The following is a 65,853-nucleotide window of genomic DNA, read 5'->3' as shown; positions in this document are numbered from 1 at the left end:
TCTTATAGCTAAACATAGATATGTCACCTACAATGATGAAAATTATAACGTCACTATATACCTCCTGGTTAACATGATCCAATATTCATGTGCATATTCCAGCTTCCAAGCTGTTTCATCAGAGCTCAAATTATCTCTTGAATCAGCCCCTCTCAACGGCAGTTGCAACAATCATATCAGTTTGTAGTGCTCATAACAGTCTACCGTCCAACAATCATCACAATCTAGTATCGGTTTGTTAGTTTTCAATCTGATAATGAAACAGGCAAATCAACAAAATTATTGGGAACCTCAGAAAAAAATGAAATTCAAGAGGGATGCTCAGTGCACAGAGAAAGCAAGAGTGAAATTTACAAGAGAAGATTAGAGAGTATACCAGCACTTTCTTTGCACCGTCTGGGACTTTGAATGCTTGAGGCATCCTTCACTCATTGTTTCAGTTCACTCATTATTGTTCCCTTAGAAACAAAGTATGATGCTCTAGCATATCCCACACATTTCAAAGTCCCAGATGATATTAACAAGTTTAACACCAAGATATAGGGCCTGTTTGGCACAGCTCCAGCTCCAGCTCCACCCCTCCTGGAGCTGGAGCTCAGCCAAACAGTTTCAGCTCCACCAGAACTAGGAGTGGAGTTAGGTGGAGCTCTCTCACAAAATGTACTAGAGTTGTGGAGCTAGGTTTAGGCAGCTCCACAACTCCACTCCAGACTCAGCTCCTGGAGTTATATTTAGGAGTTTGAGCTGTACCAAACAGGCCCATAGTTACAGTTTTTCAGATTTGTGCAATGTCTCAAAAAAGGAATGAGATAATGTCCTACAATTACTAACAGTTAAGTGCATTTGCACCCATCAACCTGTGCTTAGATGGAGTGTTTCACTTTAGTCTTTTCATTAATCAATGGAATTGAATTGCATAATTAAGAATCACTGATCTCCAATTTCTTCTCCTGGATGTACTCCTTAACAACTCCAGAAACTCTCAATTGATTTAGGCATCAGTAATTTCTCTATTTAGTTAAAGCGAGTGACTGTATAGAGTTTCAAAACCAAACCCAACATAGCCTGTCAGAGAACTGAAAAAATGAAACAAAATGCAGGACAATACCTTACATCAAAAACTTGCCAAAGGAGATTACATTGGACAAAGAAAGTGGCAAGGGTAAGCATTGCTGATTCTAGGTACAATAAAGACTATATGATACAGGAATATTGATGGAATGCAAAACTGATCAAAGAAAGTACCAAGGGTAAGCATTGCTGTTTTACCTCGTGGGCAGGGTTGGCTGTGGCGAGGCCCGCGGGTTGGACGGGGAGGAATGAGCGCGACGGCGACGGCGGTGGTGCCCATCTGTCCGAGGACGAGCGTATGCGGTGAGGGCGAGTGCCGATCTGGGCGATGTGCAGATGAAGGCGTGCGACGGCGACATTGATCCGAGTGATGCGGCGTGCGACGATGAACTGGCGGCGGGATGGGCTCGAGCGGAGAGGGGTGACGCGGAGAGCGGGAGAGGGCCGCGCGGAGGGGAGGAATCACAGAGGGGCGGCGCGGGAGCGATGCGACGACGACGAAGGTGCGGTGCGTGAGGGAGGCGATGACGGCGGAGGGCGGCGCGGCAACGATCTGCGCAGGGTGGGGCCACTGGGGCATCGCCGGCGTCTGCGTGAGTGTGCGTGGGGCGATCGGAGCCGTTGGATTCGATAAATACAGAGCGTTGGATTTGATGAATGGGTAATGTAGGTGTAACAGTGAGTTGGTGAATTATAGAGTAGAAAAGGTGGCTCAAACTGCAATTCACTCTGCTAAATATTAACCGGTATTTACAATTCACTCAAAATTCACTTTCAAATCTACCATAAACTAACCAACTTAGATCGGAAGTTCTAAGAGCATCGGAATGTCCGATTTTTCAAAAATATTTAGCTCTCTGTTAGATTTAAAAAACTCACTCAAAAGTTCTTGCAGTTTGAAGTTGTAATTTGAGGTTCTGATGTTCGGAAGTTCTAGTTTTCCAGAGTTTGGAGTTCTCTGTCTGCAAAATATCTCTTAAAATGGATGTCACGATTTATACATATTATTAGGAATGGATTCTAATCCCTCTCGATCTACACTTTGAGAAGAAAAAAAATCAGATACAAATAGTAATGCAATATCTATTTATACATTGACTTTGAAAAAAATAGACGTGAATATTAGGGAATAATCTAATACCAAATAATTAGAAATGGTGAGGCTTCGAATCTAAGTCGTCTAGTCCATCAACTTTGGAGCTAGCCAGAAGATCCTTGGGTGTTTCTCGTACATTGGGTTTGTCTTTTTTATTTCTTGATGTGTGAGTTAAGTTTAGAGTAGTTTGAAGTAAGAATGTTGTCAAAATTATTGATATAACTATTTAGATGGTATTTGAGCGAACAAGAGGATATCTCATTTAAGAGTTTAAAAATGTTTCCCCCTATCATATTAAATCCTTAGTTTTTTTGACCCCACTACCAGCAGTGATTCGATGAACCACAGTCTAGGAAAATGTGCTACAGTACTACAGTCCCTTGCCATGCATGCACCGTCCGATGTCCGCGCGTTGGTTTGATCCAACCATCCACACCTCGCACGCGCATCGCTCCGTCCCACATGGCTTCCCCGATCCCCTCCATCCTCGCTTCCCTAGGGTAGTGTTTGGTTGCTGGGATGGGATGGGATGGGATGGGATGAACCCATTTTTAGGGGTGTTTGGTTCAGGGGTGAGTGGGATGGGTTGGTCCCTACAGAGGAATATTCCTCTCAGATCCGGGACCAATCGGTCCGGCCAAAACTGGCGGACGAACTCGTCCCACCTGGGACGAGCGACGGCGTGAAACCGCCGCTTTGCTCGCGCGCTCTTCCTCGGGAGACGGCGGCGGGCTCGGCGACGGCGGCGGTGGGCTCGGCAACGGCGGCGGTGGGGGGCTCGGCGACGGCGGCGGTAGATGGCTCGGGCGACGGTGGCGGCGGTGGGCTCGACGACGGCGGCGGCGGCGGCCTCGACGACAGCGGCGGCGGGGGACTCGGTGGTGGCGGATCCATTGGTGGGGAGGGCGGCGGCGGCGGATCCGGTGGTGTGGAGGGCGGCGGCGGCGGATCCGGCGATGGGGAAGGTTGTGGCGACGGATCCGGAGGCGGGGAACTCGGCGGCGGGCCGACCGTGTGTGGTCGAGCTTCTCCGCCCGCCCGACCACGATGGTGGCCGTGCTCGCCCTCCTCTCCACCGGCCTCTCCCTCTCCCTCTCCCGCGCGGACCTCGCCGCCGTCATCGTCGCTGAGCCGCGGCTGCTCTACGCGAAGGCCGACCGTGCGTCGTCGCGCTTCTCCGCCCGCCCGACCGCGATGGTGGTCGTGCTCGCCCTCCTCTCCACCGGCCTCTCCCTCTCCCTCTCCCGCGCGGACCTCGCCGCCGTCGTCATCGCCGAGCCGCGGCTGCTCTGCGCGAAGGCCGACACCATCGCCGCCAGTGCTCGGTTGGGTCATCCCGTCCGTCGTCGTCGCCGAGCCCACCGCCGCCGACGTCGCCCGAGCCCGCCGCCGCCGCTGTCGCCCGAGCCGTCTACCGCCGCCGTCGCCGAGCCCCCCGCAGCCGCTCATCGACGCCATCAAGGAGGCCGGTGGCGACCACGTCCGGAGGTGCGGGCAGAGGCGGCGTCGGCCATGGTTGTTGCAAACGGCGTTGTTGGTGGTTGCAAATGGCGCTCATCCCATCCCTCCCTCGTTCCTTGAACCAAACAAAAAACTGGGATCGTCCTATTCTACAAACCAAACATCCGAATGGAATCATCCCAATCCTCAAATCGGGGATGGTTTCATCCCATCCCACCTAGTCCCAGAACCAAACACACGCTAGGCGAACCAATTGACGTGGCTGGCACCATCTCGACATCCACGGCTCCTCCCTTCCTAAAATCCCCAAATCTTGCGGAGTGAGGCCCGGCCGTCGCCGCCGCTGCCGCCTTCTTGCGGAGTGATTCCTTCGTCCCGTACACGGGCACGCGCATCTGTCGTCGTCGCCGCCTCCGCCGTCATTGTGGTCTTCCTTTCTTTCTTCCCGCTCCTCTTTTTCGAGCCGACGGCGAGTGGCCTCCCCGTCGATGGGTTGCTTCCCGGCGGTACCCTCTCTCGCCCTCTCGCGAACCCTTCCATCTTCAGCGCCAGCGGTGACCTCGCCTCCTATCGGCTCAGTGGATCCCCAATCGTTGCCTCCTCTTCCGCAGGTACGACGACGTCTGCACCTCTTATTTTCCCTCTTTCCTCTTCTGTGCCTTTTGTGCTTAGCTTTTGGTTCGATTCCCTGTTCCTTGCATTGCTCTAAGGACCTAAGCTTTTATGTATTTCAGGGATGTTAAATTTAAGTATAATTTTGTTATGCTTGACGAAATGGCAGGATGAGATGTGTGTGTTGACAGAAAACACGAGGCCTGGGAGATTTGCTTAACTCCAGTGCAGGTTCAAAACTCGCCTTCGGGTGTATGAGCGTGCCAATTGATTTGATCCTGCAATCAACAAGAAATAGAACAAAGAAACCGCAATTAATCCTATAAATGATAGCCGATCGGCTAGGTGCCGATGACATATCATTTATTTCAAGCCGATGTCATGCGTACATCGATCAGCAAATATCAATAAGCAAATCAGAACTAAATCTACTCGATCGGCTGTAGATATTAATGATATATAATCCTTATATCGATATATACTTAAATCAAGTGATTGGGATAGATCGGTCGCCTTGCCGAGACAGTATAAATCACTTAGATCGAAATATATATTAATAGTGGGATTATATACATTTATAGCATAGCCGATCAAATGGATCTAGCATGTATCGGCTAATACTCCGATACCACTCTATATTAAGATGTTAAAGCAAGTAGAATATACCAAACAGAAGCCTAATATACCTAGATGCGACAAGATCCTAACATAAAGGGCAGATTTAACATATAGATTAAGCATATGGAATAAAAGTAGTTAAATCAGATAAGATCGGCTGAAACTCCGATACTACCCTAATCGGCAACCAGAAAGCAGGCTAGAGATTGCAAATCTAAGCACGACTTAATAGATCAAACTCAACTGATGCAACATTAAGTATGAAAAGAAGAACAATGTCTAGACAATCAAGCCGCTGGAAGTTTCATAGAGTGGTAGATATATCACATAATCTAAGTTAACATCATTGTCTAACCTAATCGGTTGCCTTCCATTAACAGATGTTAGCCGGTTATAGGTTAGATAGAGATATTATCGAAGATTATGTGAGATATATGATAACTCGACGAATTATATAGACAAGATTAGAGTATCATAAAGATGGAAGCACTAATCCTGAGAATATAAATCGTCATGACAAGTTTTACCTCTTGTTGAAGATCGAAACCGATGCAGCTCAACCCGAGAGCACGAACTCGTCGAAAAGTAAAGCAAAAAGGGTGGCGATGCGCCGAGATTGTATTGGATGTGTGTCCTTTTTTTTTACATAGGGCTCGGGTCTACTTATACCCGAGAATTACAAGATACGTCCATAACGGACACGACTATTATCTCTAACAAACTCTAAGATACCATAAGTCTTTACGGCAGACTTTTGCCCAAACATATCTCTAAGGAAATTATACAGAATATCCTAATTAATAGATACGATTGCCTTCCCAAGACTCTATCCATGCGTGGCAATCATCTTTGAAGCACATCAACTTGAACCCGACGACATACGCCGAGTCATATTATCGGAATCGGCTGTATCGGCTAGCCCCGTCCGACTCGAACTCTGCCGACCTGACCTTAGCCGATTTGGACTGCAGCCGATTCTTACTCTGTTTCCGCAACGATCTTCATTTTGGATTCCACTTCGATCTGATCTTCACCTTCGATGCCCATAGTGATAGAATTTACCAAATTTGGTTGTTAACAGTGTGACATTTCTCAAACCGCTGCCACACTATGGTCTGGCTAGCCGCTTTGATTTCCTTCTCCACCAGGCTAGGTATGCTTTTACTTTTCCTTCAGTAAAGTAATTATTCGTTCATTGTGTTGTTATACAACATTTGTTTCCACCGCATTCCCTGTGTCCTACCATGGTTGGGAGATTATGTTCTCTAATTTTGTTCAATGCTAACCATGACCAGCTGATCTTGATGTGCCCACGTTGTCTCCCTGGCCATGGCCCACTGTCTCATGCTTTCATGCATTACTGGTGGTGGTGGTTCTGTTTTGTTGGTGAGAGTACGTAAGATGGAGCCACTCAATGATGTTGGGAACGATAGGAAGCCCTCAATAGGCCAATACCACACAATTTTATGATCTACAAATTTGTTTTTTCACTGAAGCTCAGAGGGAGCAAAAGTGGTGCTCTGTTCGACGGTGGGTAGCTGTTGAGGTGCATTGCCAGGAGCAGGTTGATTCTTTGTAGTTATTGCAAATCAGCAAATTCACAGCTTATACTATTAAAATGATGTTCTGCATGTACTTCTTTTGCTGCAGTTCTCTCTGTCTATTTGTTTGCTGCTGAGAAGGGATTTGCAATGGTAGCTTGGTTAAACAATGTGGTACTGTAATCTGGCAGGATCTCAGCTTGGCGTGTTTCCTATATGTTCATCCATTGTTCTTGCAGTTAGACGAGCGGATTTCCATGCCAATTTGTATTAAAGATGCCATCTTGGTATGCTAATTTGAATGCCGAACTCCTACTCCTTACTTATTGGAGGTCTTTGGAGGTAATTCAGTTGCTGTGATGAGCTTCTTTCAGTTACAATTTGTTGTCTGCTCCTCTTTCTCTTTCATATCCTTTTTTAAAATGGGGATCTCTTCCCTGCTATGGGCTTCATCTGCATTAAAAGTAGAAACTTTGAGCGCAGGTGTTCTGACCAATTTCAAGTTAAACGGTGAAGCTTTTGGGAGCACTTTTTTTAGGGAAACCTTTTGGAAGCATGTCCTAATTAGAATCTTGGATAGCAAAACTGTAGCCTTTATATCTTAACAGTTTCTATAGCCTCATTCTGCTGCTCTTGCTTTTTGTATACTCACTCAAGATGGTTTGTTTCCTTTCCTATTTCCACTTTTGGCAGGTTGGTTTATAATCCATCAATAATCATTACCAAAGACAAGCATAGAATAATTGAGTAATTCGTAAATAGAGGACAGGTAAAACTAAATGTTCTTCTCATTGCTTTCTTATCAGATTGATAATTAGTATATGTTCTTAAACAAGGGATATGTTCTAATATCTTTTTCAGGCTAAACGTTATTATCTTCATATCCTGGTATTGCACTTGCCAAATATAGTTGGTGGAAACCCCAGCTTTTTGTGGCTTTGTGCACCCTGATCAGAGCATTAATAGAGAGTAATGCATGGTATGCCATTTTTTATTTCTTTAATTATACCTGCTCATAAAAACAATTGTAAAATACCTGTTTAAGCAGCATTTCAGTTCCAAATTAAGTGCATGATTTTAGAGGTCTTCAGCATCAGTAAATGTTTTGATTTTATCTTAGTGCTGATGATGGATGATAGTGTTCTTGTGCTAGGCTTTTAGTGTTTATGTTAAATCAAATGATGTCAAACTTATTGAACAAATTATTTCCCAATGTACCACGGAAATTAAATGGCACCAGCAGGTAACTATAGAGTTTGTGTTTTTTCTTAGTGCTGGTCACATGGACAGATAGCATTTGTTTCCATTGATTCATGGGGAATCAAAGTATTAAATTGGTGGTTATCAGTTTATTTTTATGATGCATTAGTGCATATAGCACCCATGTAGCAAAGCGATCAACATATATTCAGGTTGAAACTCTTCGAAGAAAGGCAACCGCAATGACTTCTACAATTTCAATTAATAGACGTTCAGCTTTGCGACAGGATGAAAGCAGTTCGCTCTAGATAGGGATAAAGCTTGGAAAAATTTATGCCTTCCATTTGTCCTGAAAGAAGAAAGCTCTTCAAGCAGGTAGTTGTTTACATCATGTAACTTGGGGAAGGAAATGCTACACAACCATCCAAACAATAACCATTGTTTTATCCATATCTACCTCATGTAGTATGTTTATTGCAGTGCTGCCAATATAAGCAATAGTGCTATGTGATGTCCAACCGACACACTAGCTCATTTATCCGTGTAAATATTAACCGTTCACTATATATTTTTATCATTCTTTAATACATGCCATTCAACAAGACCTGATTATATCAAGATTTTAATTATAGTCTTATTACTGGAACATGAGCAATCTTCCTAGCTCACCGCAGCGAAGCGCGGGGGTACCGGCTAGTTATTCTGATATTTTCAGGCTAAACTCGTGATGGTGTGATTTTGGCGTAAACCGGTACCAACAACTAGCAATTTAATGCATGATTGTCTCCCGGTAACTGTTGTCGAGAGGGAAATAAAATGACTTGCAAGAACAAGTCACATGGAAACAACAAACTGACACGCCCCATTGGTTTTGTCAGGTCGCCTTGTAGCTGGAGTCAAAGTCAAGTTGATCATAAGCAAATGCAATTATGCTAGTAGTAAAGTTTCTAACCACCTGCGATGACCTGCAATGAAGTGATTCAGAAGTCAAAAGCCAAAAACCAGAATGAGAGACCTGGACTCAGGACTCAAAACACATGGTCATTTGGTCAAGCTACAGCTAAAAACTACGCCATCACCTCTGTATCAGATTCTTCAGAAACTTCAGGATTGAAAAGCAGTAGGAATTCCCGAATCATTCGTGTTCACTGTTTTTTGTATAATAAGGATTCCATTCCTATTCAGATTAAAAAGAAAAAAAATGCCATTTGGACAGTCCTACGCGTTATAGCACTAGTGTACTTTTGACTTGCGTTTGAACCCGGTAGACTATGGTTCTTCGTTGAATGGATCAGCAACCGCAATTGCAGAACTGGAAATTTGCTTTCGCTTTCACGGCTCAGCTAACTTGGAAACTATCCAACCCACTACCAAGAAATCTTCAAAGCACTTGCTTGACAAATATCTTTTTCATCTACCATTTCTTCGCAGATATCTTTTTCATCTCTACAAATAAATGCAGTTTGGAAGAGAGGACAGCACCCATGTTGACCGGTGAAGTCACAGCTCACAAGTGTTGGTTGAACCGATCCAAGATTGTGGCTGCCCTCTTATCCTCAAAATTTCATGCAAAATTTCAGCAAGACTATATGACTCATGTTTTGCCGCTGATGAGTGATGACGGTGTTGCATGCATGCACAGTGGACTTCGTTGAGCTTCTCGATCTGAATTTTGTGAATTGTGAGACCCAATGTCTGCTTTGGTTGGCTTGGCTGCATTCAAGAACACTAACAGAACAGATGGAGTAACAAATTTGGATGCCTCTCTCCAATGGAGAAGCTTGAGCAACTTGTTATGTTTAGAATTTACAAGACACGACACTACTACAGTACTACTACTGTCTACTCTTCACAACTAAATTACACGTAGTTCTCTCCGATGAAGTGGTTGCAGCATTATTTCTAGAAAACCAACCAAAACAAATTGAATTTTGAAGCTTTGAACCAGAAAACGATTTGAGGGTGATGAACACCAGACCTGCGTGGCAACTGGCAACTTAAAAAACCAAACCTTTCTGGCTGAAACGGCCAATTTCGCGCCAAATGCAAACCTCGATTTGGGGAGCAAATTAAAGAACCAAGAACAGTCGTATGTACGTACACACACCACCGGCGGCGGCTGGAATTGAAGCTCCGGCCGCCGTCGATCAACGGAGCACTGGCCTGGTCGGGTCCTCCCGGTCGTCGGGGCTGAGGGAGAAGACGTCGACGGGGCCGTCGGTGCCGTCGATCTCGTCGCCGCGGCCGGCCTTGCCGCGGCACTTGTCGAGGAAGAGCACGACGACGGTGATGTCGTCGTGGAAGTGCCTCCTCTGCCCCTTCTCGATCGTCCTGATCCTCTCGTACTTCACGTCCTTCTTCCTCGCCGCCTCCAGCTGCGCCGCCCTGACCAGCCTCATCGCCACGCCCCGTCTCGGGCTCCCGGCCACGATCGCCACCGCCGCCTCGTCGGTGAGCTGCTCCCACAGCCCGTCCGACGCGAAGATCACGAACTGGTCCCCTGGCCTCAGCTTCCTCGTCTTGATCGTCGGCACCGCGCTCATCACCGGTCGCCGCAGCGGGAACGGGCAGATCGTCTGCTGCAGCATCGGGTTGCTCTTGCATATCTCCGGCTTCTTCAGGTACACGTCGCCGATCGACCTCGACACCTGCATATGCATCGATCAGCAGCTTGATCTTGCGAGAAAGAAAGAAAGAATCGATGATTCGATGTTTGGTTGATTAGTGGTTATGATCTTTCTAGGTTATAATCTCGTAATTTTTCTTCTGCTATATCAATAGAATTTCGCACCGGAATCGTTAAAAAAAAAAGATGTTTGGTTGATTATATTACCTGGATGATTCCTTTGATGCGCCAGACGCCATGGGTGTTGAGGACGATGTGGGAGTCGTCGGGGTGTAGCTCTTTGAGCTCGCGGCGGACGTCCTCGTCGGCGACGTTGTGGTCCCTGGAGAGGCGCTCGGGAACCACCCTGTTCTTGCCCTTGCGGCCGTGGGCGGCGCCGGCGGCAGAGCGGCGGCCGAGCACGGCGCGGGAGTCGCCGAGGTTGGCGACGTAGAGCGTGCCGTCCTCGATGGCGCCGACGAGGCAGCACGAGCCGACGGACAGGATCCTCGGCTGCGACGGCCACGACCTCTGCACCGACGCCACGAACTCCTCCTCCGTCTCGCCGAACGCCTTCTCGAGCACCTCCGCCGAGATGCCGCCGCTCTGCGCCGCGAACTCTGCACGACGAAATCGATCGATACATCTCTCTTTATTGCTAATTTACTCGTACTGCGCGTTTGATCAGGATGGATGAGGAAGTGAATCAGTGATCGAGACCTTGGATGAGGGAGAAGAGGCGCTTGTTGACGAACCGCGCCGCCTCGGGGCCGCCGTGGCCGTCGTACACGCCGACGAGCGTCGCCGCCGGGGAGACGAACACCTGCGCCTGGTCCTCCAGCGCCTCGTTCGCCTGCGCCACGGCCACGGAGTAGTCCCCCGACGCGTGCGCCTTCAGGGCCACGTCCCACACCAGCCCATCCCCCACGCTCCCACCACCACCACCTCCTCCGCCGCCGCGACAGCAGCAGCAGCAGCACGGCAGCCACCGCCGCAGCGCCCCCATGGCGTGCGTGGGTGCGTGCGTACGCTCGGCTCAGTCGTGGGTCGTCGTGGCAGGGTTTTTCTGCCCGTTTGTTCGTCGCGCGAACCGTGAAGTGTGTGTGTGGAGTGAAAGTGAGGGGGAGCGTGTCCGTCGCGCGTGGTGGTGGTGGCGTGTGTATAGGCGGGGAGAGGGGCGATGTGGTGGGGCGCGTGTTTACCGGTCGGTCGGGCTAGGCTAAAGCCTAAAGGTTAGCCGCGGGAGCACGGCACGACGCGGGGGCGCGGGGGAGGAGACGCGGGACTAACGGTAGGGGAGACGCGTTTGTTAGCTACCCAAAGCTAGGAGCGCCGTATAGGTGGAAATGGAATATAGGTTGAAATCATTTTTCTGCCGTTTATATAATTCTGGACCTGCATAAATTGAAGTCCTTTCAACATTACTACTCCCTCCGTTTTAAAATATTGCACACCGTTAATTTTTTAATACGTGTTTGACCATTCATCTTATTTAAAAAATTTAAGCAATTATTTATTCTTTTCATATCATTTAATTCATTGTTAAATATACTTTCATGTACACATATAGTTTTACATATTTCATAATTTTTTTTAATATAAGACGAACAGTCAAACATATATTAAAAAGTCAACAGTGTCAAATATTTTGAAACAGAGGGAGTATATTGCTAATTTTTTATTGAGAAATACAATACAAACACAGACTCACCCATATAAACACATACACATATCCTACCTGGGACCCCTATAAGCACCTTCGAAAAACTGAGCCGCCAGTATATCTTGGTTCCACCACGAGGAAACTAACCAGTTGAGTTACGTTCACTTCGCAACTATATTGCTATTGATATTGAAAAAAATACATTATTTCATTTGTTTACATTATAAATCGTTTTGAATTTTTTAGAGTTAAACTTCAAAAAGTTTAACCAAATTTATAGAAAAATATAGTAATATTTATAACACTAAATTGATTCCATTAAATCTAACATATTGAATATATGTTGATAGTTTCTTTGTTTTGTATTAAAAATATTGCTATATATTTCTGTAAACTTATTACAACCTTAAAAATAATTTTACGATCCTTAAGGAGCTACACGAGGTACCACTTTTTCTTTTATACTATGAGGTACCAAATTTTATACTAAATATTTATATCTTATGGTATCTCCTCAACCGTAGAATTGCTCTAAAAAATTAAAATGACTTATAATATGTACTATCTCCGTTTCAGCTTATAAGACTTTCTATCATTGTCCACATTCATATGAATGTTAACGAACCTAGGCACACATATATATCTAGATTCATTAATATATATATGAATATGTACAATACTAAAAAGTCTTATAATATGAAACGGAGGAAGTAACTATGATCTGTTTATGACCGATCCATTTTCGAAAAGATGATACCGCCGTTTTCTTCCGCGGGAGCGCGAAGGGGAGAGGGCGAACTCTGAACCGGCGGAAGCAGATCCGAGTGAACGTGCGACTTGTACGGGATCAGCTGGGGTTGATATCGGGAAGGGCATATCTGGACCTGGTTGACCAACGTATCTAGACTAGACTCTAGTACGAGTAGCACGGAACGGGAGAACGATTTGCTTACGATCACGCGTTTTCCTTTGCTTTCGCAGTTTGCAGTGTGCGCATGTTGTGAAAACGAGCAAAAAGAGGGATGCCGCGGTATGAACGATTTTTGGAAACAAACCTTTATTACAGCAATTATAATAGTGAGCTATAAGATTACTATAAACTTATGTGGAGGAGAGATGTAACAAAAAAAAAGTCAAAGGTATTGACTCTCATGCAAAAGCTAGCTTAACACAAGCTCCAAAACAAAAATAATAAATGTATAAGTGAGAGATAGAGATAGGAGAAGAAAATTGTAGCCAACTTTATAACTAATTTATTATATGTGTTGGCTATAAAATAAGCTAATAGTAGATAGTGAGCTCTACTATTATCCTTGCTCTTACGCGATTATATATATGCTATAATTGCTGTTTCTTTGAGAGGGAGAGGACAGTTGCTGGATCGGTTTTGACCATTAGAGAGTTTTGACCAGTGTTGGAATTAGACTATTAGTGTACGGCCATTTCTGGTAGGCCCTCTAGAGTCTGGTCCAATCCTCAGGCCCAAGAGAATTTGGCCCAGCCGAGAAAGGAAATCCAAACTCACGTAAGGTGTTTTTCGACGGGAAAAAGTATACTTCGACTCTCCCAACTATCGCCCAAGTATGATTCATATCCTCCAACCATAAAACCGAGTATATCGACTCCTCCAACTATTAAAACCATGCAAACAATATTTCTCGGTGGTTTTGGCTGACGTGGCGTCTACGTGGCGGTCTTAACCAAGTCTTTGTCCTACGTGACGCTCACGTGGCATTAGAATAAAAATAAAAAAAATATGTGGGACCCATATGTCATTCGAAAAAAAAATTGTGGGACCCACATGTCATCATCCCTCCTCCTCTCTCTCCCTCCGGCCTCTCTCTTCTCGGGACGACGGCGGTGGGGAGAGGCAGCGGCAGCGGTGGGGAGCGGCGGCGGCGGCTGTGGCGGTGGGGGAAGAGGCAGTGGGGAGCGGCGACGGCGGCGGTGCGGAGTGGCAGCGGTGGTGGCGGCGGGGAGCGGCGGCTGCGGCGATGTGGAGGAGAGGAGGAGGAGGAGGACGGCGTGCTTCATGCTTCGGGGAGGAGCTGGTCTGCTGGTGCTTCGGCCGCTCCCGACCGCCGCCGCCGCTCCCGACTGCCTCGTCCCCACCACCATCGCTGCTACTCCCGACCGCCCCGCGGCCGCTCCCCACTGCCACCGTTGCCGCTCCCCACCGCCGCCGCCGCCACCGTCCCCACTGACACCACCACCGCCGCTGCTCCCTACCGTCGTCGTCCCGAGAAGAGAGAGGCCGGAGGGAGAGAGAGAGGGGGAGGAAGAAGAGAAGGAGAGGGAGGATGACATGTGGGTCCCACAATGCCTTTTTTTCCTTGCGAATGACATATGGGTCCCATATATTTGTTTTATTTTTATTTTTATTTTATTCTAATGCCACGTAAGCGTCACGTACGACAAAGACTTGGTCAAGACTACCACGTAGGCGCCACGTCAGCCAAAACAATCTCCAAAATCATTGAGAGATATTGTTTGTACCGGTTTTAATAGTTGAAGGAGTCGATATAGCTGGTTTTATAGTTAGTGGATATGAATCGTACTCGGGTGATAGTCGAGGGAATCGAAGTATACTTTTTCCTTTTCGGCGCTGGCACTGTACTGGGCCTCCAGCTAGGTTGCGTCGAGTGGTCCAGGTGTTAAGGCCTTAAGCCCAAAAACTGATGGAGGCCCACAATTAACAAAGTGATGACGTGACGGTACACAGACTCATTATCTTTCCATTTTGTTGGCAAAATGAAAATGCGTTACATTGTTCAGTAGCAGTACATTGAGGATTCAATGATGAAGATTTTTCCGTTCAAAAAAAATGATGAAGATTTTGGTAACGGCAAATTCAAAGATGTTTTTGTTTTATAAAGAGTATATAAAAGAGTTGCAGCCAATTACCATAAACAACTTTTGAATACTACCTCCGGTCTAAAGTATAAGGCAGTGTTTGGCTAATGGGATAATAAAGTAATTTCCTACCCACAAAAATACATCTTTAAATCCTAACCATTCATTCTCCTTCTTCTATTTAATCAAAACCCTTCATCAATTTCTCAATCCCAATCCCACCATTCATTTCCCATTATCCAAACATACCTAAAGGATTTTGCCAATAGGTTGAGATCAAGTATATGTATACAACCAAACATGAGAAATATAAAACATTGCCCAAGAATACATCGGATGAATGGAGGATCTACAATATACATCTCCAATGAGTTTTGGAATCCAGTTCGACCTCCGGAGACAGCATTGACTTCAAATGGACCTAGTGTCTTCATGCCAACTCCGATTCGGGTGATGTTAGACTTGATGGAAAGCTTATCTCGTCACCTTTCAAACGCATCCGGTTTCATATACAAATTCATTCCGAGTAAACGGAAATTGTCAAAACAAGACAATGTTGTTGCTGAAACCGAACTTGGTACTTGGACCTTGTAATACACTAGGCCCACCTCCACGAATTAGCACTAAACCTTTGATCTATTTTCTTCTATAAATGTCTATGTACACCCTCTAGAACAATTGAGTTTTGTTTAATTGAATTTTGCCAAGTGTCATTCACTTGTCTCTTGTCCTCGCTTGATTAGTCGGCGACTATAAATTTAGAGCCCCTAATAATTGGTGTGTTGATTTGCCGGGTCGATTAGATCTACCACTTCAATCGTAACTATTCCTTTGTGTTTAATCCCCTATTCGCAATATTTAGATTGCATCTTATTTTGTTCTTGCAGTGTTTTCTCGTTTGCATTGTAGGGATCATCAACCGCATGTTACGGTTGTTACGACATCATTTATGGTGTAGCGATTTCACAGCGTTCTGGACTTGTTCTGGTTGGTAGCCACGTCGCAAACGTTGCACTCGATTAAAGCGAGAGTTATCCCCTATTCGCAATATTTAGATTGCATTTTATTTTGTTCTTGCAGTGTTCTCTCGTTTGCATTGTAGGGATCATCAACCGCACGTTACGGTTGGTACGACATCATTTGTGGTCTAGCGATTGCACGGCGTTCTGGACTTGTTCTGGTTGGTAGCCACGTCGCAAACGTTGCACTTGATCAAAGCGAGAGTTATCCCATTTCTAGAATATCGGGCCACGAGAGAGAAGCATCATAAGTGCTGGATTCCGATCTTAGCTATACGACATCTTTCGTTAAAATTTAAATTTAAATTCTTCAACACCATTCAAAGTCTACCCGGAATCTACTTTCATCCAATCTCGAAACCTTGAAGTTTCGTAGTTTTCAACCGGTTAGCTAAAACCTGGTTCCAATTACTGCAATCAGAAATAACCTACAATCCTACAATCCTTTTACGTGTTCGGGAAAAAAAAACAGACAACTCGTTGCTGCAGGAGCTGTGCACGCATCTCTTGTTCAGAAACCGGCGTGCTGCGCGATGGCGCACACCCCCTTTTTCAGCGGGAAACCGCCAAAACAACCCGCTCCCCTCGCCGTGACCTGATATGATATAGCGACCCCGTCGCGTTCCGACCCGACCAGAGCACCCGACCCCACCCAGAAGAAGGAAAAAAAAAATCCGATCGGGCCTCGCCGCGCGCGCCGGCCACCGCCACCGCCACCGCTACCACGAGCGCCATACTCCCCTCCCTCCTCGCCACCGTCGGCTCCCTCGCCACAGGCGCCGTCGCGGCGCTCGCGGCGGCGGGGGCGCACGCGGGGTCCCTCCCCCGCGCCCGCTCGGTGGCGTCGGTAGCGGCGGCGGCGGCCATGTCGACGGCCCGCGTCTACGCCGACGTGAACGTGCACCGCCCCAGGGAGTACTGGGACTACGAGGCCCTCGCCGTCGAATGGGGGTAAGAACTGATTCCTTCCCACCTACGCCTCGCCGTGCTACCGTGTGATTGTCCCCCCCCCCCCCCCCCCCACTCGTGTCGTCGTCGCCTAGAATAACGTAGCGATGCGAGATGATTGCATCTGTGACTGTGTGTGTGTTGCTGGAGGGTTGGGGATAGATCGTACGATTGAACTGCGGAGATTGTGCGAGCTGCGAACTAGCTGTTGTCGATCGGTGTGTTGTTCGGCAGTGGTATCGCTCGATGTGGCTATTGGGTCTGGTCATCATCGTGTTGCCAATTTAGAGTTGGACCTTCTGTTTTTGATACTGTATATTTCGAAACCTTTGTTACCAAGCTATGATCATACAATTCCTTTCATCTCGGTGATAGTTTGAAGTTTGACAGGAAGGATTAGTTGCTAAAGTTTTCCTAATTGTAGTTGGGGAGGTATATATATATTAGTTGAACAAATGGGCACTGTTCTTCAATACTATTGATGGCCTTTTTTTTTGGTGGGTCATCTGACTAGATTTATCATGTGAGCTGTGTGTGCATTGAGGGAACTACATTCTACACTACTAAAATCACTCACAAATATATTCATTGAGGGAAACCATTTTATCTCAATGTATGGCCAGAGGAGGTTTTGGTGAAATAAACTAGATTTGCACCAACCAATATGCCTAACTGGATAATAGACAGCATTTACATGACCATATATTGTTATCATGATTAAAAAATGTTCTTCTACCTTGCTAATATCTATTTGACTGTTTTAATTGACAACTTGGGGGAATGTGAAGTAAAAAAAAATCAAACTATTTATTTTCTTTTAGTTATGCTCTGTTACCAATGGATTGTTCTTCTCCATTCAGTGAGCAGGATGATTACGAGGTTGTGCGAAAGGTAGGCAGAGGGAAATACAGTGAAGTCTTCGAAGGAATTAATGTGACAAATGATGAGCGCTGCATCATTAAAATTCTCAAGCCTGTTAAGAAAAAGAAGGTATCCTTGTTTTCTTTGAAAATTAACATATATGGATGTTCTGCTTAAATTATTCCTCGCGACACACTCAATACTTGGAACAGTTTGATGGATCAAACCTGCATTGCCTACTTCTCTAAACGCTGACTTGTTCCTTGGTTAAATCAGCTAAATTTTAACATCCTAATTCTGTTCAAGTCCATTTGTGCCATTTTCAGATTTTATGGCTGTTGGTACTTTTGAATTCAGTTACTTCATTGAATCCAGTTACTAGATTGTATGGATGGTGGTACTTAAGAAGTTAGATTATTATTAACTACAGTTTTTATTATTTAGTTTTTGTGCTCCTTTCCACTACAATGAGCGATCTCACTTTTGCTCATTTGTTGGATATTTAACCTCATATCTTTTCTTCCGAACTGTTCTCTGTTTGCTCATGTGCTTATTAGAATTCTCTGTGCTATTATATATGAGCAGTTTAATTCTTTTGCAGATAAAGAGGGAAATAAAAATTCTTCAGAACCTCTGTGGTGGTCCAAATATTGTCAAACTTCACAATATTGTCAGAGATCAACAATCAAAAACTCCAAGTTTGATATTTGAATATGTAAACAGCACAGATTTCAAAGTTCTGTATCCAACATTGACAGACTATGATATTCGATTCTACATTTATGAACTTCTTAAGGTAGCGCTTCTGTTTTAATTTAGTCATTAGTAGAAGTGTTGAAAATTTCAGCTCTTGTGATGAATATAGTTGTCAATACTTGGGTCTGATTGTTCCTATCACACCATATTAAGCTAAACTTTGCCCAAATCCATTGTGCTACAATAAGTTCACGCTTACAAATCAGTTTTTGTGCTTTAGTCTAACAATGATAGTTTGAAATATCTGTATGTACATACCCCTTCAGATGGTGACCATTGGCTATGTATGGACTTAATAACAAGCTCTTGAATTGTGCTTGTGGAGTTGTGGGTTGTGGTTGTTCCAAGTGGCATTAGCTTAACATATTTCACGATGGCATTATGGAAAGGCTATGCCTGGTAGATAGTGACTATGATGCAATTGTTGTTTATTGCAATGTTGAATGTCTTATAGAACTGTATGCATTAATCTATAAATTGATTAACTTGACTCTCTAGCATACTTAGTATTAATGCTATGGCCTACAGTAGTTTGAATTAGAGGCTGAAACAAATGTTGCAACTTTATGTTCTGCTTGATTAGTCTTGCATATATGGTCCACTTATAAAGTTTGTTTCTTTCATGTCAGACGGTAACATAGAAAGTCTACCTAATTGTTTATGTGAATGTACTGATAACAAAAAGGATATGTGGTAATTACAGAACATTCTATTATATTCTTATTTAGTTACTAGTTTCAATAATCTCCCTTCTATGGCTTCCGTTATTCAGTTGGGCTTGTTCGGTGTTCGTCGATTTAGTAGCCAGGACTTATTTCTAATCTCCTGTTATCTTTTTTCTAAATTCCGTCCTGCTTACCTTCCAGGCATTGGATTACTGTCATTCTCAAGGAATTATGCACCGCGATGTCAAGCCTCACAATGTTATGATTGACCATGAACTCCGCAAGCTTCGCTTAATTGATTGGGGACTTGCTGAGTTTTATTTTCCAGAGAAAGAGTACAATGTTCGGGTTGCCTCAAGGCAAGTTCATAAAATATGCCTTCATGATTCTGTAGCTCCGTCAATTGATGGTGTCCTGTTTATTTAAATGTTTACCCCATCCTATTAACCCCAAGAAGATATCTAAATTTCCATTATAGAACATTATTTATAGAGTGCTTGGGACTAGTTTAGCTTCCTATTAGTTTCATATTCATATTTATGGATTATCGTTTGTTATTTCAATAAAAAATATCTGAAGTGACATAGCCTTATGCCATCGCTTGTTACCTTTATTCTGCATAATATTTGTTAGCAAAATAATTATTTTGAATTTGCTAATTTTATGGATAAGCAGAATCCATCCTCTGTTACCAGTGTTATAGCAAATTTATTGGTTTTAGAAGACTATATAAGTTTTCTTATATTTGAAAATGTGGATAGTTTTATCTGCAAACTTATTTTCTTTATCCAGATACTTCAAAGGGCCTGAATTGCTGGTTGACTTCCAAAGTTATGACTACTCTTTAGACATGTGGAGCCTTGGCTGTATGTTTGCTGGAATGGTGTGTTTGCCCTCCTATGATTATAAAATAACCTATCAAAATTGCCATGGCCTTACTTCTGTAAATTACTTGCGTATAGAAAGATAGCAACTGTTATGCTTTATTTACTGTTTTTGATGCAGATATTTCGCAAGGAACCATTCTTCTATGGCCACGATAACCATGACCAGCTTGTCAAAATAGCCAAGGTTTGCTACAGTTCACATAGACGCATGCGCATGTGTTTATGCTGAGCATTTGCACTTGTATCTGTATATGTCTGCTCTGCTTTCTGCCTGAAAATATTGCAGGCATTAGCATATTGATGAACTATACCTGAGCAGGTTCTAGGTACAGACCAGCTTAATGCTTACCTGAATAAATACAGGATTGCACTTGATCCCCAGCTTGAGGCTCTGATTGGGAGGTATTACCTCGTAGAATATTTGTTCTGATGCTTTCACTTCATATCACATTTTGGATTAGTAAAAAAAAAATTACTTGATACATTTGTTGTTGCTCTACACACAGGCATACCAGGAAACCTTGGTCTAAGTTTATAAATCCAGAAAATAGGCATCTTGTCTCTCCAGAGGTTATATGCATTTCCTTCTCGTCCTATGATTTTTCTTTTCCATATCCCATTTCCCTCTATCAGGAGTACAGGACTAAACGTCGCACCAATCTTTGTGCAGGCTATTGATTTTCTTGATAAACTTATTCGCTTCGACCACCATGACAGGCTGACCGCTCGTGAAGCTATGGTTGGTTCCTGTCAAGCTATTCATTCACAGGCTTAACTTGCTGTTGGTCGAGCATATGTATTGCAAACAGTTTGTTGGCCTGGACCCTGGATCGCAAGTCTGTAACATATGCTGCTTTTTGTCTCCCCTGCAGGCGCATCCCTACTTTGAACAAGTGAGGGCAGCAGAAGACTGCAGAATGAGAACGTAACATGAACGGAACGCCATCTGCTGCTGTTGGATTGCACTGGAAATCTGTTGCAGATTTGCTCCTTTGTTTTATTCTATTCTACTGAGGCAACGCAAAAGTTGTAGCATGTTGCGCCTTAGGTCCGCTTGCTGCTGAGCGGTGCCTAACATCCTTAAATTTTGAAACACATCATAAAGTGCCGAGTCTATAAATCAGATTATCAGAGATAATCTCTTTTCAAAAAAGATTCAGAGATAATGTTTATTTGCATCATTCCATGCGCTCATGACTGGTATGCACAGTACCAGCCAGTTCATTTCGGGAAAACTTCAAGCGACAGCACGGAATCGTCCACTTAAAAACAGAGAAAATCCAAGAAATACTATTGATAATAAACACCAAAATCTAAGAAATTTCATTGACAAATGCAAGTTTCATAATATGCCATCGTATAAGCAATTTTGTCTTAGAAATGATATCACCGTTAGGGTTCTTACCATCCCGCATCGTTAAATACACTATTTATTCTATAATCTATAGCACCTAAGGGAGAACTACTAACGGAACCCTATTGATGATGATATTTTTTTTTGGACAAAGTCACTTCTAAAATGATGCTACTACTATTTCATAGAACTCGTACTCGTTGGTAACAATTCCTTGGAACAAGTGCTTGTCAATGATTTTTTTGGATTTTCTCTAAATAATTGTACAGAATCGTTAGGATACATTATATCTGTACAGCCCATGGCCCAAAGCCCAAAGCCCTAGGCTAGTGGATAAAATGGGCCTGGTCTTAGCCCGGCCTACCGAGGCCCAGCTCCACTCTTTGCATCTCCCGCTGGGCTAAACCCTAGCAACGAAGCGTATCCCCTCCTACCGTCGTCTCCTCCTCCGTTCGCCGTCTCCTCCCCCAACTCGCGCGCCGGCGGCGAGCAAGGTAAGGACTGATCGATTGGCTTCGTCCGCTTGCATCCTCGTCTTCCTCATCCGGGGTCTCCGAATTTCCGCGTGCAGCGAAGCGGAGTCCCCGTGTAGCTCCCGGTTTGGATCGACCCCGGCGGCGGCGGCAGGGATGGCGCTGAGGGGCGTTTGGCAGCTGCAGAAGCTCGTGGTGAACTACTGCGATTGGGGAGGGAGCAGCAGGGGGATCAGGTATAGCTCTCATCCGTGATGATACTACGGGCCTCCTAGATGATCTGGTCCGGATTTCCTTTGTTGCCGGGAATTGATTTAGATCCGGGAACTGTTCTTTTTGTCTTCGATTACCCCGAGTAGTCTTTGCTGTGCGTCGGAGATAGGTTTGCACTTTCGTTCAATTCTTTGTGGATAAAGCATAACGAAGGGCTATACATACATATTGCCCTGGTGGGAAAATGTTCAATTGTTGCAAGTTAAATTGATGTGCATTTATCATACCGAGACATGAGAGAAATCAGAGCTAGACATTAGGCAGTTTGGTCACAATTAGAGCCAATTATAAGCTGCTCGTTGCCACGTTAGGATCATGGCCGACATTCGAGAACTTGTTTTTTTCTGGACAGTAATTTTCACATTATATCCTCTCTTTGTGTATATCAATATGCTATAATTCAAGTATTACTTGTATGATTTCCCAGCTTACACATTTGGAAGTTGTCATTTTGCCAATACTTGTGTTGTTGGAAGTTGATGTCTGAACAATTAGATATTTTAATTTGGTTGCTCCTTCATGAAAATGATTTTTGGAATTGCAGGGCTTTTATGGAGGCGCATCTTCCAGCTTTTAAGGAAAAGAACCCCCACTTAGAGGTGGTGACAGAGTTAGTCCGTGGACAGCATCCTAACCTGAAGGGCATTTACAGTAAGATCTTCTCCCTTGTTTTCCAACCATTGTAAAATTACCAGGAACTCTATAGGAGCCTTATTGCTGTTACTGATAAGGATATCACTTTCTGGTACTGAATTACATCTTTGAGTCCATTCTGAGTAAAATGCCATACTATAGGAGTAGTTGTCTACCCAAAGTCTCGCCTGTTTGACAAGATGCAAAACATCAGTAGGCCGCTGTCTTATCTGTGAATTGATGACCGGACATTGGGTCATTGGTTTAAACACATCATTATGGTTGTACTATGTGATTTTTCTCCGAAGGAACCTTGTTAAGAGGCCTGTAATTTGAGGAATGCATTTTGACCACAATTAGTACACCCATCTTGGATGAATGGGTGCCCTTGTGGATAACTGCATTCCATGAGTTTTCATAATCTCATCCACCTTTGGATTGTTTCAATCCAAAGAATGAGGTTAATCCCATTGCAATAACCAAACAAATTTTTATTGGTCACATGTTCCCGTTCTAATAACCAAACAGGATCATGTAGGATCTGATAAGACTCTAGGAATGAGGGTATTCTTTGAACCAAACAGCCATACTGTTTTTCTTGTTCCATTATTAATGTTTCTTCATGGTTGTGTTTACATGGCTACAACAAATTCGTTTTTGAGAAAAACGAAGCTTATGACATTCAGTTTTCTAATCAACATTCTTCTTGTGCAGAAAATCATAATGAGCGAGTTGTTTGTGTCCGAAATTTAGCGCCCGAGGACATACTATTGCAAGCTACCAGGCTAAGGAATTCTCTGGGCAGGAAAGTGGTGAAGCTGAGAACCAGACACGTAACAAAGCGCCCCAGTGTTCAGGGAACATGGACGACAGAACTGAAGATGTGATCATGTGAGTTGACCAGTTGGGTTCTCAGACAAGCTGCTGATGTTCTTTGATGTCGTGATTGCAGAACTGTTTTCATATGCGTGTCAAGAATTAGTCAGTGCAGCTATTCGACTCACCTTTTTTTAGTGATTACAGTTCAACTTTGTCTTTTTGTTTCGTCCGGTATCTGATAATAACATGCAAACTTGGGTGTTCCTTGTTGTCGTCCGCCTGTCAAATCCTAGTCAGGGAATCTGTCTTCCATCTAATGCCTTCACTCATCCGAACCAGCAATTCGTTTGATATAGAAGGCACTGCATTGTAACAATCAAATTATCTTCAATCTGTTGGTTTACCAGGGAAAACCATAGATAGCCCTAAGCTGTCATCAGCTACAAATCTACACAATACAGAGACAGCATATGCTCATCGTGATGCAAATGTCGAACTTGGAAGATATCCATGGATCAGCAATTGCTGACCTGCTGTATGACAAGCTAAGCAAAAAAAAAACACAGCCCTTGCTTAATAAATAACGGATAAATGCTACAGCACGAGATAAAACGACACGGCGAGCACTAAGCAATAAGCCAACAAGGCAACAGCAGTCTCCAACCACGCACCTTTGCCTAAATGTTGCCAATAAAATTCAACGAAACGAGGAGCTTTCCCGTGTAGTAACGCGCAGATCAATTCCTGGTGGGATTTGCTGCTTCGCCGTTTTTCAGAGGAAAAAGCGTAAGCGTTTTGCCGTTTTCAGAGAAACCGGCAGTGAAATCCCCTCTTCTTTGCCAGTTCGCCAGTTAATAATAGGCAGCGTCCCGCGCCCTGGCCACCACGAGAAAAAACGCGAGGGAGTCTCGTCTCGTCTCGTCTCGGCCATTTCCGACTTTCCGTTGCCCTCGTCTCCCCCTTCTCGCTCGCAATGGCGACGTCGTTCGACCGCTGGGAGAAGGACCCCTTCTTCCCCGCCGCCGAGGAGGTGCAGGGATCCGCCGACCGGTGCGTTGCCGTCTCCTCCCCCGTTTTGTTTTTTTTTTCGGTTGGGGGTTCGTCGCGTTCGTATGGATCTGATGGTGATTCTCGGTGTGTCTCTGTAGCATGGAGTCGGTGTACAGGATATGGGTGCAGGACAGGAGTGGGGGCGATTCGGAGGCGGCGGCGGCGGCGGCTGCTGCTGCCGTGGGTGGAGGAGGGCTCCCTGCCGGCGAGCTCCGCCGCGAGCTGCACACTGCGCTCGGCACCGCCAAGTGGCAGGTGAATTGGTTGCTCTCTCGACATCCATTTCTCTGCTGTATACTAGCGTCTAGCCATGGCACGATCGGCGGTAATTGCTCTTCTGTGTCGTGGTGATCTGTGGTTGACGAATGCCTTTTGCCCCTAATTTTCTAAATTATTAGGATACCTAGAAACATAGTTCATTGCTTAGAGCAGGAAGACACGTAACGTGGTATGATTTGTTTGTTGTTATGAGCCACTGATGTTTGCTTCTTGAAAATCATGGTTTTTACCAATTACGAATTGTGGTAAATGAGAACTTTTTTTTTTATTATACAAAACCTGCATTTATGTAGATCATGTCATTTAAGGTGCTTTGAGCCCTAAGTGGAATGTAGTTCCCCTCCTATCTGATCTATGTGAATATGAGAAGCCAATTTGTCCCATATGTGTTAATTTCAATTTCAGGGATTTTATATTGAAAATTGATGGCAAAAGAGTCTAATAGTTGTGTTTTGTTTCTAGCTAGATGAATTGGAGCGGGCAATTAGATCAAACGACAAGGTTTTCTCAGCTGGAAAGGACACAAAAGCACGGCATGATGACTTTGTTGCGGCAATCGGTTGTCGCATACTTGAGGTTGAGAACAATTTGAAAGAATCCAATGTTGCAGAGGGAAGGGGTGCCCTAAGCTGGATTGATTTGGATGAGGATGAACGGAATGATCTTGCTACCTTCCTATCTGCAAGCTCTTTTCAACAGCGAGACAAAGTAGTTACAATTCCATCTGTTGGTGATATTGATGTGGGCAACAATGCAGCAATGGTTAAAAAGGATATGTATGCTGACAGCTCCAAGGATTCTGGCTCCGCTGAGTTGAGTTCAGCAAGAGTAAAGGAAGAAACGCATCGTGGGCACAGAAGGGCTGCTAGTGCCCATGCTGATATCGGGTCATGGACTATGTTATGTCCAAATGAGAGCGAGAGTTCTGCTGACCTACCATATGATGACAAGCACCAAGAACCTTTGCTGAAGATAGTGAAAACATGTGCACTGACGAGTGCCTTGCAATCTAAGCCTAGAACGAAGAAAAAAGGTGGATCTGTGAAATGGGCCGCTGTTGATCAACAAGATGTGGAAGAGACAATCCCTCTCAGTTCTCAGATGGGTCAGGTACAGATGGCATCCTTGAGGAGTGCAAATATTCATTGTCCAACAATGCTTTCATTTGAATACATTCTAGTTCTCTAATGCTGTAGGGCCTTTCCTTCTGTAGGGATCGGATAGATGCTTTGAAAGAAGCAAGAGTTGTGTAAGTACTTGTGATGAGAGTACATACAATAAGAAACTTTATGGTTGTCTTGGAGCCCTGCATAGACGACTGCAGAGGTCGCGATATCGAATTCGGTATGGGCGTCCTGTTCAATTAATTGTGTTAGCAGTTGCTGCCCTCTTAATATGTAAGTTTGTTAATTGTTACATGTTTGTTATTTCATTTTCATTGGACGAGCAAACAGAAAACAAAGCCTAGTATTGTCAGTTGTGGTCTTTGAATGACCAGTTAGCCTGTCAATTGACATCTTGTTCTAGTTACTGAACCACTGAGGTACTATGGATTGGTTTATTATTCAATATTTAAAGCATGGTTTACTAAATATATTTAATGTTGTGATAGTCTTATTGCACTCATCCAAAATGTTGCCTGAATAAATTATGATACAATGCTGCCATATTGTTTTCTTTTTATATTTTTCTGTTGCTCATGCATTCGCCGGTTGGTGCAACTGTCCTATACTGGCATGTTAGGTCTAACATTTTGTTTTTTTAGTGTACACACCGTTGTAACTTTTTATTGGCACTAACAATCCTGGAGTCTCTCGACTAGCCGATTTTCTCAGTTTTCTGTTACAGCCTTCTACAGTTTTTCATTTGCTATTATACCTTACGGTTTACTCTACCTTGCAGTCATGTGTGTATTCAAGAAAATTTGGTGACCTTTTGATGGGCTCATGATTTCCATAGAAGCCTCACCACAGCAGCTTGCGAGGTTCTACCATTTTTGCCTGCATAGCTCATATAACTGGTGTTGAACAGGCATCTGAGGCATGAAGAATGATCAGACTGGAGCAGCTTATCGCATTGACTGTACAGAAGTGTGCTGCATCAGGATGTCATCGGAAATGCAGTGTGCTGCCTGCATGATGCACCTCAAGATCTTGATCCTCACCATGGCCTGTTGACATATGCAACACCGTGTAGGGCCCGCTTTGGAAAGTTGGAAGAGTGGTGGAATTTCCTTTGTGAAATATATCTTCTGAACCCCTCATTCATAGCTGGTTCCATGAGAATAGGTTCTGAAGTGAAATGTGTAAGATGCTAGAACAATTGCCACACAATCAGAAGCTAGCCCGGGCTATCCGGCTCTAGAATTAGAATTTTGATGCCTCTGGCATTACGTTTGTTAGGCTATTAATTAAAGGAGCTATAAGGGGTAGCTAAATGTATTGCGATGTTTGAAACTTCTGCACTGTTCGCGTGTTATATGAAAGACTAATCTTCTTGAGTGAATCTTTCTTTCTTAAGCTTTAAGATGCTAGGAACAATGTTCAGATTCACAGCTTGGCTAACATAATCTCAAATCTCCTTCAACTTTTTTTGCAGCTCAACAGGTAGCTCTCCGAGGCTGTCGCAGCCGGCGATCTCCAGGGTCTCCAACCAAGGGAAGCTCAACGCTGCACCACCACCAATGCTGCCCATCGACGGAAGCTCCACCAGCAGCAGCCTCCTGAGGCAGCGGAACGTGCGCGTCTCCGGGTGCTCTCGTCGCTGCTCCTCGTCGTCGCCGTCAATGTCTACGACGTGAACCATCTCCGAGCAATGGCGAAGCTCCAGCTGCTCCAGGCATGGCAGCTGCACCGCCCAGCTCACGTTCCTTAGCCTGTTGCAGTGTGAGATCTTCACCCACCGGAGCGCCGGCAAGAACGCCCCGACGTCCGTCCGCGTCCACCGCACGGCCGCCAGCTCGTGCAGCTCATCGATCTCGAGCTTCCTGAGCTCCGGAAGGCGCCACCATGCGTTGTCCTCCTCGCCGGCGACAACCTCCAGCTCCTGCAGGCCGGAGCACTTGGCGACGGTGAGCTCGTGCAGGGCCTCGAGCAGGCCCAGCATGGAGGGGCGCAGCGCGACAGACGGCGCGGTCGCCGCCACCCGCGTCACGGTCAGCCGCCGTGTGCGCACGTTGTCGAGGCCGCGCAGCGCGCGTAGGCCGGCGAGCGTCGCGACGGAGATCCCGAGGGACCGGACGAACGCCGAGCTCGACCTCAGCTCGTCCAGGCTCGCTCCTCCTCCTCCTCCTCCCGCGCCGCACCACTCGGTGTACCTGCTCGGGCACACGTCGAGGACGTCCAGGCTCGGCAGCCCACGCAGCACGCCGGCGGGGAACGCCGAGAGGCGCGCCGTGTGCCGCAGCAGCAGGTGCCTGAGCTGCCGCAGCCTCCCCAGCTCCGGCGGCACGGACTCCAGCGGCGTCGACGACAGGTTCAGGTAACGCAGCGACGCGAGCGTGCCGATCTCCGGGGCGACCTCGCGGACGCCGGTGAAGGAGGCGTCCAGGTACGCGAGCGCCGGCACGCCGAGCAGGAAGCCGCCGGGGATGTCACGCAGCGCCGCGTTGTGCTGCAGCATGAGGACGGAGAGGCTCCGGCACGGGGACGACGGCGGCGGCATTGCCCGCAGCCGCTCGACCGAGCTGCGCATGGCGGACACCCGCTCCGCGTCGCGCGCGCGCTCGAAGAACTCCACTAGCTTCTGCCTCGACCGGAGGGAGACGCCGCCGGTGCACACCACCCACCTGTTCGGCGCCTTGCCGAGGTCACGGGCGATCCACAGCGCCGCGCCCCTCACGACGCCGTGCAGCTTCACCTCGCCCGTGGCGTCGCCGGGCAGCAGCAGGTTGGCCTCCTCGAGCTCGTTGAGGACGGCGAGCCCCGTGCGCACGGCCTCGTCCATCGGCAGCGACTCGCCCACCAGCCCGAGGCCGATCCAGCACTCGACGAGCTCGCCCTTGTCAATGGCGTGGCCCTCGGGCCACAGGGACGTGGCGAGGAAGCACTTCTGGAGCACGGGATGGCGCAGGTCGCCGTAGCTCTCTTGCAGCGATCGCAGCATGGCGCCTGGCTTCTCGCCGGCGTCCATCCCGGGGATCTTGGCGAGCTCCAAGTTCCTGAGCGCGGTCACCGTGCTCACCCACTCCTCTGGCTGCCTCCTGCACCTCATGGCGCCGCCGATGGCGGTGAGCACAAGCGGCAAGCCGCCGCACCTCCCGGCGACCTCCTTCGCCAAGTCCGGTATCCTCGGGTCAGCGTTGATCGTCTCGTCGCGGGCGATCTCTCTGAACAGACGCCATGAATGGTCACTGTCCAAGCATTGCATGTCAATCCTTCGCGACGAGCTCATCCTGCCGCAGACTCCCCTTGTTCGGGTGGTCATGGCGACCTTCTGCCTCCGGCGATCGTCGTGCACGAGGTGCGGGACGCCGATGTCCACCAAGTCGACAGGCTTGGTTACGCCGTCGAGCAGCAGCAAGAAGCTCGAGTCCCTGAGGACTTCAAAGATCGGACGCGCACGGTGGTCCGGCGCGCCGCCGTCCGGGAGCGCGCACAGGCCGAGCCGGTGAGCCATGGCGTCCTGCATCTTGCCCACGGCGGCGCAGTCGCCCGGCGCGTCGAGCCATATGACGTAGTCGAACTCGTGCCTCCTGTCGGGGTCCTGGACGAACACGTTGTTGATGCGTCGCAGCAGCGTGCTCTTGCCGACGCCGGCCATGCCGCAGATGGCCACGACACCGGCGTCGCGGTCGTCGAGGCACGCCAGGGCCTCCTCGAGGTAGCCCTCCATGCCGACCACCGTGGACGGCACGACCATGGCGCCGGACGACGGCCGGGGCGCCCCGGCGGCGAGGCTCCTCACCCTGTCGCACTCCCCGAGCAGCGCGGCGAGACGGTGGCGCTCGTGGCACGCGCGCCGGCTAATGGCGTAGCTCGCGAACAGGTTGAGCGAGAAGGCGCCGCCGCCGCCGCAGGAGCAACACCGGCGCTGGTACTCTCGCCGGAGCTTGGCCACCCGCTTCTCGGCGCCGTCCACCCGCGACAGCCAGTCCGTGACCTCCTCCGGCCGCCGCCGCTGCGGCAGCCTCCCCATGGAGGCCTCGAGGTCGGCCCGTATCGACGTCAGCCGTGTGAGCGCGTCGGTGACGTCCTCGACGTTCGTGCCGACGCTGCTGGCGAGGTCGATGTCGGCGAGCAGGCGGCCGGCGATGCTGCGGCTCACGGCGCCGACGACCTGCGGCACCAGCTCCGCCATGGCTTAGCTTATTTTGGTCTAGTTGCTCCAGTCCAGCGACCAACTACTGACCATGCAAGCTAAACTTTCAGCAAGTTTAAACACTTCGGTAACGGAATTCAACTGAAATTGATTGCTCTTTTTCCAGCTTGTCACTTGCCAGGCTAACTTCTCTGCTTTTTTTCCTTTTTTTTCTTTTTTTGGGTGAAATTTAGATGCCAATGCTTGCAGCTTGCATGAAGCCCGCCGAGGTGGACTTGAGGACAACGGAGACTTTGGATATAGCAGATTAGCAGATAGTATAATAGAGATGAGTGTTATAGAATGACAATCACTAACTTAAAAGAAACAAATTAGCAGGTAAACGAGCATCACCATCAGTGGGTCAACATCATATTATAGTGCATGCGGTGGTTGGTTTTGGTTTTCCTTCTCTTAGTAGCTACTATCTGGGTGGAAAACTATAGTTTACAGTTTACTGTTTACTAGCGTGGAAAACTGAGTACTCAAGTCAGGCCTGTTCTTACCTTGGAATTTCCTTCTTTTTTTAAAAAAAAGTTCCTATCTGTACTGTATTGGAGGATTTTATTACTCATGTGAAATTCCAACATTTTTCTAATGAACCAAAAGAAGAACCGGGGAATTGCAGAGGAACTGGACTGTTGGATTCACCTTACCCATTCCTTTGAAAAATTGCTATGAATTTATATATTTTTGTAGGAAATTTCGTTCCAAAGATCCAGGATTCAGGGTAATGTCAATCTTTCTGTGTCATACAAATATAACATTTAAAACATTTCTGGGTTTTCATCCAATCCAAGGCCAAATTCTTGTGTTGCTCATGCATTTCGCAATCCTAAGCTTAGCATATGCATTACATGCATTACTGTGTTTTTTCTACCATGGGCCCGAACAGGCAATTCCATGTAAATAGTTACGTAAGAATGTAAGCAAAAACTGTAAATCACCTATGCATGCACACAGGGAAACATGAGTTATGCACCTAAAATTCCATCGACAATAATATACTTCACAAAAAAAATGGAACTACAAAAGATAAATGGTTTGCTTTGTAATATAATGATATGTGGAGATGCACTTGATAGTGCAGTGGCAAATGGTGTATGGTTTCAAAGTGCACTTGATGGTCCAATATTCAATCCCTAACACTCACAATTTTTTCTTAACAAATGTTTGGGCCCCGGACCCAAATCTTTTTAACTTTACATGTCCATCTAACTTTATGTCAGAGGAGATTCTTCCGTATATTTTATGTTGGAATTAATAGATGGGCTAAGGCCCATTCGAAGATTAATTCTTTGGAAAATCACAAAAGCCCACCTCATGAGATGGCATGCATATGGAGTTTAGTAGCACCTTGCTTATTCTAGGAGAGGGGACCTCCTTAAAAGGAAGGATGCCCTCCTAGCCACTTGAAGCATGTGTGGTGGAGAGAAGAGGGGGACCACACGCGCGCGCTCACTGGCCTGGTCTGGCAGGGCAGGCGGCGCGCGTGCACGACGTACGCGTTGAATGGTCCGCCCGCAAAATTGGCTCCTCACCCTTGCGCATATGCAGTCTCCTTTTGCAGTTTTGTTTTGCTGCAGGAAAATTCGGATTTGTTTTGTTGTTGGAAACATTTCGAAAAATCCGGTGCGTGAAAACGGCGTGGAGTCCGGATAAGTTACGCGCGACTTATCTGGCTCGGTTACGCAGAGTGGAGATCGTGCGGGCGCCCGTGGAGTCCGGATAAGTTACGCGCGACTTATCCGGCTCGGTTACGCAGAGTGGAGATCGTGCGGGCGCCCGTGGAGTCCGGATAAGTTACGCGCGACTTATCCGGCTCGGTTACGCAGAGTGGAGATCATGCGGGCGCCCTGATCAAGCGACCTATCTCTATTTAAACCGTGCCGCCGCCTTCACGCAACACACGCGAAATCAATCTAGGGTTTGCCTCCTCCTCTGTGTTGCGCCGTCGCTCGTAGACTACTCCATCCCGCTCGCCAGCGTGCACCAGCGATCGGGAGAGCAGGTCTCCGGAACCTCTGCCTTCGACATCCTGCACCGAGAGAAGGCGGCAATAAGGTTTTTGGGAAGCGCTTCGCGCGACTGCTCCCTGTTCGTCCGCGACGGCTCGCCTTCCTCTCCGCTCGCATGCTGCGCGCATTCGTCGACGCTCGCAACCGCGAGTAGTTCCTGCCGAGCAACCGGTCTTTCCGCCACCTCGGTACGTGTTCGACATGTTGCGCATATTTGATATGTTCATGTTTTACTGCTTAGTTTACATGTGTAGATATAATGATGCGTTAATGCTAGTATACATCTGTAATGTCATGATTTATTTATGGAATATATTAAATCATTATATGCCTATATTCTCAACATTTTATACCTTTAACAAGAAACTGATACTTTATTTCAATGCATATTATTCGAACTGCATATTATCTGAACTACAGCTTGGTGAACTGTTCGTTTAATTACCTGGGTACTTGCAAACTTTGTAGATTAGGTTCTCATAATTTCAGCTTAATTTACAATCCAAATTGTAGCAAAACAACAACTTGAGAAGGAAAACGAAGCCATGTACAATACTTAATTTATTAGGCAAATTAAGGTATGGGTTAACAGTTAGAGTAACCCGAAATGTAAAAAATTGATCATAAGGAGAGTAAAGGCTATCAAATTAAAAAAAAATCAAGCATTTATTGGCAATCATGGTAATGAATTGTAGCATTTCAGTCACCTGTTGGCTCACAAAATGTAGAGCCTGATAGATCATTCACATTGAAAATGTTTTAGCTATTCATATTTTGTGCAATTCAACAAGTATGGAGACAGGCAAATTATTTTGTACCCAATCATAATACAGAAGTTGATAAAGAGAAGCTCATATAGTGTGAGCTGATGCAGTTTCATGACAAAAGTATCCACATATACAGCACCAAGGGAGCAAGTAAGAGCATGTACAATATAAGCCAGCTATAAACATATTTTAAAGAGATAAATAGAGAGAGAAGCAGCGGGCTATAAATCTGTAGCCAGTTGCAGTACGGACTCCAAAACGTAATGTGTGTATGACAGATGGGATCAGGTATTAATAGTATAGTAAGCAACTATTGTATAATTACATTGGCTATAGATGATTTGGAGCTAGTAGTTGGCTATACTATTAAACTTCCTCTAATGCTACAAGTAATAAAATCATGAGAAACTTCACTTTGGACCGTCTGTATTTATCAAAGTTTCATATTAAACTAGAGCTAGACTCATCTTTTCACTTAATGCCATATATAATTATCGTCATTTTTATTTTGAACCGAATTTTATAAATTGCACAAAGAATATTACGATGATTATTCTAGTTTATAGATCCAATCCCATTTCGTCTTCTGTCAGAAACTCAAAATTCAACAGTTTTTACTAACCCTAATCCCTAAAGTTTTTTTGGAAAAAAATAGTTCTTAAAACGTCGATCTGAAAAGCAACGACCGTTATTACCATTGGTAGCGGTCCTGATCGACGATCAGGGGTCTTATTGCAAAAATCTCAAGCTCCCTCAACATCAGCCGCGCATTTCGTCGAACACCGTGGCTGCCGCCGTCATCTCCGGCGCCGGCGAGCTCGGATCCTTCCTCCAATGGCTCCAGACGAACTTCTCCTTCAACTCAAATCCCCTCCGAACCCTAACCCCCCGTCTCCTGCACTCCATGGGCGAAGGCACCGACCTCCGCTGCCGTACGATCCGCGTCTGCAGCCGCTAGGGCTTCGGCATCTTATCTACCTCCCGGGGCGCAGGCGTCACCGACGGTAAATCCTCCCTCTTCCCCTTCTTAGATGGCTGCATTTCGTTGCAGGGGTAGTCATGGTGATGCCGCTCGTCATCTACAGTATTTTTTAGGTATCACGTTCTATGTTTTCTGTACCTTTAAAACGGATTTTAGCTGTTCCGGTGGAGATGAGGACGGAAAAAAAACTAGTCACATTATTCACATAGAGTTATTATAGTTGGAGGTGGTCAATTCAAAGTTGCACCCAAAATGGGCTCTTTGACCTCAGTAATTTGCAAGTACTTTCCATTCTACTATAGTGCCAGAACATGAGCTTGGATTTGAACATGTTGCTTTGTTGCTTGGAGATATCTGTGCTTCTCAGTTCACACACTGTATCTTAAGAATTCCATGTTTAGAGAGTTCATACTGCAGTAATTATAGATGAGACATTTTCTTTTGGTTTTTGTTGGTGCTTAGCTGATTAACTTGGTGACAAGAGATTATCAGCAAGAGCTAGTGCCTATGCTGGTATCTTTCCTTAGATTTTCTCAATTATCTAGTGCCAAATCGTACTTAACATGCCATGGACATGGAGTACTGCTTGCCTTGCATAATTAACCAGCTTCTTTGTGCGAGTACTGGCAACAACATGTCTCAAAATCAAAATCAGCAGTGAGCACCGGTGCTTTTTAACTAATAATGCTATAATACAATGTTTGCGAGTCCAAAATGTAGTTTCATGTAGTACATATTTTTGCTTCATCATCCATGATAATTGCTTAACGCTATGAAGATCACATGTATGAACAAAGGTAGCTTTATCATTATGCAAGGATTCAAAAAGTTGTTCATAAAGCAGTAGGGCTCTCTAGTTTCACAACAGTTAGGATCATTTTCTGATCTAACCTTAACGTTCGCATAATGATTTCTTCAATGGTCCTTGGGAGTTATCAAGAGGTAGAGATTCACCCTAGAGTTAATTTTTTATACCTCATGATTAACACTAAAATACACATTACCTTTGAATGCCTCCTAACTCCTAAGGATAGTAAAGAAACTCCAAGGATCCGTTTCTCGCACTTTGAGAAGTTCTAATTCATGTATTCTTATGTTAAATTGATTCTAGGACCTATTTTATTTATTCTTGATAGATTAAATCTAGTAAAAGATGGAGAAGCTTCACTTGAAAAGTCCAGGTTAAGTCAGCAGTCATAATGGGAACCCAGTTTGCTCATATATCTTCTTTAGAGTCAAGTAATAGATAGATCCCATGTTCACACCCATATGTAATATAGCACACTTTGAATAATTCATTGATCAATCCTTTTATTTTTTTTCCAGAATGACTGGACTTGAAGAGTGAACAGAAGCATCCGGCAGCCAAGTTCAAGAGAAGTTCGATTTCAGTGTTTCAGAAGATTCCTTGAGGTAGGGGCTTAGGACTTTTTTGTTCAGTACCATATGCTCAACATATTGATCTTCATGCCCTATTTTTTGCCGGGCCGACCAAGATAGGCCAACTAAATTTACTTAAGATTGAAGAATATGTACAAATATACAAAGTTTTAACTTCAACAAGAAGTTGTCGAAGTAATGGAAGTTGTCACAGGAGCAACCTCCCAAAAGAAAAGATTACACTGAGAGACTACTCTCCTATATTTCTGAAAACCCCGGCTTCCTTCCAAATCGCCACTTCCTCTTTGATTGAACCAAACAGGAAACCGGCTGAGCGCCGCTGGTTCTGAAACACAAGCACATTTCTTTCCTTCCAAACCATCCAACAAACAAGCAGCACAGGGCCATTTTCTTCATGTCTTATTTTTATCTCTCCCTACTGTTTTTTTTGTCCTTTTCCATAGCAGAAGCGATGTAATCAACAAGAACAAGTCTAAGACTCAGTGTTAGGTTGTGCTTTGTGTACCGAAGTGGGCAAAAGCAGTTGACAAGGTTGTTGTTCCTTAGGGATCCGGAATATGTTCTGGTGCTGTCTTCAGAAAAATGTGTTCTGGCACTGTCTTTAGAAGAAACTGGCCGGTATGTATTTCCCTTCTGTTCTCAGTACACAGCCGTATCTACTTCATTTTACTTTCTGTAGTTCTAGTGCTGTAGTGCACTACCACCCTTAGTATTGACTGCTGATTTTACTGAGTAAAAAATGTGGACTACTGAAGCTAACTCAATCGCAAAAAGAATAGAAAATGGCCTGAAAATGTTTCATGTCTTCTGATGAATTAGTTTAGAATTCATAGCCAGACCATTAACATACAATGGAGAACAGTAAACAGTTCAGCCAACTGTCCAGGGTAGAGCCAACAGCCAAGCTTTGTCCCATCTTTTGATTGTTTAGACGGTAAGTTTGTCATTTTGACATCATACAACCCTCTTCTAAAGTTCTGATCACTGTTGAACACATCCTCTGATTTGTGTCAGTTCGGCACTTAGGCCCTTGCTCAGTTGGACATCTCCACTTTTTTTTTTTTGCCGTCATCAAGGTAAAGGAGAAGTTACATGTTTCACGACATTATACTATGGACATCTCCACTTATCAAACAGTATGTCAGCAATGTTGTCCAACATTTGACAACATTGATACAGTATGCATAAAGTATCGGATAAAATTTGAAGTCCAAACTTTATATATAAATCCAGAAAAAAAATTGTGAATAAGCATACGACTTAAGGCTATGAAAATGACTTTGACTAACCAATCAAATCCCCAACACCCCATCTTCCTTGCTAAAAGAAGCTGGAAGCTACATAGCATATTTTAGTGAAGATATGGTATTCATCTTTTTCCTACTATATATAACATATGGTCAGCTTTCATAATGCACCTATAAATCGGCGCGTCACACAGTGAATATGGTTGACTTTGTTTATTCAGGTCGTACCTGATTAGTCAAAGGCACATTACCATTAAGCTGTTCCTGTCAGTCACTGTCACAACTCACACGCCATGCTTAGTTGCATACACTGTTCTGTAGGTGAGTTCGTCTTTGCCCTTTTTCTTTGGATTTGCTATAAATACTACTACCTCCGTTTTTTAATAGATGGCGCCGTTGACTTTTTCTCACATGTTTGACCATTCGTCTTATTCAAAAATTTTATGCAAATGTATAAGATATAAATCACACTTAAAGTACTATTAGTGATAAAACAACTCATAACAAAATAAATATAATTACGTAAATTTTTTGAATAAGACGAATGGTCAAACATGTGAGAAAAAGTCAACGGCGTCATCTATTAAAAAACGGAGGGAGTAGCTGGGTGACTGGGTCAATCCAACTGCTAGCACGTGTTCAATATCCTCTCAAATTCACAAAGTTTATCTTTATACGAAATTTATCATCAAGGCGGCATAATTCATATATCCATTATATATGTCTAGCACAAATTTGATCTAGTCCGTCCACGGAAGCATTCGACACTGCCATCGCCGCTCACCTGACTACTCGGCCACGATCAGACGCCATTGCCGGCGGCGACGGCGACATGGACGCTCCGGCCGACCAACAAGTCGCCGACAGCACGTCCACCTGCTGCGCGATCCACCTGTGGAGCGAACTCGACGACATGCTCGACGTGGCGAGGAACGTCCGCCGCCTGGAGGAGACCGTCGGCCAGCTCGCCGCGCAGCGTAGCAGCTTGCACGGCGCTATCGTGGACGCCCGCGTCGTGGGCGTCGACGACGGCGAAGACGGTGGCGCCGCCGACCGGCTGCGCCGCCTGGGGTGCACCGAGGAGGCGGCGAACTGGCTGGGGCGCGCCCGCGTCGCCGAGAAGCAAGGGAACGCCGTCGCGGCGGACTACGCCGCGCTGTCCATGCCACGCCTCCGCCTCGTCGCGCGCTACCGCATCGGCAAGCGCGCGTCGCGCGCGCTCCGGCAGGCGCAGCAGCTCGTGCAGGAGCGTGGCGCGATCTGCGCCGCGCGGCGCGGGGTCGGCAGCTTCGCCGCCACGACGCACCAGTCGGCGCCGACGCCCGCGGCGGCCGCCGTCGGGACGGAGGATTACCTCAAGGAGGCGCTCGGCTACATCGCCGACGACGCCGTTGGAGTCATCGGCGTCTGCGGCATGGGAGGGGTGGGGAAGACCACCCTCCTCCGCGCCATCAACAACAGCTTCCTTCCCACCGCGCGGCAGCCGCCGGCGAGCAGCAAGGTGTTCGACCACGTCGTCTGGGCAGTAGCCTCGAAGGAATGCAGAATCGATCGGCTCCAGGACGACGTCGCGAAGAAACTTGGCTTGCCATTGGCGAGCCTCCCCGACGAACACTCGGACGCCGACTTGGAGCAACGTGCTCTGCCGATCGCCGAGCACCTCAAGAACACAGGCTTCTTGATGCTACTAGACGACCTGTGGGAATGCTTCGATCTGAAGCTCATCGGCGTTCCTTATCCAGACGGCAGCGCCGGCGACGAGCTGCCGCGGAAGGTCGTGCTGACGACGAGGTCGGAGATCGTCTGCGGCAACATGAAGGCCGATCGGGTTCTCAACGTGGAGTGCCTGAAGCCGGACGACGCGTGGACGCTCTTCGAGATGAACGCCACGGCCGCGGCCGTCACGTCCCACCCGGCGATCGCCGGGCTCGCCAGGGAGGTCGCCGGCGAGTGCCGCGGGCTGCCGCTCGCGCTCATCACCATCGGCAAGGCTCTGTCTACCAAGACCGACCCGGAGCTGTGGCGACACGCCATTGACAAGCTGAGGAACGCGCACCTGCACGAGATCACCGGCATGGAGGAGGAGAACGCCGGCATGCTGCGCGTGCTCAAGGTCAGCTACGACTACCTCCCGACCACCACGATGCAGGAGTGCTTCCTGACGTGCTGCCTCTGGCCTGAGGATTACTCGATCGAGAGGGAGAAGCTCGTCGAGTGCTGGCTCGGGCTCGGCCTCATCGCCGGCTCCAGCAGCATCGACGACGACGTCGAGACGGGCGCGCGGATCATCGCCGCTCTGAAGGACGTCCGCCTTCTGGAGTCCGGCGGCGACGTCGTCGGCGACACGCGGGGCGTCAGGATGCACGACATGATACGCGACATGGCCATCTGGATCGCCTCCGACTGCGGCGCCACGAGGAACAGGTGGCTGGTGCGCGCCGGCGTCGGCATCAAGACCGCGTCGAAGCTGAACGAGCAGTGGCGCACCTCGCCGGCGGCGGCGGGCGCGTCGACGGAGCGCGTCTCGCTGATGAGAAACCTCATCGAGGAGCTCCCGGCGCGGCTCCCCGCCCGCCGCGGCGTCAGGGCGCTGATGCTGCAGATGAACACGTCGCTGCGCGCCATCCCCGGGAGCTTCCTCCGGTGCGTGCCGGCGCTCACGTACCTGGATCTCTCCGACACCATCGTCATGGCGCTGCCCGGCGAGATCGGCTCGCTCGTCGGCCTCAGATACCTCAACGTGTCCGGCACCTTCATCGGCGCTCTGCCGCCTGAGCTGCTGCACCTCACGCAGCTCGAACACCTGCTCCTGAGCGACACGAACATGCTCGACAGCATACCAAGGAACGTCATCCTGGGCCTCCAGAAGCTGAAGATCCTCGACGTCTTCGCCAGCAGGTACACCCGATGGAGGCTGAACGCCGACGACGACGATGCCGCCACCGCATCCGAGGCGAGCCTCGATGAGCTTGAAGCGAGGAACGCGTCCATCAAGTTCCTCGGCATCAATGTCAGCAGCGTCGCCGCACTCCGGAAGCTCTCCGGCTTCACCAACGTCTCGACGAGGCGGCTGTGCCTGAAGGACATGGCCGGGCCGGCGTCGCTCACCCTGCTCCCTTCCACGCTATCGGACACGCTAGGAGGCCTTGACATGCTGGAAAGACTGCAGCACCTCGCCATCCGGAGCTGCACCGGCGTCAAGGACATTGTCATCGACGCCGGCAGCGGCAGCGGCAGCGACTCCGACGACGAGCTGCGTCGATCTTTCCGCCTACCGAAGCTGGACAGGCTCCGTCTCCTGAGCGTCCGTCACCTCGAGACGATCCGATTCCGGCACACGACGGCAGCCGCCCATGTCCTCCCGGCGCTCCGGCGGATCAACATCCTCAACTGCTTCCAGCTCAAGAACGCCAACTGGGTGTTGCACCTCCCGGCGCTGGAGCATCTGGAGCTACACTACTGCCACGACATGGAGGCGATCGTCGACGGTGGCGGCGACACCGCGGCGGAGGACCGGAGGACGCCGACGACGTTCCCTTGCCTGAAGACTCTGGCGGTGCACGGGATGCGGAGCCTTGCGTGCTTGTGCCGGGGCGTCCCGGCGATCAGCTTCCCGGCCCTGGAGATCCTCGAGGTCGGCCAATGTTACGCTCTCCGGCGGCTCGACGGCGTGCGGCCGCTGAAGCTACGGGAGATCCAGGGCAGCGACGAGTGGTGGCAGCAGCTGGAGTGGGAGGAGGATGGCATCAAGGATGCACTCTTCCCTTACTTCAAGAACCATTCCTGACAAAAGAAATATTGCCATCCAAAGAACATGGTATTGACTGGAGTACAGTATATTTACAGATGATATACAAATTACACAATGGATCGCAATGGATGTCAAAACTCTAAAAGACGTAGGAGTATTCTCGATTCATAAACATTAAACAAGTCGGTATCCTGGGGAATAGCAGCACAAAAAAAGAATTAGGTAGCAGAAATCCAATGGGAAAGAATGGTGCCATAGCAGAACAGCTGCAAGCATACACACAAAATTGAACACCAATACTCCAAGGAAAGGAAAGAAAACTACAAGAAGAAAAATACCTAAGAACGTTACGCTTCACAAAAGAATTCACACAAAATCTAGACTAATATTCTAAGAAAAGAAAAGAAAAGAAAACTACAAGAAGAATAACTAGATTATTGTTCTTCACAAAGAAAAAGGAAAATATCAAAGAAAAAGGAAAATATGAGGATGTATATATAACTTGTAGTGTTAATCAGAAGGTGTGTAAAAGTATAATACCTTCAAATAACATAAATACCTCTACCTCCCAACTCCCAAAGACCATTGAGAACTCGCTACACTGATGCATGTTTTGCTGTTACCTGCAATCCTGATGATGGTATAGATGAAAATTTCCCAAATATAAAGATCATGATACTGCCTTGACGACACAATCCACACCAGACTATTCAAGGATTTCAAAGCATCTCAGCAGTTCATACCTACGCCATACTCATATCAACCGAAACAACATTGGTTATGTATGTCAGTTTCTCATCGGATTTACAAAAAGGAAAAAAAATGTACTACCATATACTATCAGTCATTGCACACAATTCTCAATCCTTTTGCAGCACAACTCCAGTGGCAACAATGAAATTCAATAGAGTGATGTCATACCAACTCCGGGTAACAGGCATGCACATAACACTGAATTACAACAATACATCTTACTGTTAATTACAGTTCTAATGAGAGTGCCAAACTGCCAATGCAGAACTAAGGTAGTCAGGATCGTGACTGTATGTTTGTTCGACAATATGGGCAATCAGCACATTTCCGTACCCATGGCTCCAGGCAATTCGAGTGAAACCTGTGCCCACAACGTAGCTTTATGAGCTCATCTCCGTCATAGAATCCATCAAGGCAAATCGAGCATTCTGGTGATGCCTCCCTGTTGTCATCTTTGCTTGCCTCAAAAATCTCTATCTGTAGCCGAAGGAAGGCCGCCTTGCTCAGCCCACGTGATCTTTTTAAGGAACTGGTGTCAATGGGTGACCTTTCTTCATCTGACTCGCTACTTGGATGGGCCAATGATGAGCTGGACCTATTTGCTTCATATGGAGCATCCCTGTTCCCGAAGTCAATGATTCTAAACACATCAGTAGCTGAAAATTCATCCAATGTGATAGATGGCCTTGACACAGATGAACCAATAGAAATGCCTCTCAGTCTCTCTAGAACACGTGCTTGTGCTTGCAGTACAGCACCAGGAAGCCGCTCATTTGTTCTGAACATCAGCCTATCCAGTCGGTTCCTCCTAGTTGCAGAGTCCCCAATGTTGCTATTGTCTATGTATGATAAGACACGATCCTGTAGACAACAAAAGAGACCGAATATCCTCATTTGATTCACCAGAAACAACAAACATCAATCTAAATTTACGTTTTCTTAGTTGAAATAAATAGATCAGAATGCTGTACAGTTATAAATTCCACTATGCATCCTAGGTCATAATTTAATGTTCATCCATAACAATTCATAATAAGAATTTCAAGTGGAACTGGAACAAAAAGAAGAAGAAGAAAAGGCAATGGAATACTAAATGCACAGGTCTGAGTATTGACATTCTAATAAGCGTAGCCAATATTCTAAACATACATCCTAGCCATTTCAATTTTCAGGAGTGAGTGAAGAAAGATGAGGCACCATCACACCATTTTGATATGTTATATTTTCTATGGAAATGAAGATAAGGGTCTCCTTCAACTTAATGTTTATAACGAAAATCAAGCCTTTACAGGATGCAACGAATTCTCGAGATACACTGCACGATATTATCACTGCCCCTTTGGGGACCGTAATGATCTACAAGTGCATAGCAGAAGAACACCTCAGTTGAACAGACCAAACAGCATGATCGGGTTTGGTTTCAGTCTTTTGTGCAAGTACTAGTACTTGCCAGGACGATATTGATTAGTACTCAACGTGACAATTGATGCAGTAACAGAAAAAAAAATGGAAGAGAATAGGCTAGCCACACTAACAATTGTCCCCATTTCACCATAAACTAGGCGAGGATAACCTAATCTAAAGCATCCAAACCCCAATCGGGATTGCGCAAGCCAAATTAGGAGCCCTAATCCTCCCAAATTTTTATCAGTATGAGCTAAATCATTTCGATCTAATCACATCCACACAAAAATAATAAAAAAATGAACAAAAAAAATCTAGAGAGGATGAGGCGGGGGGATGTGCTTCTCACGGTGTACGAAGCGCGGCGGCGGGAGGGCGGGGCCCCGGTGTGCAGGTGCTGGCGGACGTCCCCGGCGGCGTCGAGCTGGCGGCGCGGGCGGCAGCCCCGGCGCCGGCCGCGGCGATCGGCGAGGCCGTGCGGGTCATGGAGCGCGTCCGCAGGCGGATCCGGGTCCGGATCGGGGTCGGAGAGGCGGGCGGCGCGGGCGCGGCGGGCGGTGAAGAGCTCGGAGGCGCTCGTCATGGCGGGGTGGCGGCGGTGGTGCGAGGCCGCGAGCTCCCTGCCTCCTCGACGCGGCGACCGAACGGACGGGACAAGGATTTGGTTGGTCGTCTCCGCTTTGCTCTTCTTCCTCCCCTTTTTCTTCGTCCCTTCCTTTTTCACGCTTAATTTAATTGTTTTCTTGCTATTTTATGCTCCTGTATTGGACCTACGTCAAAATGACAGGCAGCCATGTACAGTATGCTAATACTATGATTGACACGTTCTATTTTTTTTATCAGCACATATTGCAAGTGCTAGTAAAAAAAATATTAGGGACATTATCCATTCATATACTCTGGTTATTTAGGACACGCAGATTAATTAAGGCCTGAGTAGAAAACACAATCCTGTCGTATGCTCCTGAATATAAGAAAGAAATGAACAAACACAATATTTTTCTCCTATTATTTTCTTTTATCTTTGTACACATGTGGACATGCCATTATTAGCATTTTTAAGGACCTATTCAGATTGTAGTCAAAATAAACCTTACCAAGTTTTGGCAATGCCAAAATTTTAGCATGGCAAGATAGCAATATTGCCAAAATTTTAGTAGGATTTTTTATGTATTTATCAATTTTGGCAACAAACTAAACATAGATATTTTTTTAGCAACTTTGCCAAAAAAAAAAGATATGGTTGAAAATAGCATCAAAGTGAACAGGTCTTAAGAGAACTATTTTCAAAATAAGAATTAGAGTACATGATCAAAATATATGTTTTATTTATTACTTTTTTTTGTGTGTGTTTCCTTGGCTCCTTGCTCCTTGTAAAAAGATGACTCTTTAGTTATCAGGAAAATATTACGATTCAACAATCTTAATTCAATTATTACAAACCACGACAATCAGCCAGCTTCTCCACGGAACAAATCAAACAAACCGGGAAGGTTTACTTCAACCCAACGGCGCCGTAACCGGCAACTCAGCAACCGTGACCGGACCGGACCGGAGGTCAGTAGGTCACCGGAAATTTCACCCGGTAGGAAAGGAATAAATTCATTTTGACTCTCTTAGGACCGAATCTGATTTGTTTCCTCGAACCGTAATACTGGATATCTCCGCTTCCACCTCAGTTGATGCGGCGAGATACGAATCAGATTGCATCGAGGGGATCGAGATATCCGGTATTGCGGTTCGAGGATAAGAATCAGATTCGGTCACTAGTTAAGGGGCTAAAAGTGAACTTATTCCATCAGGAAACCGATCTCCCAGTGGGCCGCGCCCCTTATCTCCTAAGACGCGGCCCACCTCGTCCAGGCCCATGGCTCCAAGGCGCAGCGCGCGCCCGCCCGCCCGTCTCCCTCTCCCCGAAGACAATTTTGAGTCTGACAGAGAAAAGAACAGCGGAAAAAGGGCAAGTGGGGCAGCAGCAAGCACAAGCCATTCGGGACCGATTCCATCCACAAGCCGCCGTACGAATTGCCATTGTGTGGCGTCCAGCCACCACGCGGGTCCAATGGCAACCGCGGCTCAATCCGGAGGGTGCCGCACCTGCGTCACTCACTGCACCCGTGATTTCCTCCGACGGCGACGCGCGTTTGGGCCAAGATAAAGAGAATATTTTGTGTGAAAATTGTGACTTCTGCGTGCGAGAGGAGGAGAGAGAGAGAGAGAGAGAGAGAGAGAGAGAGAAGGTCAGGGATGCAGGCTGAGGCTCGGTTCGTCTCGCCTGCGATGAAGCGAACCAGCGACTGGTACGTTTGCCGCCCTTCGTCCTCCTCCTCACCTTCCTGCTACGAGTTCATCTGTTCCTCTTGTGGTTGTTGCATGTTTAATTTGCATGGTGTTTCTATCTGATATGAACTGTAATTTTGTCAAAAAAAAGTTTCAATTGCTCTTCATTTAGTTGGAGACTGTTTTGTTTTTCAATTAGAAGTGATAGTGCTGCTTCAAAGTGAGCAGCACAAAAACTTCCCTAAATCAACACACAGTACAGCTTGGTAGCATCCTGCTTTTAGTTCGGAGTCACAAATCACAACACTGTAACCGAACTATGCAAGAACACAAGTCTGAACAAAAATTTCACTTCATTGCTACAGGATACTTTCGCAAGAACTCCCAAGCGATATTACCATCAAAGTCGACGATGCCGCCTTCAACCTGCACAAGGTGATTTTCATCAACCCAAATTTGTTTTTTTTTTCAGTTTTCACTGCGTGTTCTAGCAAAGAAAAACTGAGTTTTTGACAGGTGTTTAATTGTTACTGCAGCTTCCATTGGCATCCAGGTGCGGCTACATCAAGAAGCAGGTGTCAGGAGTCGGCGGCAACAAGGCGACGCACCTGGAGATCGCCGGCATGCCCGGCGGCTCCAAGTCGTTCGAGCTCGTCGTCAAGTTCTGCTACGGCGTCAACTTCGAGATCACCGTGGACAACGTCGCCATGCTGCGTTGCGCCGGCGAGCACCTCGAGATGACCGAGGAGTGCAGGCCGGGCAACCTGGTCGGCAGGACGGAGGCCTACCTGGAGGAGGTGGCGCTGGCGAGCCTCGAGGGCGCGGTCGCCGTGCTCCGCAAGGCCGAGGAGCTCCTCCCGGCGTCGGAGGAGAAGGCGCGGCTCGTCGCCAGGTGCATCGACGCCGTCGCGTCCATCGTCTGCGGCGGCGACGGCCAGTTCAGCATGTCGCTGGGCACCCCCGGCGGCGGCGGCGGCGGCGGCTACAATGGCGTGGGCGCCGCGGCGTCGAGGGAGGTCGACGACTGGTGCGCCGACGAGCTGACGGCGCTGCGGATCGACACGTTCCAGCGCGTCATGATCGCGATGAAGGCGAGGGGCTTCAAGGGCATCGCCATGGGGACACTCATCATGCTCTACGCCCAGAAATCTCTTCGACGGCTGGTTAGTTTCTGAGCTCTGCGCGTCGCCGGCAATGGTCGCGATCGGTCGTTTCGTTTCTTGGATCATCATCTGACCATGGCGCGTGGTTCGTGGTGCAGGACATGCACGGGAGGGACAGGAAGAAGATGGGCGCGAGGCAGGAGCACGAGAAGCGGGTGGTGCTCGAGACGATCGTGAGCCTGCTGCCGAGGGAGAGGAACACTCTGTCGGTGAGCTTCCTGTCGATGCTGCTCCGCGCCGCGATCCACCTCGACACGACGCTGGCGTGCCGGCTCGACCTCGAGAAGCGAATGGCGGCGCAGCTCGGCCAGGCCGTGCTCGACGACCTCCTCATCCCGTCCTCCTCGCCCGACGCCGCCGCCGCCACAACGGCCTACGACATCGACGCCGTGCAGAGGATCCTGGCCGGCTACCTCGACCTGGACTACACCACGGATCCGCCGCCACGGCTGGACTACACCACCGACGACGACTTCAGCTCGGCGGCGTCGCCGCCGCACAGCGACGTCGCCCAGGTCGGCAGGCTCATGGATAGCTACCTCGCCGAGATCGCCTCCGACGAGAACCTGTCCGTTGACAAGTTCACCGCCCTCGCCGAGCTCATCCCGGAGCGCGCCAGGTTCAACGAGGACGGCATGTACCGCGCCATTGACATCTACTTGAAGGTTAGAAGCTACCATTAACATCGATCACTAAAAGAAATGGTTGAATCCTTCGTTAATCGCTCCACTAAATGCTTATGTGGATTGATTCGATAGGCGCATCCGAGTCTGGCCGAGGGCGAGAGGAAGAAGGTGTGCAGGGCGATGGACTGCCAGAAGCTGTCGCGCGAGGCGTGCGCGCACGCGGCGCAGAACGACCGCCTGCCGGTGCAGACGGTGGTGCAGGTGCTGTACCACGAGCAGCGGCGCCTCCGCGCGCCATCGCAGCCGCCGAGCGCCGCGCCGTCGTACGCCGGCGGCGAGTCGCCGGCGCTGTCGTACAGGCCGACGCCGAGCTTCAACGGCCGGCACCGGCCGGGCGTTCCCGACGAGGTGTCCCGGCTGCAGCGCGAGAACGACGAGCTCAGGATGGAGCTGCTCCGGATGAAGATGCGCCTGAGAGACCCATCCGTGGCGTTCTCCGCAGGAGGAGTCCCGCCGTCCGGTAGGCCGCCGCTGCCGAAGAAGCCGGGCGGCGGCGGCGGCGGAAGCAGCGGCGGATTCATGAACAGCATGTCCAAGAAGCTCGGGAGGCTCAACCCGTTCTTGCGATCGGACGTGCTCGGCGGCGGCAGGGTGCGGACGAAGCCGCCCAAGGATCGGAGGCACTCCATTTCTTGACCAACCAGACCTTGATCAAAGTGATCATGCATGACTGGTGTCTTCATGGTGCTTTTGATTTTTCATGATCGCTATGTAGCAATGAACATAAATAAGCATGATAGTATGGAGGTAGTACTATTTCAGGTGTGTAGTATTTTAGTATGTAACCTTGTAAATGTATCATTTGTGTTACAACTTACAACACAAATTTTGAACTCATTTCAATGTAAGGTTTTGGTATAGTCCTAGTACAAAGCTGGTGTAGTCTACAGATGAGTAATTGATTTGATCGAAGTCGTTCTCAGTGTAAAGTATATGTCACTGAAGTATAAACAGTGAGATTTGCTCCAATCTATCTCGATGTACCGGTACCTCGAGATATCAAATCGTTTTCGATCATTAGATCTAATAATGTCTTTCCTGCCCAGCTAGATCCAATGATAAAAACAATTTGATACTGTGAGGTACCGGTATCTCGAGGTACTTTTGATGGACCAAAGTGAATCTCAAACAGTATTACAAATTCCAAAAAAAAAAGTTTTATTTTTACATTCTAAGAAGATGAGATGTGCCAGCCAAGTCCAAGTAACGACGCGAATGAAATCTCGGTATTATCCTGTCTCTCCCCGGACGATAACGATGATGTTTTCATGGCTAGGAGTGCATCTCATCTCCAGCTCCTAACAAGTGATAACTGACATCTAGAACATTATCTGACATGGCTTTTGTCCATTGCATATAGTACAAACATATTAAGGAAAAAAACAACTAAGAAACCGAGGGAACAATTGAAAGGTACTACTACGAAAGAACATTCAATGGGAAAAAAGAAGAGTGCCATCTACGGATGGGTCAGTGTGGTAGATTACGGCACCACAGTTGGCCCTGGTGAGTGCAGAACTCTTGGCCAGTAGCCATGGATGGGTATTGCACACAAGAATGTCAGCCGACGATAGAAGGTTCTCCACCAATTTCAGTGGTTCTTTCAGAACGACTTTCAACTGAAATGTACCATGGAAATTAGGCACAACCCTTGTTATGTAGTGGTGCTGTGGCTGTATGATTCATCAGCACAATCAACACGTTGTATGCATAAATGATGGCACACAAAAACTCAACCAGCTGGAAGTCTTATACGGAAAGCACCTTGCTTAAGAGACTTTTACTGAGTTCCACATTGAACACTTGCAAAACAGGCCATCCCCTATTCTTTTTTTACAGAGTTATACTAGAAACATATGATCCCAAGACCGCACATCAGCTTTCAACTCTAATACAATTAGCTGCGTCACGCTATCCAATTCTCACTAACCACAATTGGTGAATTGGGCACATGATACATTCAAAAATCAAGCTCTAACCTCCTCTTTGGTTTTCATTCATCCAGAAGCCATTGACCAGAAATTCAATAGAAAGGATGGCGAAAGAGCAAACCAGCTAAGAAACGCCATTGCTGTCGCACTTTCAAAACTTGCGCAGTGATTTTCCGAGCATAGGTCTAGATCATTATCAATCAACACGGTGATGCCAGATGACGCACATGCGGCACTGAAGGTCAGTGCTGCTGTGATCTGCAAAAAAACCAAAGTCAATGACAATGCACCCTATAGTTGCAGAAGAATGAATAGTCACAGTAAAGTACTCTCTCCAGTCAAGAATAAAAGTAGTTTTCAGCACTATGCACAAAACCAAGGAGAGAAATTTCAGGTGCCTGTACCCCTATTAAGGTCCATCAACCCGTTTATGCATCATTCTCTCTCCATGTTTTTTTCCGTTGTTGCCTCTCAACTTCTCTTGGTTTGTAGTAAAAGTGCATGTGCATGCATGTAGGACTTTAATTGAAGGTATAGCAGGTAGGAGACTCGTTTAACCAAAACGACTTGTATTCTTGAACTTTTGGAATCAGCCGCAAAGGGCACTCTTTTCTAGTGACCAAAGGGAGTATAGTATGCTAGTGTTATCATGAACAAGTTGACTGCTAGAAGGACTTGTAATGAATTTATCAACAACACATATCCATTACTTACAGAAAATAAATGAAGGTATACTGACTGAATGGATTTCACAAGCAGTAGAAAGAGGATAACAGACAGCTTGCACTCACCCCATCACCAATTGCAAATAGACAAACAGCCCGGCGATTTCGTAAGCAACGCTTAACAAGCAGTGCATATATGTCCACAATTGCTAGTGAAAAGCTCCAGAGACATTGCAAAATGGCTGCCGCAACAAGAAAGCTGGCCAAAACGGTAATTCATTAGTCTGTTATTCATGCAATTAAACTGAGTATAATAGAACTGAGGTTGACTAAAAGAAAGACCAAACATTTGTAAAGAGCATATGCCCCCACCACCCAAAGAAACAAGGGCAAACATGGTCATATAATTAACATAGGAGTAATATGAGTGGATAAACCTACATAACAAGAAGAAGGTTTAGGTATTAAATTAGGGAATATCAGAAAGTAAGTATACCCTACGCAGCCATTAATAGGCTTTAATTAATAGTCATACTGAACACAATATATATGGCTCTTTTAATTACTATAGTTGCACAGAATACACTGTTCCTACTCATCAACAGTCTCTTCGAATCAGCATCTTGTCTCTGTCCTTGTTGTTTATTAGCATATGCGTGTGTCTCTTGAATTGATGACAGGTTTACATGTAGGCTCAAAACCAGTACTAATAGTAGACACACACAATACTAGCACATAATAAAGATGGCCACCAAATTTGAAGCGGGATATCTCTGAATATATGAGGTAATGCAGCACAACAATACTATTTTTATTCTACCGAGGAAGATGCTAAGTGAGGCTGCTTGTCCCCAAGTGTTTGCCAAATTGAATTTTTGTGTTGCAACTTGCTAAAGAAGAGCTCAGAACTATGGATGAAAACGATATTGTTCTTGGGATATATGTGTCATTCTTTCTGATAATGGTATGAGCTATTGTACCCCTATCCAAATTTCAGAAAGTACAAAATATAAATGTGGTATACAAAGGAAGGGAGTATTTGAAATGGGATAGTATGGTTGCACATCTAATTAGCTAAAAACAAATTTGTGATGATAAGAGCCCGTGCTTATGTATTAACAAACCTTCAAACAATTGATGGCGGCTGACTTGGTGATAATATAGCACATTTTTTTAGCATCACGTATATGCTTCATCATCGGCAAATGATGCATATATATTCAAGTTCAAAAGTTTGCACTCTAAAGATAATGACCATCTTTACATTGGAGTTAAGCAAACAAGCATAAACTAGTGAACTACTCCATACAACAGAAAGAAAATTGGACGATTATATAGCACAGGTTTGCACAGGGCACCACAGTCAGCCAAGCCATTTAGTATCTCATCGCTGAGCTAATAATCTACAATATCCAGTTTCAGAAATATTTGTCTCTGTTCATTCAGATATCATCAATAAGGCAAAAAACGTGTGGTCTTCACACACCACCACATACAACTATATCCCCCCTTTCTAAAGCAACAATTCAAAACCTCAAATCCTAAAAGAGGAAACCTCAATACTGACGTGGAGCGGATAAAGCGGAAAGAGAAACAGAGACGGGGGAGGGGAGAGGGGGGGCACGCGCGGCACGCACCAGAACGATGTGACGGAAGGGAAGTCGTTGGTGGACGCCATGACGGCGAGGGCGACGGCGGCGAAGGCGAACTGCGCGAGGCGGAGCCCCAGCCCCCCCGCCGTCCCGGGCATCCCGGGCAGGTCCTTCATCAGCACCCCCCTCGGCTGCTCCGCCGGATCCGGCGGCGGCGGCGCCTCCACCGGGTGCACCGCCGGCCTGCTCGCGAACATCTCGCCGGAATTTGGCCGCGGAGTCGGTGGGTGGGCGAGGGCCTCACTTGGATTTGTTCTTGTTCTTGTTGGAGCCTTTGGAGGTGGAGGAGTGCGAGCAACCGCAGCAAGCAGCCAAACGCGTGCGGCTAGTGCGTGCGTGCGATCGAGGCCGCGGCCCTCGAGGGAGAGAGAGCGTGTTTTTTTTTCTTTTTCTTTTCCTTTTTTATTTTATTTTATTGCTCTCCTTTTGGCCGGGCAAAAAGCGGAGCGGTAGTTTCGGGGGAGCCACGCCGCCACTGCGGCGTGGGCCCAGCTCGCCTCCACCGACCGGGCAGCGCTTTCTGATTCGCCTGGACCCACCTGTCAGTGGGATTTTCCCCTCGTCGTACCGCTACTGCAAAAACGTACCCGCGCAGGTTTGCCCTGGTTAATGCACTGTTTACCGTTCATAGCATATAAATGAGGAGTAATGGAGTGGTGAATTTTTTAGATGCGTTGTTTAACAATTTGCCAAAACTCACGTAACATAGACATATTTTATTAAATGTTACTCTCTTCGTTTAAGGTTATAAGACGTTTTGACTTTGGTTAAAATCAAGCTACTGACTGATTTTATAGAAAAAATAGTAATATTTTTAACCTAAGACAAATATATTATAAAAATTTATTCAATTATAGATTTAATGAAAATATACCAGTGTTGTAAATATTACTATTTTTTATATAATTAGTTAAATTTAAAGTATTTTGACTCTGACCATAGTTAAAATGTCTTGTAAGCTGAAACGGAAGAAGTATATTTAAAAGTGTTGAATATTTAAATATACCCTGATGAATCGCGAGTGGGTGCGGTGGAGTGGTCCAGCCAGGGGGCGGCGGTTGGCCTCGCGGTGGTCACGAGCGCGCGTGACCGATGGTCAGGCTACAGGCCTACAGTGAGTCCAACCAGTCTGTGTTTTTTAAGACTCATACTATTATGGTCATACAATACATACTGTTTGTATGTGGTATCAGACTTAGGTGCTGTTTGAATCTGCTGAAGATGAAGTTTTTTACGTAAAATGAGATGGTATTAACTTATGATTGATTGAGTTTTAATTATCACAAACTTAAAAAATAGATTAATATGATATTTTAGAGCAACTTTCATATAGAAAGTTTTCGCATGAAACACATCGTTTAGCAGTTTAAAAAGCGTGTTATAAAAATCTTAATCTTAATCCAACGTTTGTTGGAGAAAAGAACAGGACCTTAGAGGTATAAAAATAGAATACAAGAGGGCAGGGGTGTCCGGTTACAATTGGCCATATGGCACTGTTTTGTTTGTAGAGCCAACTTGACAGTAAGAAATGTGCCCGGTCTGGAGAGACCAGCACGAAATCTGAAAGGTCCAACTTGCATCTTCGGCTTGCTTTCGCTGAGGCTCCAGGAACCACACATGTATATGGGGTGATGTTCTGGTATTACTAGTACTCTGCAACTAAACACATGCAGATATAGGCTTGGTGAACTGCACCAACTAACCAGTACCCATAAAACCATCTAATTAACGAACTCAACGGGTAAAGTCAGTCTAATCTCACGTTCCGAGACTTGTTGGTAGATCTGACTACTGCTTTAGCCACTCATATGGGATATGTGTTTTCCCTTTTTGAAGTAGGAGTACGTAGAAAACTTCGTTTCCAGCATGTGGATGGAGTTCTAGAAAAAAAATAAACATGTGGATGGAACGGGAGCCAGTAGACAGTAGACAGAATTAGACCAACTAGCCCTTGCATTTCTATACGGTCAATCTTATTGTTCCTTTCCAAGTTCCCTCCATTGAGTTTGGAGTTTTCTTCCAATGCGTGATTGATATATCGATCTTCCTTTCAGCTCGACGACCAAAACTGTTCCGCACGCGATTCTCAACTCTCACGTTAACACGTTCACGTTCTTGTTTGTTAGGAGTAATTGTTATCATGTCTAGATCAACCTGTATAAAATGTCCCATCGATTTATATATATGGCTTAACGAGATATCTGTTCCTTTTCTTATTTTCTTTTTGCCTAAGCAGCGTGACGATTTGTAGGCTTTTTCTTCAGAATTATATACACTGATCCGGGAGTCGCAATTTGCACAAGTTGTCATTTTAGCAATAAAGGTATGGCCGTGCATGCGACTGCTCACCTGCAACAAGCGCCGCCCCGTTCATCTCGTCGCACGTCAAGAATTTCCGGGCCTTAACCAAATGTTTCCCTGCCTCTGCTCAGCTCAACGATCAGCTTGATGTTTGCGTATCACCAGTTGATTACGAGTTAACACCAGATAATTAAAAATGCGACGTGAACTTTGTGCACGAATCTCAAAGCGAAATAGAAGACGGCAAGAGAGGTGACTAGTGCCGTAGTGATTGGCTGATTGCTACCCACTTTGTTACAGAATATAAATATTTTTAGAATTTAGAATTTATACTATAATACAAGCATCAGTTTTCTCATTTCAACCGATGGTCATCTTTCCCATTTAATTTGTCTACTTACTTTTCATTTTAACCAATACTTATCTTAATATTTATTTGTACTAAAGTTTTCATAAATGCTTGTATTTTACAAGAGATGAAATATTTCTGACCCGGCAACAATAATATGAGTAGTCAGAAACTCAGAATCATCATTAAAAAATCACGGCTCACTGCTATTATAAGTACTTAAAATTTTAAAAAATGCTTTGTACTTTTGAACCGATGGAGATGGATCCAAACCGTTTTTGGTGAAGTTACCGTCACTCTCATGGTTTAATGATTATCGCAAGATATACTATAATTTTAAAAACTGAGAAGATTACCGTGTTTTGTACTTTAGAACCAGTAGAGATGGATCTAAATTTACCAAACCGTTTTGAGTGAAGTTATCATCACTCTTTTGATGATTATCGTAAGATATAGTATGATTTTAAAAACTAAAAAGATTACCGCATACGATATCTGTGATAACCGCACGGATACTAAACCTGGATAGATCATGATGGCAGGGTGCAGTAGCTTCGCAGCGTCACCCCAACCCAGCGCGGGTGACCTAACTCCGTCCACTTCCACACTACTACTACTGTCTACTGCCACGCCGCCGTAACCACCACTCAACTGCCACATACCAAGCAGTTACGACTGCGCATGAATCCACCTGGGCCCCACTTTATCAGCAAGCAACCCCCATCCCCGCGCCTACGTGTGCGCCATCGCCTACCGCATTCAGGCACGTGCACGCCGCCCACCCCCGTAACAAACTCCCCACAACCACCGTACCTACCTCTGCCACTGACACCCCGGGCCCGCAGAAGCTTTCCGAGGGTGGGCCCGCGTCGTCAGTGTGTGAGTGAGGGTGTGGTTACAGTGGGTTGGTTTTTTTTCTCCCCCCAACCCGCGTGTACAAATTCGGGACGCCGAGACGACCAGGCCCCAATCGAGGGGAGGCGAGGCTGTGCGGTGGTCGCCGACGACGACGAGGAGGAGGAGGATATCGATCGCCGGCGATGGGGTACTGGTGGGACCGCGTCGTGCTTCCGGTGAGGAGGGCGTGGCTCGGCGTCGCCGCCCGATTCGGGGTTCGGCAGACAGGTAAGGCGGCGAGACGGGGTGGTTTTTGGTTGGGCGGCGGAGGCGGAGGCGGCGTACGTGGGGGCTAACTCCGGCGATGTTTTTTTGGGTTTGTTTGGTCGCAGGGCTGTGGAGGCTGAGGCAGGAGGTGAGCACGTGCGAGTACGAGGACGTGCGCGTGATGTGGGAGATGCTGAGCCGCACCAGCACGGCGGGGGCGGGGGCGGGGCGGGCGGCGCCGCCGGCGAGGAGGCACAGCCGGTTCCGGCAGCCGCGGCCGTGGACCGAGAGCATCTGCCTCTGCGCGGGCTTCTAGAAGGTCTCCCTTGTGGGCTTGTGGCTGTGGCTTAGCTCGTCCTCTTCTCTTCGCGACTTCTCTTTGATTTTTTTTTTCTTCCTTTTTTTTTCTTTTCTCCGTCTCACTACTGGGCTCTGAGATGTAGTAATCGATTCCTCCTCTTGTATCGATCCGCCTAGATGATACTTGGGGTATGTGAATGAACAGAGCTGTTTCAGATTATTACTACTTTCTTGTTTGCAATTTCATCTTGAATTTCCTATCTAGTTTTAGTTTTTGATGGTGCTCTGATCCGGAAACGTTTGGGTTAGGATTAAAATTTAGTTCCTTTTGCTAAAAGAAAGAGAAGAAGAAGATTTGATCGAAACTCAGTTAAACCTCAATCCTGAAACGTGCTTGTTCAGACTCCAGTCTGCAGAGGCGCCACTCAACAGTTCAGAAAAAGATTATCAAGATTGGAACAAGTGAGTTGGGGATTAAAAGATCTCGTATGGACACTTGCTAGTTGCTACTTTAAAATTGATTATGCCAAGTTATACTATTAGGCTATTGACTGACTGCCGACCAAAGCTAGCCACTTAATACTGTCCTAGAAAATCAAATTATGTTCTCTGAGTACCACTCACACAATGATTTACAATGGTTTTGACGCCTCTTTTTTTTTTAAGAAAAAACATCGCCTTATTGTAAATGTAAGTACAGTGTTTTGTTCTGTAGTTTTCGGTGCTTGCTGAGGACACTCCAATCGCGATGCTTCATACTGTCAGATACACATCAATAATTGCCTCCTTTTTCTCCTACAAGTATATATCTCCCTTGAATGATTGAATCACACTTCAACTAATTGCACTGATCACTGCTGATATCTTGTTAACGTCTAAAATCAGTAACTTAAGCCGTAAGTATTCATCTTTTAAAAAAGAAAAAGAAATCCTCTGAGCTTTCGGTCGTTGGACTGGCTTTTCGCCTTTAGCTCCTCTTGATAAAAGTCGATGTCACTCCTAGCTACTCCAGTGGTTTTTAATGCTAAAAACTAAACCTATCCGGCCATTGGCAACGACAGGTTCCGATGGCTCTGTGATTCTGCTATTAGAGCCTAGGATACTGTTGTCCCTGCCCGGGCTCAAAATTGTCAGCCACAAGAGTTGCTGTCAAACTGATACTCTATTATGTATTATTGAACAGCACTTTCGTAATCACGCTAAATTTTGGGAAAACAAATCAGGGTTAAAAATTCAATTCTGAAAATGTGGCAAGTTAAACTACAGTTAATTTGTGATGAAAGGCGGCATGTTGTACTTTAGGCGTTCTTTCTTTCTATATAAATACAACACATTGATAACATTTACTCTTACTCCATCCGTCCTATAATACAAGAGGTTTGGTTTTTGAGTGACGTAATACTTTCTAGTACCACAAATCTAGACAGTACTAAAAAGTATCTCATCCCTCCAAAATCCCTTATATTTTGATACAGAGGGAGTATAATGTTAGGCCACGTTATAAGAAAACTCAACCAATCAATCTAATTTATACAGTTTATGTTTATTCTTGCCTATCAAACTGTAGGTATTTACCCAATTAGTATTGATTTTGCTTTGTTTATTTATTTTCCGTAGCAACACGCATGGTTTCATCTTCTATTTGTCAATAGCTCATCCATATGATCGTTTAAGCGGCCTAATTAGGCACATTTGTCAGACGTTCCTTTTTCCAATAAAACGGCGTCATGATTAGATCTGCTTTATTTGTTTTTGAAGGCTATAATAATTGATAGGAGACCACTATACTAGAGTACTGTGGATGGCTGCTCCTGCTGCAGCCATCTCGTATGAGAAAAAAAAACAGTAAAGCAAAGTCTGCCAAGCTTTTGTCTGGAGAATACAGTAAAGTAAGCGTAAGTGTTTACAAAAGCCAGTTAGCTTAACCAAGCCCCTTTGATTACCAATTGCGTGGGAGTTTGTTAATTCGGACGGTTGGTATTAGCTGACCAGCTTGAAAGAGAGGCCATGTCGATTCTGAATTCCCGGATGCGTTAAGACCGTCCTCTCCTCGTGTGTGTGTGTGTGTTCGGGGCCATAAGCAGCTGAGATTCATGGTTTGTTAATTGTTCTTTGACGCGCGCAAACAATTCGAACATTCCAAAACATTAGAGGTGCAAATTCGGTGATACCATTGGCATCTATGAGTTGCGGCCTGCCGTGGTTGACAGAGACGTGACAACGGCCAGATACGTTGTCAAAAGTCTCTGCGTGTGTGTTGGGTATCCAATGTCGCGTATATGTGAGTATGCTCGTCTGTGTCGGCAGCAAGGTATGTGTTCACTATTAGCTCTCTGAAGGTGTAACGTTTACTACGGCTGTGTTTAGTTCCTGAAAAAAAAAGTTAAAAGTTTAAAATAAAAGTTAAAAGTTTATATGTGTAAAAAAGTTTTAGATGTGATGTGATGGAAAGTTAGAAGTTGGGGGTAGTTGAGGATAAGCCTGCTAATGGGTTGGGTTGAAGTGGGTAAAATGGATTGGTTTTAAGTTTGGGTTGTCTTTGGTTGGATGGAAATGTGCTGAGGAGGCTATTGGGTTGGAGCATGGGTTGGAGCAGATTGGTCCAGTCCTCAGCCCATTTCCATCCAACCAAAGACAACCCAAACTTAAAACCAATCCATTTTACCCGCTTCAACCCAACCTATTAAAAACCAAACCAATCCAATCCATTTCCACATGTGGACCAATCCGCTCCAACCCATTAACCAATCCATTTTACCCACTTCAACCCAACCTATTAAAAACCAAACCAATCCAATCCATTTCCACATGTGGACCAATCCGCTCCAACCCATTAGCCTCCTCAGCCCATTTCTATCCAACCAAAGACAACCCAAACTTAAAAACAATCCATTTTACTCACTTTATCCCAACCCATTAGCAGGCTTAAACGCATGGCTGCACCCATGCATGCATCCGAAATATCTGTTCATCACCGTCAACCTCGACCTGCCTCTGCCGGGCCCTGTCACGTAGTATGCACTGGGCGCCGTCACGAGGCCGGCAGCTGCTGCCTCCTGACTGGTACTGAAATGAAATGCCTCGCTGATGTTGAGGCCCCAACAGCAAGTCACAGCCACCGTCTCTCTCGTCCATTGGCGCGTTGCCTGGGCGTACGGCTTATGCATACGCACGCCTGTGCCTGCGCTGCTGTGCAGCCGTGCAGGTGCCACTGCTGCTGGGTATCGGTGTCTCGCGGTTCGCGGTCTCGCGCGCGTCGGCGATTCGACGGATCCGCCGTTGGTTGGTTGGATGGTGGACGGACGGGGCCGCGGCGTCGCTTTCGGTTTTGCGCCCCTGGTTCCGGTCACGTAATGGCCGTCGGACGGGCTATTTTTTTGAGGGTTTTTTTTTTCTGGTCCTGCGTGAACGTTACCGTCGGGCCTAATTAATTGTCAATATTGTACCCATTCGTCATGCGTGGCGTGTTACAGAGAACATCTCAGACCATGTCCCGCTCGATCGATGCATCGTGCTCCTCACTTAGTCGTGAAAAAGACATGGACCGACGGCTATGGGCTGTACTTTTTTCTGAATGAAGGGCAAAAGTTTCGCCACTTTGGTCCTGTTTAGTTTGCGAAAAAAAAAATTAAGTGTCACATCGAATGTTTGACCGGATGTCGGAAGGGGTTCTCGGACATGAATGAAAAAACTAATTTCATAACTCGCCTGTAAACCACGAGACGAATCTTTTGAGCCTAATTAAGCTATCATTAGCACATGTGGGTTACTATAGCATTTTATGGCTAATCATGGATTAGTTAGGTTTAAAAGATTCGTCTCGCGATTCCCATGCAAACTGTGCAATTAGTTTTTATTTTTATCTATATTTAATGCTCAATGCATGTGTCCAAATATTTGATGTGACATTTTTGGGAACTAAACCAGGCCTTTATAGTGATAGAGCAGGAATAAAATGGTAAAGTATTTACAGAGAGTGGGACAAAAACAAACGGGCACGCAAAATTAAACAATAAGGCGCTACTCTCCTGTAGGGATTAGCTCTGTGATTTTTATCGCTCCCACTGTGATCCAAGTATGCGCCTCCTCTTTGATTTTGGCAATGATGGTGGTGGGAGTGGAGGCAACATGCCTAAAAATCTTGGCATTTCGTTCGCACCATAATTACCAGCAGCTCATCGTGCGTGAGATTTTGTACTACCGTTATTCAACTGTCGCACATCCGTCCGACTCTTGCAATCGGAGATCTGCTCCTGTCCACCGTTATATTTCAGCCTAGATTCTTCTGGACAGTATGCAATTGGAACTTTACACATGCAATCTAGGGAGGGTGGGCCAATCAACATTTCAGTCCAGATTCTTTTGGACAGATCCGGTACTTTGCGACAAAGGGGGCAAATATGTTGATTGGCCCACCACCTCTTTTAGCCTATCCGCCGTTTAGACTCTGTTTTAAATAATGAGCCAGAAGAAGAACTTACATTTAGGTGGAGCTCAACACTTCCAAATGGTCTGGTTGTAAATCGTCCCGCCGCTCCAAGGAGTTGTAGCCTCTACGCCGTGCTGGAAGAGTAGATTCCATTGCCGTCAGCTTCCATACGACGAGGTCCTTTAGGTCGGTTAGAGGGCCAACGCATTGTATCATGGTTCATAGACAAACGTACTAGCATAGATGGTCTGCATCTATAGTACGCAGTAGGTCAATATCCCGAATCCAGGTGTTAAGGGCAAGAGCCTCGTGCACAGTCCTGGTTATTTGTTTGGAGGCCGCCAAGATAGCTGGAGCGATATCCTCGGGTCTCTTATTCTCGAGCCAGTGCGAGTCCTAGAAGCTGGTTGTTTTCCCGTCCCCCAGAATTATTGTCGTTGCCCCAACGAAGAGGTTCTTGTCCAGCTGATCGCAGGGAAGTGTAGTACCAGGGCTGTACTTTTGACCCTACGAGCACTTAATGAGCAAAAATGACGGTTATGTGGAATTAGGCTGTGTTTGTTAGCCGAGGTTGAGAACTTATTTTTCCCGTGCAAAAAATAGGGTGACTCGTTAAAGCATGATTAATTAAGTATTAGCTAAGAAAACTTGAAAATTAGATTCATATGATTTTATTAAAGTAATTTTCATATAGATTTTTTTTGCAAAAAAATATTTCATCCATACTAAAATGTAAGATTCTGAGTTGTCTATGGGTATTGAAATATGTGTAAATGAGAAAGGTTGTGATTGATTGAGAAGAGAAAAGTGAAAAAAAATCAATTGGAGAATGGTTATGATTGATTGAGAGGAGATGATAGGTGAAGAAATAACTTCATCTTGAGACTATGCACGGTAGACGTAGCTATATTTTGAAACGGAGGTAGTATAGATCCGAAAACGTGTACGCAAAAAATTAGGGAGTAAAAGTTGGAAAGAGGAGAAACTATGTCAGCTAATATCTACCAGACCACATTTTAGCAAATAATATTTCTGCTCTACAATACTCCCTTTGTTCCAAAATACCTTTTGTTCCAAAATACAAGAAGTTTTGATTGTATGAGATATATTTTAGCATATCAGATTCGTAGTAGGATATATTTCATCTAACAAAATTAGATGAAATATATCGTAGTTTTGAAGTTTTGTGCCGAAGTGTCGAAACCGGGCCGCACCGAAACTTTCTATCGGGGCCGGAATCGCCGCCAAACCGCACCGCACGTTTTCGACGCAACACGGCATGCACAAACGAGGCCCGCGGGCGGCCCACGGACCAACGTGAAACGGGAACACCACCGTCCAAATCCATCAACTGGTTCCTCCTGGAAACGCACCGGTTTTGCCGTTTTCGCCTTCCCCTCCCTCCTCCCTTCCTAGCTGTCTCCCCCCTCTCACGCGGTCACGCCCTCCGCACCGCACGCCCTCGAGTTTCTCCTCCTCGTCGACGTCGACCTCGCTTACGGCTTCACCCATCCGCAGCCGCCGCCGTCGCCGTCGTCGTACGATTTCCACGCGAGCCGCGATGCCGCCTCCAGCGTGGGGGTGGGGCTCCAACCCGCTGGAGCCCGTCGTCCACACCGTCGCGGCCTTCTCCCGCCGCCTCCTCATTGCCCCCGACGCCGCGCCCGACGAAGCACGCCTCCGCCCCCTCCTCTCCCTCTCCCTCTCCCCTCCGCCCACCCCGCCGTCGCCGCCGCCGCCGCCACCGGAGGTCCTCAAGGTAATCCCTCCGTTTTTTTTTTTTTGCCTTCATTGCGTTATCTCTCCGTTGCTGTATTGTGGCGGAGGGGGTTTCTGAACTTGTGTTGTTGTGGGGGTGAAATGCGCGGCAGAAGGATTCGAAGGCGGCGCCCCTGACCAAGGAGGAGGTCGGCAGGGCCACGTGGATGCTGCTCCACACCATCGCAGCGCAGGTGCTCGATCTTTTGCCTCTGTGAGTAGCACAACAGAGCATATGAAAGCTTTTTATGTACTTACCTCGCACTAGTAAGTTCTGTAGCATCAGGGGTGAATTTAGAGCACATCAACGAACCGTGACTCATTTGTTAGATTGATTGACATACTTGTGAATAGGCTGCAAGTTGTTGAAAGTACGCAGTCTGGTATTGACTACGGTTAACTCGTGTTTGTATTTGTGAATTGTCTTTCAGTTTCCTGACGAACCAACCAGGCAACAAAGACGCGATGCGAGAGAGCTGGTAAGCATTAAGCAGGATAAACAGTTAGTGATATCTCTCTAGAGTTTGGGTGGAAGTATGGTAAAGTCCCTTGTTTTGATTTTGGGGGAAACATGAGGACCTTGCTGTCGCTACCCACTCGTAATTTGTCACGGCTAACTACAGGATTGTTGAATCTTAGAAAAGGCACTTTCTTGATGTTTATCTTGGGGGCCTTGTATTCTCCTGCAATGGATCCTGTTTAAGATATAGCTTGTATTTAATTTATTCTTTATGTGCCTTGAAATATTCAAGATTACTTTAAGACTGCACAGTAAAGTTCCAGCATGGTAATCTCGTGATTTTGTTGCTACAGGATGCAGGCTTTGTTCTAGGTGTTCTCCTGGTTCATTCCCCGCTAACTTTGAGCTTAGACATTTTTAGAAAGTGTTTTGTGCTTTTGGTCTAGCACAGTTATGAATTACCACTACATTGCTTGACAAATAAATGTTATACTTTGCATCGTTGAAAATGGGTGGCAGTATGTTACGACTACTGCTAAGGTTTCGTTTGGAATCGACTATCTCATTTGATTGAACCTCATTTAGATATATGGGTGTTTGGCTAGCTGTTATTTTTTTTTCTCAATCATGGTGCATACAGATGCATTATCATCATATAAAACATCTGAGTTGAAATTTGATGGATGAGTCTACCAAATTGGATAACTGAGTTTTACAAATTGTTCCATGAAAACTTAAAAAATAAGCATAGGCCAGCACAACAACTGCAAATTGAGCCTCAATCCATGATGAATAATGGGAAGTTCGTTCACTGGTTTTTTACTCGCTTTAACGAAGAGGAATTATTTTATTATTTCCTGAAGAATTACATTTTTCTGCATCTCATTATTCCTTTTGCTTGGTTACTTGGTTCATGCAAGGTCACATTTCTGCTGCTTTTTATGTTCAGATGGCTATAATATCTAGACTCTATCCTTGCAAAGAATGTGCGGAACACTTCAAAGAAGTTTTAAAGTAAGAAATGCTCTCCAACCACTAGCATAAATTATAGTATCCATTTTGATAGTTTGATTCCTCGAGATGTGTTTCTGTGTGACAGGACTATGTTTTGTTGAAATGTTGGTATGTAATACATTATCAACCTTTATCCATTCATTGTTTTAGGGCGAGATATAACATCATGTAGGAACTATAAATTCTTTGTACTTTTGCATTATGAAACTGTGCTTCTGGATCTTTTATATTCTAAAGCTATGCATCCACAAACTCGTTTAAAAACTTTTTAGTTATTTTACACCATCTGTACCTTTTGGGAATATGATTTACAGAAGCTATGGTGATAATGGGATGTGGGAATTGGATGTAACAATCCATTTATAAGCTCATTTCTCTTATAGCTATTTTTCATTTACTTTTATGGTTATAATGTCGTTTTTGCTGTCATAGTTTATTATGTTCCAGTTATATCCAGCTGCCAATTTCTGTTGTTCTGTTTTTTTCTTGTGCTGCCCTTAAATTTTCATGTTTGTGCTCAATGTAGCAACAATAAACTGTCTCGGCACAATATTGAACTGACTTCTTTATGTTCTTTTTGCTTAGAGCAAATCCTGTGCAGGCAGGATCTCAGGCTGAATTCTCTCAGTGGTTATGCTACGTGCACAATGTGGTCAATCGAAGGTAAGTCCATATTGTCAAGTTTGAACTGTTGACTTGCCATTCCGAAAGGAACTTTCTTAAGGTATTGCATTGTTAATTTGTTCGTATAGAGTTGCTGCAAAAATAAGGTCTCAAAGCCAAAAAGAGGAAAATTAAGGCACCCTTTTACCATAAAGGGGGTATGTGTTTTGAAGTATAGATGTTTTCATTCACAACATCATGATTTTGCTGAATCTCATGGCCTCCTGCCCTCCCATGATGAGATTATTCACAATATCTGAGCGTTTTGTGGTTGTCTTTTGCAGCCTTGGAAAACCTATATTTCCTTGCCAGAGAGTAAATGCACGGTGGGGTAAGCTGGATTGTCCTGAACGCTCTTGTGATCTAGAAGGCTCCAACGACATCATCCCGAATAGATGACATTAGATAGGGATCGTTTAGAAATTCTGGAACAGTGACAAAGTTTAAACCATCACTGGATGGGCAGCATGAAGAGCATATGGGAAAAGAATTATAACGCCGTGCCGGCATTCTTCCTATACCCTTGTAATACTAGTGTATCAAATGTGATTTCATTTTGTTATTTACAAGCTTCAGCTCTGAAGATTTTTGCTGAGGTTGTCATTTTTGTGGATTTATATACTTCGTTCTGATGCTTTGATTCAACTCCCTGTACTGTCAATCTTGCAGTCAGATTTCTGTGTCCCCTGTATCTGAAGTTTATGAGGGCCTGTTTGGTACAGCTCCAACTCCTAAATTTAACTCCAGGAGTTGAGTCTGGAGTGGAGTTGTGGAGTTGCATAAACCTAGCTCTACAACTCTAGTTCATTTTGTGAGAGAGCTCTACCCAGCTCCACTTCCAGTTTTGGTGGAGCTGAAACTATTTGGCTGAGCTCCAGCTCCAGGAGGGGTGGAGCTGGAGCTCTGCCTAACAAGCCCTGAGCATCGAAAAACCTGGACATATGATACTCCTGCGCTACTGTACATGTTGCACGGTTGGCAATTAATGCGAGGTGCTGGCAACAGAGGAATGCATGGTGGCCATTTTTTCTGCTGCTGCTCCTCGGTGTTGGCGAGACCATAAATTCTGCCGTCTTATCACATCAATTTTTTTAATCATGTACTGACACCTTACGATCAATGCAAATGAAATCACATCACGCATGGACCTTTCGTTATCTTTTGAAAGAGGAAGCAGCGAGAGGAGGAAGGTGCAGAAGCATCTGAAGTTACGGTGTTGCAGGGGAGATGAAGATGAAGCGTCTTCCTCTGTTGGTTTTGCTACTCTTTGCATTTCTTGGAGGAGGAAACATGTTGCTAGGGATCGCTTTGGATGCAAGAAGAAGCACTACGACATCCTCAGGTACACAAAGAAAACGATGGCTCTCTCTGCTCTGTCTCTTGCCCTCTTTGTGTTTTTCTCCTGTCACTCACTTGGTTCGTGTGGTTCCTGTCCTCTTTTACTTTGTCTTGATTGGTTGAGTGAAAAGTGATAGCTACTGTACCTTTAGCTTTAGCGGTTATATCTGCCATTGGTTCTTGGTTCATGTTTGATGCTGGATCTCTGAAAAGATTGTGAATGAGATGTGATGCTATTGACATTCCAACGTTCTTAGGTACCGTAGGCGTAGGTAAGATTCATTCTGCACTTCGAATGAATGTTTGGATTTCCATCAGTTGTACTTGGGTTTTTGCTGTACCCACTTCTGTTCGTTGGCTGCCTCTGGTTCTGGTTTCTTCAGTCCTTTGTATGTAGGCTCATCGTTTTAGCATTTGTTTGTTTAGATTATGTGGTGGCAATAAACAATGTACTGACAATGGATGACATTTTTGCTACATTCATAGCAGATCATCAAACCTATGGAAGCATTGAGCTAAACGGCAGGAGATTACAGGTGTGCACTTTCAGTTTCTGGCAGAAAATGGAAAACATACTAGCTGTATATATTTCCCTTGATGTTGATTTTATTTTCTTATTATAAGAAATACTAAAGTTAGTTGGAAAGTTTTCTCCAGTTCCATAATGGCAATCCAGTACTTGTACTTCTACATAACTCGTGTTCCTTCATCTATCTTTCTCAGGAAAGAAGACTTTCTTCTACTAACCGAAAGACAAGGGCCTTGGAAAATGTCAGGATCGATGACTACCGACCTGTTGATCCAAGTCCAAGCTCCAAGGCGACTATCGGGGCAGGTCCAATTGAGCATGGCACTCCTCTCCTTCCTTACGTGCCGCGACCGAAGCCGCCTCCTGATCATCCTGCCCAATCTCCTGCCACCTAGGTGAAAACTGAAATTCTCACAATGCACTGGATAGTATCTCTAGAACCACTATATATATGGCCAGAATCTGCTGTTTTGTTCTGCTATTTTGTTCAGATTTGCTAAAGTGCCATATGCCTTAAACTTTGTTTCCATGAGCATTTGAGTACTGCATGCTTTGTGCTGTGTATCAATTTCATGATAAGAAGCAATGTTTCACTCTTCTATTTTACTTTGCTAGTGATGGATTAGGTAACTGCTCATTTGCTCAAACCTTGAGGATATATGTTTAGTGAACTTTTAGGTGTAACTGACATCGTCATGTTGTTGTCACTACTCACAACTGGGACTGAACTTTTGTGTCCTAGTGAGCGCAGATGTCCATTTTTCTGAACTTTGAACTTGTGTTTGTACGCCTCAATTTCTGATGTGCGTCATCACCAGAAAGTAGAGAGGTCCTTCCTTAGGCGACGACTATTGTAGGTGGTTGTGCAAACAT

The 65,853-nt window shown here is 46.1% G+C and overlaps 12 protein-coding genes and 2 long non-coding RNA genes across 21 annotated transcripts in view; 9 read left to right on the top strand and 5 right to left on the bottom strand.

Annotated features, from left to right (window-relative positions):
- Nucleotides 1–211, bottom strand: part of LOC4332005 (uncharacterized) — a 1,758-nt gene extending 1,547 nt beyond the window's left edge. For both annotated transcript variants that reach the window (XR_001544272.3, XR_001544273.3), the window contains exon 1: nt 62–211. This is a non-coding gene — a long non-coding RNA (uncharacterized lncRNA). The remainder of the gene's footprint in view (nt 1–61) is intronic.
- A 3,669-nt stretch (nt 212–3,880) lies between these two features.
- Nucleotides 3,881–7,660, top strand: LOC136355788 (uncharacterized). Its single transcript, XR_010740174.1, has 5 exons — nt 3,881–4,239; nt 6,154–6,422; nt 6,509–6,686; nt 7,093–7,168; nt 7,261–7,660. It is a non-coding gene; the product is annotated as an uncharacterized lncRNA (long non-coding RNA).
- A 1,681-nt stretch (nt 7,661–9,341) lies between these two features.
- On the bottom strand, nt 9,342–11,393 carry LOC4332004 (probable protein phosphatase 2C 29). The gene is made up of 3 exons (NM_001417357.1): nt 10,925–11,393; nt 10,433–10,824; nt 9,342–10,247 (listed from the first exon to the last, which is right to left on the bottom strand). Exons 1-3 carry the CDS (start codon nt 11,208–11,210, stop codon nt 9,747–9,749), a joined length of 1,179 nt encoding a protein of 392 aa, NP_001404286.1. The 5' UTR covers nt 11,211–11,393; the 3' UTR covers nt 9,342–9,746.
- A 4,981-nt stretch (nt 11,394–16,374) lies between these two features.
- LOC4332003 (casein kinase II subunit alpha-2-like) lies at nt 16,375–21,091 on the top strand. Its single transcript, XM_015772950.3, has 10 exons — nt 16,375–16,690; nt 17,548–17,677; nt 18,150–18,344; nt 19,171–19,328; nt 19,762–19,852; nt 19,975–20,040; nt 20,176–20,258; nt 20,363–20,426; nt 20,527–20,595; nt 20,729–21,091. The coding sequence occupies exons 1-10, from the start codon at nt 16,605–16,607 to the stop codon at nt 20,783–20,785; spliced, it is 999 nt and encodes a 332-aa protein (XP_015628436.1). The 5' UTR covers nt 16,375–16,604; the 3' UTR covers nt 20,786–21,091.
- Nucleotides 21,092–21,622: 531 nt separating this feature from the next.
- On the top strand, nt 21,623–23,672 carry LOC9266128 (large ribosomal subunit protein mL43). The gene is made up of 4 exons (XM_015772275.3): nt 21,623–21,704; nt 21,782–21,919; nt 22,501–22,607; nt 23,304–23,672. The coding sequence occupies exons 2-4, from the start codon at nt 21,840–21,842 to the stop codon at nt 23,474–23,476; spliced, it is 360 nt and encodes a 119-aa protein (XP_015627761.1). The 5' UTR covers nt 21,623–21,704; nt 21,782–21,839; the 3' UTR covers nt 23,477–23,672.
- A 623-nt stretch (nt 23,673–24,295) lies between these two features.
- On the top strand, nt 24,296–27,242 carry LOC4332002 (uncharacterized). Of its 2 annotated transcripts, none has more exons than XM_015772274.3 (5): nt 24,296–24,458; nt 24,557–24,713; nt 25,200–25,847; nt 25,951–26,081; nt 26,640–27,242. In XM_015772274.3, the coding sequence occupies exons 1-5, from the start codon at nt 24,382–24,384 to the stop codon at nt 26,674–26,676; spliced, it is 1,050 nt and encodes a 349-aa protein (XP_015627760.1). In that variant the 5' UTR covers nt 24,296–24,381; the 3' UTR covers nt 26,677–27,242. The 2 variants fall into 2 exon arrangements, with proteins under 2 accessions (XP_015627760.1, XP_015627759.1); XM_015772273.3 differs by having other exon boundaries at nt 25,951–26,134.
- A 66-nt stretch (nt 27,243–27,308) lies between these two features.
- Nucleotides 27,309–30,035, bottom strand: LOC107275341 (disease resistance protein RPS2). Its single transcript, XM_015773984.3, has one exon. The coding sequence runs from the start codon at nt 30,033–30,035 to the stop codon at nt 27,309–27,311; it is 2,727 nt and encodes a 908-aa protein (XP_015629470.1).
- Nucleotides 30,036–33,542: 3,507 nt separating this feature from the next.
- Nucleotides 33,543–40,326, top strand: LOC107277809 (disease resistance protein RPS5). 4 transcript variants are annotated; one of them, XM_015777579.3, is made up of 4 exons: nt 33,543–33,824; nt 35,129–35,215; nt 35,750–35,821; nt 37,179–40,326. In XM_015777579.3, exon 4 carries the CDS (start codon nt 37,283–37,285, stop codon nt 40,235–40,237), a length of 2,955 nt encoding a protein of 984 aa, XP_015633065.1. In that variant the 5' UTR covers nt 33,543–33,824; nt 35,129–35,215; nt 35,750–35,821; nt 37,179–37,282; the 3' UTR covers nt 40,238–40,326. The 4 variants fall into 4 exon arrangements, with proteins under 4 accessions (XP_015633065.1, XP_066164819.1, XP_066164818.1 ...); XM_066308722.1 differs by having other exon boundaries at nt 36,672–40,326; XM_066308721.1 differs by adding an exon at nt 36,672–36,771 and having other exon boundaries at nt 35,129–35,821.
- Nucleotides 40,327–40,958: 632 nt separating this feature from the next.
- Nucleotides 40,959–43,035, bottom strand: LOC4332001 (probable E3 ubiquitin-protein ligase RHY1A). Its single transcript, XM_015777582.3, has 2 exons — nt 42,708–43,035; nt 40,959–41,815 (listed from the first exon to the last, which is right to left on the bottom strand). Exons 1-2 carry the CDS (start codon nt 42,939–42,941, stop codon nt 41,231–41,233), a joined length of 819 nt encoding a protein of 272 aa, XP_015633068.1. The 5' UTR covers nt 42,942–43,035; the 3' UTR covers nt 40,959–41,230.
- Nucleotides 43,036–44,527: 1,492 nt separating this feature from the next.
- LOC4331999 (BTB/POZ domain-containing protein SR1IP1) lies at nt 44,528–47,456 on the top strand. Of its 2 annotated transcripts, none has more exons than NM_001417356.1 (5): nt 44,528–44,658; nt 45,004–45,073; nt 45,175–45,801; nt 45,900–46,466; nt 46,560–47,454. In NM_001417356.1, exons 1-5 carry the CDS (start codon nt 44,606–44,608, stop codon nt 47,121–47,123), a joined length of 1,881 nt encoding a protein of 626 aa, NP_001404285.1. In that variant the 5' UTR covers nt 44,528–44,605; the 3' UTR covers nt 47,124–47,454. The 2 variants fall into 2 exon arrangements, with proteins under 2 accessions (NP_001404285.1, XP_015633070.1); XM_015777584.3 differs by having other exon boundaries at nt 44,542–44,658; nt 45,155–45,801; nt 46,560–47,456.
- A 751-nt stretch (nt 47,457–48,207) lies between these two features.
- LOC4331998 (CASP-like protein 5A1) lies at nt 48,208–51,065 on the bottom strand. The gene is made up of 3 exons (NM_001417355.1): nt 50,721–51,065; nt 49,210–49,342; nt 48,208–48,676 (listed from the first exon to the last, which is right to left on the bottom strand). The coding sequence occupies exons 1-3, from the start codon at nt 50,930–50,932 to the stop codon at nt 48,485–48,487; spliced, it is 537 nt and encodes a 178-aa protein (NP_001404284.1). The 5' UTR covers nt 50,933–51,065; the 3' UTR covers nt 48,208–48,484.
- A 3,288-nt stretch (nt 51,066–54,353) lies between these two features.
- Nucleotides 54,354–55,015, top strand: LOC4331997 (uncharacterized). The gene is made up of 2 exons (XM_015773612.3): nt 54,354–54,510; nt 54,615–55,015. Exons 1-2 carry the CDS (start codon nt 54,426–54,428, stop codon nt 54,803–54,805), a joined length of 276 nt encoding a protein of 91 aa, XP_015629098.1. The 5' UTR covers nt 54,354–54,425; the 3' UTR covers nt 54,806–55,015.
- Nucleotides 55,016–60,632: 5,617 nt separating this feature from the next.
- Nucleotides 60,633–63,785, top strand: LOC9270137 (FAD-linked sulfhydryl oxidase ERV1-like). 2 transcript variants are annotated; one of them, XM_015773154.3, is made up of 6 exons: nt 60,633–60,977; nt 61,093–61,170; nt 61,408–61,455; nt 62,386–62,450; nt 63,036–63,113; nt 63,398–63,785. In XM_015773154.3, exons 1-6 carry the CDS (start codon nt 60,780–60,782, stop codon nt 63,510–63,512), a joined length of 582 nt encoding a protein of 193 aa, XP_015628640.1. In that variant the 5' UTR covers nt 60,633–60,779; the 3' UTR covers nt 63,513–63,785. The 2 variants fall into 2 exon arrangements, with proteins under 2 accessions (XP_015628640.1, XP_015628639.1); XM_015773153.3 differs by having other exon boundaries at nt 61,090–61,170.
- Nucleotides 63,786–64,269: 484 nt separating this feature from the next.
- LOC107278517 (uncharacterized) lies at nt 64,270–65,521 on the top strand. Its single transcript, XM_015774733.3, has 3 exons — nt 64,270–64,455; nt 64,941–64,987; nt 65,175–65,521. Exons 1-3 carry the CDS (start codon nt 64,341–64,343, stop codon nt 65,373–65,375), a joined length of 363 nt encoding a protein of 120 aa, XP_015630219.1. The 5' UTR covers nt 64,270–64,340; the 3' UTR covers nt 65,376–65,521.
- The last annotated feature ends 332 nt before the right edge of the window (nt 65,522–65,853 follow it).

This window comes from Oryza sativa, chromosome 3 (genome assembly GCF_034140825.1).
Source record: "Oryza sativa Japonica Group chromosome 3, ASM3414082v1".
NCBI lineage: Eukaryota > Viridiplantae > Streptophyta > Magnoliopsida > Poales > Poaceae > Oryza > Oryza sativa.
The sequence above is the reverse complement of the archived record's forward strand: the minus strand, read 5'-3'. Positions and strand labels throughout refer to the sequence as shown.

Coding starts and splice junctions, on each gene's coding strand:
- LOC4332004 (NM_001417357.1), bottom strand. CDS start 11,210: ATGGGGGCGCTGCGGCGGTGGCTGCCGTGCTGCTGCTGCTGCTGTCGC. Junction 10,825..10,924: donor CCTCTTCTCCCTCATCCAAG/GTCTCGATCACT, acceptor TTCGTCGTGCAG/AGTTCGCGGCGCAGAGCGGC. Junction 10,248..10,432: donor GCATCAAAGGAATCATCCAG/GTAATATAATCA, acceptor ATGCATATGCAG/GTGTCGAGGTCGATCGGCGA.
- LOC107275341 (XM_015773984.3), bottom strand. CDS start 30,035: ATGGCGGAGCTGGTGCCGCAGGTCGTCGGCGCCGTGAGCCGCAGCATC.
- LOC4332002 (XM_015772273.3), top strand. CDS start 24,382: ATGGCGACGTCGTTCGACCGCTGGGAGAAGGACCCCTTCTTCCCCGCC. Junction 24,714..25,199: donor TCGGCACCGCCAAGTGGCAG/GTGAATTGGTTG, acceptor TTTTGTTTCTAG/CTAGATGAATTGGAGCGGGC. Junction 25,848..25,950: donor TCAGTTCTCAGATGGGTCAG/GTACAGATGGCA, acceptor TTCCTTCTGTAG/GGATCGGATAGATGCTTTGA.
- LOC107277809 (XM_015777581.3), top strand. CDS start 37,283: ATGGACGCTCCGGCCGACCAACAAGTCGCCGACAGCACGTCCACCTGC.
- LOC4332001 (XM_015777582.3), bottom strand. CDS start 42,941: ATGACGAGCGCCTCCGAGCTCTTCACCGCCCGCCGCGCCCGCGCCGCC. Junction 41,816..42,707: donor GCCGCCGCGCTTCGTACACC/GTGAGAAGCACA, acceptor TGTTGTCTACAG/GATCGTGTCTTATCATACAT.
- LOC4332003 (XM_015772950.3), top strand. CDS start 16,605: ATGTCGACGGCCCGCGTCTACGCCGACGTGAACGTGCACCGCCCCAGG. Junction 19,329..19,761: donor AATGTTCGGGTTGCCTCAAG/GCAAGTTCATAA, acceptor TTCTTTATCCAG/ATACTTCAAAGGGCCTGAAT. Junction 20,596..20,728: donor TGACCGCTCGTGAAGCTATG/GTTGGTTCCTGT, acceptor TCTCCCCTGCAG/GCGCATCCCTACTTTGAACA.
- LOC4331998 (NM_001417355.1), bottom strand. CDS start 50,932: ATGTTCGCGAGCAGGCCGGCGGTGCACCCGGTGGAGGCGCCGCCGCCG. Junction 49,343..50,720: donor CCTTCCGTCACATCGTTCTG/GTGCGTGCCGCG, acceptor CGTTTTGGCCAG/CTTTCTTGTTGCGGCAGCCA. Junction 48,677..49,209: donor TATTTGCAATTGGTGATGGG/GTGAGTGCAAGC, acceptor GTTTTTTTGCAG/ATCACAGCAGCACTGACCTT.
- LOC107278517 (XM_015774733.3), top strand. CDS start 64,341: ATGAAGATGAAGCGTCTTCCTCTGTTGGTTTTGCTACTCTTTGCATTT. Junction 64,456..64,940: donor AAGCACTACGACATCCTCAG/GTACACAAAGAA, acceptor CATTCATAGCAG/ATCATCAAACCTATGGAAGC. Junction 64,988..65,174: donor TAAACGGCAGGAGATTACAG/GTGTGCACTTTC, acceptor TATCTTTCTCAG/GAAAGAAGACTTTCTTCTAC.
- LOC9270137 (XM_015773153.3), top strand. CDS start 60,780: ATGCCGCCTCCAGCGTGGGGGTGGGGCTCCAACCCGCTGGAGCCCGTC. Junction 61,456..62,385: donor GACGCGATGCGAGAGAGCTG/GTAAGCATTAAG, acceptor TTTTATGTTCAG/ATGGCTATAATATCTAGACT. Junction 62,451..63,035: donor CACTTCAAAGAAGTTTTAAA/GTAAGAAATGCT, acceptor CTTTTTGCTTAG/AGCAAATCCTGTGCAGGCAG.
- LOC4331999 (NM_001417356.1), top strand. CDS start 44,606: ATGCAGGCTGAGGCTCGGTTCGTCTCGCCTGCGATGAAGCGAACCAGC. Junction 45,802..45,899: donor AGAAATCTCTTCGACGGCTG/GTTAGTTTCTGA, acceptor TTCGTGGTGCAG/GACATGCACGGGAGGGACAG. Junction 46,467..46,559: donor CCATTGACATCTACTTGAAG/GTTAGAAGCTAC, acceptor TTGATTCGATAG/GCGCATCCGAGTCTGGCCGA.
- LOC4331997 (XM_015773612.3), top strand. CDS start 54,426: ATGGGGTACTGGTGGGACCGCGTCGTGCTTCCGGTGAGGAGGGCGTGG. Junction 54,511..54,614: donor ATTCGGGGTTCGGCAGACAG/GTAAGGCGGCGA, acceptor GTTTGGTCGCAG/GGCTGTGGAGGCTGAGGCAG.
- LOC9266128 (XM_015772275.3), top strand. CDS start 21,840: ATGGCGCTGAGGGGCGTTTGGCAGCTGCAGAAGCTCGTGGTGAACTAC. Junction 21,920..22,500: donor GGGAGCAGCAGGGGGATCAG/GTATAGCTCTCA, acceptor TTGGAATTGCAG/GGCTTTTATGGAGGCGCATC. Junction 22,608..23,303: donor TAACCTGAAGGGCATTTACA/GTAAGATCTTCT, acceptor CTTCTTGTGCAG/AAAATCATAATGAGCGAGTT.